Here is a 60,948-nt window from a genome sequence, read left to right as displayed (position 1 = left end):
GTTCGCTTATTTCTGCTGCTGTTGAGGAGACAGGATGTACATTTCCTTGGAAGAAGCAAAAAACCACAACAGCTTCTACTTCCTTAGATGCTAGCAGCATTTGCTGAAGCTTGTGTTCCCTGAAACTATGTACAGCCACCTTGGATTTCATCACAGCAGGGGTCCTATATCCTTCCAGCTTAGATTTATTAAGTAGCTGCTGTGGCTTCATTGCAGCAATTTCATGAGGTCAGCAACTTTATACGATAGAGCTTGAATGCCTTAATTCATTGCTAGGACTGTAAGTACCATGTTACTGAGTGAATCACAACAAAACTGACACGACACCCTTAACACAAAACTTGAATTAACTTTATTTTCCCCTACAGTCAACAACTGGTCTGCATTGAGCTTTAAAGCAACAAAATAAAATGAAATCTCCAAATGACAAGGGGCCAGAAATCCAGATTTAATTACCTTTGTGAAAATGTTGCAGCTGTAGTATTGGTCTGTATAAACCACTGAAGTCAAAAATGAGTTCATAAATCAAAAAAAATATTCTACACCTTGGGAAAGAAGTCAGCAGTAACATTCTCATAAGAACACTGTAAATTTACATTTTCTTCATGAAAGGTACATACTATTCTGCATTTTACATCAAATTATTGATGTAAGTTTTGTTTCTATAAAAAGTTACAACCTGTGGCAGGAAAACAAACTGCAAAACCCTTTCTTTCATTTTATTAAAAGAAAAATTTCAAGTCTGTATAAAGTTTTCCTATAGCTGGAAAGTGAACATGTTCAGTCTCCATTTATATTATCTTAGTGCATTTAATCTGACAGTTTTCACCACTTTTTTCCTTAAAAAAAAAAAAAAAAAAAAAAAAAACAGTATAAAAGACAGACAAAGCAAATAGCGCTATAGCAGGAATTTCTTCAATTGATTTAAGCACTCTAAATAAAAATGCAGAGAAATAGATTTCCAGAAAAAAACTTTTTTTACCCTCACAAGAGAAGGCAGTGAGAGGGGGAAGAGGTTTGCAAACCCTCTACTACGGATAGCCACAGAAAAGGGGTTTTGTATACCTGTCAACCTTTTTTTTTTTTTTTTCCTTAAATAGGCTATACTTGTTTTATCAATGTAAACATTTACCTAAAATAGTTTAATTTCTGTTCTGAAGCACCAGCCACTGTATGGTGCTCAGTTATACATTACTATAGCATTCATTACTGTCATTTCGGATCTTTCAGGATACAAATTTAGCCCTTGTATCTACAATGTGCAAGATTTGCCTTGTCTACCTTATGAAGTGATAGTGTAAGGCAGCAATACTGCAATCACGTATGAAACAAAAGCAGCTTGTCCCATCTGAGCTGTCACCCAATTGATATGTCCTGTCAGCTCCTGTGGAAACTGCAGCTTTGCTTCTTACACTCCAGATCAAAACCAGCCTGCAGCAAGAGTAAAAGGACATTTAAAGAAACCATAGCAAAGTAATAGCGGGAGTAACTTATTCTGAACGTTTAATTCCAAAGACAGCTCTATTTCCTCTTAATTGCTGAAAACAAGTCATTTTAGATTTGACCATTCCAGTTAACATACTGCTGCTATTCAGCTGAACAGTGTTTTCCAAAAAAGATTGACAAGTATGCATGTGCCAAGGACCAAATTACAGGGTTCTTTGGTGCAGTCAGTCCAAATTCTCAACAGATTTGAAGGATAATATGTACCAATAAAAAAAATGCTGCTAGACTTGTATAGCAGCTCTGTCTTGCTTCACATTACAAATCTAAAACAGCTGTTCTCAATAAGCCAATATTTTTAATCAGACATTGCCTGAAAAATTTTGTACAATAATCTGGACCAATGATGGTTCTGTACCCTCATGTTGCTGTGAAACATGACTCGAGCTAAAGGCAAAGACTGGTTATCTCAAGGACAACTGCTTCGTATTAGCGATCAGAACAGTGTATTTAAACTGTCTTCCTGTTGGGTCTCTTGCCTTTCTTTAAAATTAGTTTATTCTTAATGTAGCCACGCTTCCTTTTGGAGGTCTAAAAAGAAAAACAGAATACAATGTATTAGTTAATGATTTAGTCTTGACCGCGTTTTTACTACTGTGCATTGCAACGCCTGATCTTTCTTTAGATTTATTTTTAAAGAGCTTAACGGGTAAATCCTCAACTAGGTATTATCCACTTATTATTTTTAAAGTTGGGATTGTTAATTCATGCCCAACATTTGCTTTCATACAGGCTGTACTTTTGCAAGCCCCATATACCAGATATGTAGATTTATTTTCAAAGCTTGTGCTGAGGCAGAATTAATAATTAACCAACAAGATAAAGCTCAAGTAGGCCAAAGAGCAGAAGTGATAGCATTAGTTTTGTTTGGAAATCCCTTCTTATATCTTTTTGCACTATTTGATTCTCTTTAGAAGTTAGCGAGCTAGACAGTAATATTTGCTTGAAACAGATTTTTCAAGATGTAAGAGAAATTGAACAGTCACATTTTAGTCGTTAGTCCTCTGCTGGCTGTAGGTTAGTTAGCTCTTTCTGCGCTTGTGTTGTTATCAGTGGATTTTAGATTCCTCTTTTTTTTTTATTTTTTTAAGGTGTTAATGGGGGAAAATGTTAGTCTTCACTAATATTAAATTCAAAGTTGCATAAATACAGTTTTAGCTCCTGACAGGCTGAATGGTAGTGTCTGCCACATGTCAGAAAGTAGGCAACTCCCACACCTGCTGCAATTTGCTGCGTCTACCAGCAGGCTCTGATATGTCAATTAAATATGACTTTTTTCCCCCTTTTTACTAAACAATAATAATATAATATTTTAAAGTGTGACACAAACTAATACACAATACTCAGACAGTGTTATTTCTCTGAGTTTGAGCAATGTCACCCTTCACAGGGAAGAGTGATGGACTGGATTTCCAGTAAGGAAGCAACTGTTGAAAACCTGTGGCTACTACGGAGCCCTCAGCACATACTTAAGAAATCTGAGTTTAGCCATTAGCCCCACGCTCTTTGCTGGTCCTCTGATTTCTTAATGGGAAGCAGAGCTGGTTGGTACTGCGAGAGTTGGCTATGGATCAGAATTAGCGTCAGTGTTTATCCTGTCTTTAGACAGAACTGAAACATTCACAGCTTAACTGTGGTCAGTGCATCTATCCTTGGTAAGAGATAAAGCAAGGCTGTATTTCAGATCAGAAGTTATACTGTATATGTATGATAGGCGTAGTAAAACTTCTGATTTCTCTTTAAGGCAAGTCTAGCTCTGTTGGCAACTCCCAAATACCTTAAATTTTATGAGCTTGCAACAAGCAAACAACTTTTACCATTAGGAGTCCCCTCTAACATTCCCTATTTGTAGTTCTGTGACACGCAGCGTAAGATTACTGGCTGTACTAACTTAGTTTGTTACATGTTTGTTTCTGACAGGATTCTGGAATTCCCTTTGCGACATATGTTAGTATAGATAGAAATCAGGTTTTGTGAAGGACAGGGCTGCTAAGATTCTCCCAAACATCCCTGATAACAAATCTTTCTTACTAGGCTGAAAAACCACACCACAACTAACGCTGTTAAAAACATTAAGATGACTTCAAACAGGAAGCAGCCAGACACTAAATTCCATCAACAAAAAAATCATATTTAATTTATTTCATACAAAAGTACCATTTTTAAACTTCTAGGCATCACTACTTTCAAACAAAGTCAGAAAGCAACTTCCACATTTTTTACTTAGTGAGCCATAGTTACTGAAACATGAATGGATGTACTTTAGAGATTATACTTCCAGTTACATGAAGACTTAGGAGTTGTAACAGCCAGTGACACACTCTATTTCCAGTTAGCATTCTGCCTAAAAAAATATCTAGCCTTGTGTCTTTACATGCTTGTAAGTTAAGCAGACAGTAAATTAACAATTATTACCAGCAGGCAGGTCTGATATTGGACACTAACATGAACAGTATCCGTAACATTCTGGCTAGTGGAAATACATAATTCACCAGCTATGTGATGCACTGTTAAAAATAAACTGCCATTTCCTGACCCCTTTGAAATACTTCACTGGGAACCCACCTTCTTTGACAAATACTTCTGTTTCGGTACAATGTTGGTTACTCTAAGTTTATGATCCAATGTCTCCCTGTTGTCTAGTTGTTTCACCTTGTATATTCTAACAAGCCAGTGCTCTGAGGTAAAGGCTTCCTCCAGATGTTTAAATTTAATGTCCTTGTTTCCAATCTCAGCATTTCGTGTACGATCAAATCCTGGAGGTGTCCGAAAGTCCAGCTGTAAAGATTAAAGACTGCATATTAGTTGAAGACATAACCCAAAACATGCATCTCTGCAAACTATTGTACTTCATACCACATGGCAACAATTTCCTCTGGGCTAGTCAAAGGATGACACTTCCCTTACGCTGGTTATTACTACACAGAAAACTCTCATAGTTATTTTTTTTTTTACAATTGAGAAAGATAAAAAAAGTCTCATTCCTACAGACGATGCAGAAGAGAGCACTTAGTGTCTGAACAGAAATACCACTTCTACATTCAGAGATAAAACTATTCAAGCAAAAACCCAAGGTACAACAGCCTATGGTAGCTTTTTAGCACAGCTGCTCATGTACTTGCTGATCTTTTACACCACCACAGTTTGCAATTTCACATTTTCTGTACAATCTAAAATAGTTTCATACCAGACTTATCAGTTAAATGTGATCCCTGTGTTAAGAATAAGATCAATTAAGCTCAACGTTTTAGCTGAATAAAGGATTCTTTTGCTAACATATCAAAATGATGAGCCCTTGGGGCAAGGGGTGGTGGTGGAGGGAAGAATGGGAAAAGAGAAAAAAAAATGCAAACGAGGCAGATTTAGCTATGTATGTGTTTGATGATCCCAAAGGGGGCTGACAACTCTCTCAGAGAATTATACCCTGCCCTTATTATACAGTGTAGTGTTGCTTAATACACTGATGTGACTTGGACAGGAATCAGGTAGTTTCTGACAGATACTAAATCAGGTGGTTTCTGACAATTAACTGTTTCACTTATGTTGTAGGGAGTTTTACATTTGGCTTTCATAACAACAAAGCAGAAGAGTTAAAGCTTTAGCGAGTGCACTGCATAATGGAGTTAAGACACCCATCGGAAGCAAGGTAAAGGACAGCAAAAAGCTAAGTACAAGGCATGGTTAGCAGCACGAGTGCTTTTGTCTAGAGGCCATATGCAGTGGAACACGTGCAGATATTGTAATTGGTAAAGCAGACTCTTACCTCTGATTCTGCTACTACAAGCAATGCTCAATCTAAAAGATGGAAAATGCATCAAAATAGCATTTGTTTTTTGACATTTTAATTACGATTCAGTTGAAGATTTTGCACTAACCTGCATCTCTCCAAATCTGTAATAGGACATTTTATACATGAGGCAGTTCAGTAAAGTTGGGGAACCTGCCTTGTCTACCCGGAATTCTCCCTGAGGAGTGAAGTAATCACTTTCCTATAAAAATAAAAGAAGATAAAAAGAGTTGAGAGAAACTAAACCCATATTTAAGGTCATTTCTCATTCCCTTCTCACAAAAGAAAAAGAAAACACAACAACAAAATATTTTTATTAAAAAAATCTAAATTGACATCTACAATTTAAAAGCTGATTCAAGCCAGTCTTAAAACAGAAAGCTATGGTGCTCATTAAAGGTAAAACTAGTTTCAAACTACCTGATTGTAACCCCAAACTGCATGGAACAACTTTCCTAAATCCCCTTTACAGTCTTGCTACAAATTTTGTCACTTCACAGTAAGCAGTTACTGGAAAACTAATCTGAAAATGTGAAAGTTAGACATCTACCGAACTTCTTTTTCAGAAATGTGAAAAGCCCTGCATTGTAAGTACACACTGTCACTGGATACTTTGTACATGCAGTGTCAAAACAAAAATTTTCTGCTGTTCTTGTATCTAGTACAAGATGAAACTATTCATGCAGGCGACTCCCTTAAGCCAGCACTAATTATCTAGGAGTTTTTGTTAGGCTTTGCATATCTCTGAGATATTCTAATAACTTACTTAAACTCTGTGTAAGTAAATATTATCAGTTCAAACTCTGTAATAGTAGGAAAGAAGCTAAAGAAATCTGTAATACCAGCTGTTTAAATGTTCTGAATGATCCTACTTTTTTTTTTTTAATAATACGACAGTGCCTAGTGAGACACACAGAGGACTTACAAAAGATATCCTGTACTTTTAGTGTCATGCAAAAAGGTGAAAGACTTTTGAGGTTATTGGTCTTTCAAAGCCATAAAAACTGGGTTACAGGCCTCTGCAGTGTTATTCTTCTAGAAAAACAACCTCCAGCATGTTTTTCAAATGAAATTGTGACAAATGGAGATTTCCTTCCACTGTTATGAGTACTACCAGAAAGGCAACAATGTACATAAAGGTTAAAAAAAACAAACTAGAGATGGAAACACAGAAATAACATGTAGCCAGGAACACTTCAGTGTTCCTGCGAAGTTTTCCACTTACTCGAATATCTTTGGGATGCTCCCCCTCTGCTATTCTCACCATCCACAAGAACTTATTAATATCATCACCAGAGTAGCCAATCACACCACCAAAAATAATCAAAACGTAATCCACATCCAGGCTTCTCATGATCTCGTATGCTGCCGATTCATTTGAGGACATCGCCTTCCCCACCTGTATCATAGCAAAAAGAGCTTAAGTATCTGCATAGGAGCCCATTGCACAGATTCTCAGATCAACAGCCTGCAAAATCAAAGCCCAAGAATACATATTTACATAGCAGACCCCAAATTTTCATTCTAGGTAAAGAAAACCCATTGCTTTGATTTGGAAACCCCAAAGCCCAACGTAAATAGAAATATTTTCTCCTCCATAAGAAGTGCTGCCTGTTGAAATGAGCTGTGTAAAACCTAACAACGATCATTTTTCTTTTGTGGCAGCTACAAATTTTTCAAGTCACAGCTGTATTGCCAAAAAGTCAGTATGGCAGAAAACACTTAATTACAAATTATTTTCAAAGCTTTAGACACAGTCTAAAATGAATAAATTATTTGAAATATTACTGATTTATTCCTCCCCTTCACCCCCCTTTTTCTTTTCCCTTTTGTTGATCTCTCCTTCAGTAATGCAGCCACGCTGCATTGTACTCAGCGGTGTTGAATTTAGGGAAAGTTTATACAGAGAAAACATCTGAATAGAGCTATGCTTGAGTTAAAAGCATACATTGGCAAACCAATGTTTTGGCCTTGAAAATCTTTTTAAAGCTGCATCTAAAACCTCTTCCAAAACGGTCATTTTCCACACTAAGAATTCACTTAGGTCAGGAACTGGCATCAGTTTCGTAGTTCTGTTTGCCATTGAATTTCTTAAAGTATAATAATGTCTCACTGCAGTAGGAGGCCGTAACTACAACATAAATAATTTTGCATCCAAACTGGTAACATTCAGTTAACTCAAGAACTTAATTAGAAAATACTAAGCTTATGCTGCAATCTGTCAAAAAGATAGAGAACCTCAATTTCTTGGCCATTGGCCTAATCGATGTGAAGTTATTCGTCAGATTTCTATTCTTGTGCAGGACGAAGTCAGCTGGCAAATATTTCAGGGCACTGCCTCATTCAGAACAAAAGTTCAGATATTTGCCACAAAACACACTCACTGCTTGTTTCCCGTTCTTCAGAAATGGAAGCTAACAGTGTCAGCAGCCGTGCTGGAGAGAATTCTTTATTAAAAACCATTATTACTAGCTGCTGTAGCCTGCATGGTTACTGTGCTTACGAAATGCAGGTGTCTCTATTCACCTGAATACGGTCACTCTATTCACCTGATAGGCCTTGCCCTACTGGGACTGCCTGATTTCACAGAATCACAGAATTTCTAGGTTGGAAGAGACCTCAAGATCATCGAGTCCAACCTCTGACCTAACGCTAGCAGTCCCCACTAAACCATATCCCTAAGCTCTACATCTAAACGTCTTTTGAAGACTTCCAGGGATGGTGACTCCACCACTTCCCTGGGCAGCCTGTTCCAATGCCTCACAACCCTTTCAGTGAAGAAGTTCTTCCTAACATCTAACCTAAAACTCCCCTGGCTCAACTTAAGCCCATTCCCCCTCGTCCTGTCACCAGGCACGTGGGAGAACAGGCCAACCCCCACCTCGCTACAGCCTCCCTTGAGGTACCCATAGAGAGCGATAAGGTCACCCCTGAGCCTCCTCTTCTCCAGGCTGAACAAGCCCAGCTCCCTCAGCCACTCCTCGTAGGACTTGTTCTCCAGGCCCCTCACCAGCTTTGTCGCCCTTCTCTGCACCCGCTCAAGCACCTCGATGTCCTTCTTGTAGCGAGGGGCCCAAAACTGAACACAGTACTCGAGGTGAGGGATCACCAGAGCTGAGTACAGGGGGACGATCACCTCCCTAGCCCTGCTGGTCACGCTGTTCCTGATACAAGCCAGGATGCCGTTGGCCTTCTTGGCCACCTGAGCACACTGCTGGCTCATATTCAGCCGACTATCCACCATCACTCCCAGGTCCTTCTCTGCCTGGCAGCTTTCCAACCATTCCTCTCCTAGCCTGTAGCTCTGCTTGGGGTTATTGCGCCCCAGGTGCAGGACCCGGCACTTGGCCTTGTTAAACTTCATGCAGTTGACCTCAGCCCATCGGTGCAGCCTATCCAGATCCTCCTGCAGAGCTTTCCTACCCTCAAGCAGATCGACACACGCACCTAACTTGGTGTCATCTGCGAACTTACTGAGGGTGCACTCGATGCCCTCGTCCAGATCATCGATGAAGATATTAAAGAGGACCGGCCCCAGGACCGAGCCCTGGGGGAAATTAGGGATTTATACCTAACATCTTAGGGATTTATACCTAACATCTGCACTACAGACACTGACAACAGCAAAACAGAGCTATCTATAGAGTAGACAACAACACAGAGCTATGTGAGTTGAATGAAAGAAATTAAAAGTTGGATGTTTTATCTACCTGCATATTTGAGAGGACAATCACATCCAGTCTACAACACTTGCACTGCTACTCAAACTTTCTCAAATTCTCAAGACACCTAAAAATGCATTTAATCTGGTCACTTTTCATAGTGCCATTCAAAATCCAGTCAGCAAAGGCACTGCTGAACTGAAACGATCTATATTTGGATCGTGCTGGTCTAGTACTAAGCATGGGGGGACTGGTTACATGATTTGGTGCTATCTATCCTCCCACAAAGAAAAGAAGAGAAACAGAAGTGAAGTTCTGGAAACTCCCAGAAAACAAAATGGAGAACCCAAAAGGAGAATCAATCCCCTCCAGCCCCAAACCAATCTTTATAACGGAGTTCTAGGAGATGCCAAAACAGCCCTGTTCCTTCCACCTGTTTCCCTCTCCATGGGATTTTTTTTAATACCATACTATCTATCAACTGACATTTACAATTTCATGCTTGACTGAAATGTAAATGTTTCTGTGCTTCCGCAGAAAGCTGCCATCCTTACCAGAGCAATGTGGCTGTTGTTCCAGGTGTTGTTATCAACCAGCGTTGTGCGGTTGGCCATCCCTGCTATCTGATAACCATAGTCCCACCACGACATTACCCTGGCGTGCTCATCTGTGTTTTGTCTCAGCCAGTAGTAGGCTTCCCTGAAGTCATCCAGGATATTCCGAGTGCTGGAAAACAGAGTTCATTTTATTCACATCGATATAAATGCTGGCAACAGATTGACTGCAACATGATAAATCTTGGCTCACAAATTAAGATCTTCTTATGTGCTCAACTTCCTTTGAGGGGTTCTGTCACCAGTTTGCACTCAGAAGTTTGACAGCTGAATGGCCCGAAGCTGAAACTGCTTTTAAAGATGTGACTAAATGCATTTCCAGTTGAACATATATCCATAAACAGGTTTTATGACTGAAATACTTTTTTTCTTTCTTTAATTATCATGTTCATTGGGTTTGGATAGGATTACTTTTATGTATTCACATTAAATATTTTCTTAAATTGGATATATTTTTGAGAAGTGGACTATTAAGAGTTTTTATTCAGGTGACAATTCTGCCTTAATAATAATTAGAAAGCAGCAAAGCAGATTACAAATGCAAAGGAACTAGAAATACTTTTGCCCTTAAATTATTTTTCAAACCTGTGACCTTACTCACCCATCATGGTTATAGGAAGCGAGAACAACGCTAGGGCTGGAGTACGCATTGCTTGTTACCCAGGTACAGTGCACCGCAAACATCATCAACAACATCAGCATCAGCATAGTAACAATGTTTTTGATATTAGGACCCAGTCCTTCTTCTGTTTTTTCCTGTTCAGATACGTGTTTTCTCACTTTGCCTGCCTAAACAAACACAAACATAGCTGTTAGGGCAACTTTAATCATCCGTGGCAACGGAACTGAAATACCTTTTTCTTCACAACATGCACTTCATAACTGCTATGGAATACTATAAAAATAGACCGAGTTGTAAAGTAAATTAACTACGTATGCACAAGAATATTCTGACAATCCAGCAAGTTGTACAAATGGATTATTCCCCAATAATCCATTTAGGAGAAAAAAATCTATTACATGAGGGCTACTGCATGATTTAATTTGGCTTAGTCTGATGATGCCCATTTATAAGGCAGAGTGGAAGAGAGCAGGACACAGATGTTTGTAGTGAGGAAAAGGGGGAAACCCAGGGCTCGTGCATCGTCAGAGTTCATGTAACAAAACCTAAAATAAAAACAAGAATAGCTAACACCATTTTCTTCAGGAACAGGAGAGTACACAAGTTTAGGTACAGAAATACCTTTCCATAAAATATATTATTCTTTAATTTCACCTCACCTTAGAGGAAATACAAGAAGGAAACACACATTCAGTGATGCAGAACTGCTAAAACTAGTTAAAGAGAGCAATCAGCTGTCTGCCATCACTCTGGCAAGCTGGGTCAGCACTACAGACTTCCTTTTTGTTAAAGGCTCATCACTGATAAGCTACAAGCAACCACTTCTATGCTGACACTGATTTTCTTTCAGGACATCACTTAGAGCTTACTGGAGAACCTCAACACTTATTCTGTATTTCAGTGCTAGTAATTCAGACCTTTAGTGGAATTTTAAATATCCCCTCACCTTATCATACAGGTTGCCAGGGTTCCTTTTGTCATCCTCATCGCTGCTGTCCTCTATTGGTGGATTTTCCCTCTTCATATCATCACCCAAATAACGCTCAAAGACATTAGAGAAGGCAATTGCAGACAGCATACAGACCACTGGAGTCAAAGTGAGCATCAGACGAACCATCACGCCGGCAAAGTAAACGGCACTGATTGCATACAGAGCAACTGCAGAGGGGAAAAGAAACACCTACTGATGACATTTAGAAAGTAACAATCACTGTGACTGCACACATACACGCTGCTCACCATACAACTGTTTTTAGAAGTGGGCTGAGCATCTGCGTCTATAACGACTTGAACATGCATCTTGCATTGCATTGCTTTTTCATTTATGGCGATAACAGTTCAATTAATGCTTATGCCTTTTGAGCCTCAAACCCTTCCTGAAATTCATCTTGACAACTATTAACCATAACACAACCACACTTTCATATTCATTAATAATGCATCAGAAGATACATTATTAGTGAAATTTAATATCACGCCAAAAACAGTATGGGAATAATAGGTAGTTTCATTTGGTTAGAAAGACCAAATAGCCCTAGGCCCAACAAGTTATTAAATCTGTAAAACCAAAGAGTTAGTGTTAGAATCTCATATAAGTACCAAATTTTAATTTAAATTAGAGATATCTGAACAAATTGGGGGCTTGTCTACATTATAACAACATACAGACATAAGGTGATACTGTGAAGCCTATTCTGAAGCGAGTTATCCTGGATAGTATTAAAAAAAATACCACCACAAAACCCAAGATTTTCAGGATAGCAGGATTATTCACAACACTTTTCACAGGAGGAAAAAACAAACAACAACCTGCATGCATTCATTAGGAATATCTATTGTTCAAGAAATAGTGGTTATTGCTAGTTTGCAAACTAGCTTCTGTGAAAGATTTGCCATGGAAATCAAAGGGGATTGGTTTATCAGATTACATTGCATAAATATTTTGCACTTTGTGGTGAAGTAGTACGGCTCTCCGTTCTCACTCATAGGTCTCTTAAAGCTGACTTAAATAGATGGTGCAGCAGTAGGAGGCTGAAGGGGGTTCCCCAGCACTGGTCTTTACTGCAAGCAAAAGAGCATAAAATACTCTAAAATCACGGGATTTAACACCGATGTTCCCATTGCCAATGGGGTAATCTAAAGAGGCAGCTGTATATGACTAGAGCCTCCTGTTGCCACAGAAGTGCAAGACCGTGTGATCTTCACTCCTTTTGGGCTACAACTCCAAGTCACATCCTTAGAAGCCTCACTCATAGTCTTAGAAGTCTGCCGTCAAAGGAAAGCTTCATACAAATAAATTTGTTGTCACTGACACAGGGAGACCCCGTTCCTGTGCTTAGGCTTGCACCTTATCTAGCACTTGCTCCACACCAAATGGTCCAGCTCACTAAACTAGCTGAAAATCTGGAAAGAAAATTCATTTTGAATCATCATCTGTGGTGGGATGAGAGCCAGAAGAATACCTAGGGACAAATTGGGTGCCTTGCAGCCTGCGTGGGGAAGGATCTCCCCTTTGCTGCTGCACCGAGCTGTTCACCTGGCTGTGCTGTGAAACTGTACCTCCACTCATGGCTTGTGAGATCAGCGTGTGGAAGAACATGCACCTCCAAGAGCCACAGTGACAAATCCCACCTCTCTTGATAAGGCTCCATCACCAATCCACCCATCTCTGTATGAACTGCGTTTTTTATGGATGGTTTTAAATCCTGCTAGGTGCAGGCAACTTGTAACATTCACCTTTAAACACATCATGTTTAAACCTTTTCTAGAACATGTCATACACCAGCTTGGAGCAAACAAACAAAATAGAATCAAGTTGAAGACAAGAGTTTTCAAAACGATTTTTAAATATTTGCTCTTACCAAAGACTCTTTCATCATTGATGTTTTTGATACAGAACCACAGCCCTGCTGGGAAAGTACACACGAGAATATGCAGATCAAAAAAGAAGGAAACCCATGTTGTAGGCTGATGCTCAGACACAGAGGCAATGATCGGGATGTGAATTTTCGCATACCTTTTTTAAAAAAAATTCAGTTCAAATTATTTTGAAGAGAGAAAGTTATTAACACCTGTAAACATTAGGAGTTCTGAAATTCATTTCAAAGGAAGCATTTCAATGTAAAAGGTTAAATGCTCTATTTAGCAGAAACCTGATGAAACTTTTATATCAAAAAACGTTCCCATGTCTTATTCACCAGAATGAAAACATACAGCTATGGAAACCATCATTATATTTTGTAGGGCCAGTTATCCACACCAGAAAATTTCCTAGGATTTCAATATTGTATTTCAAATACTCTCCTCTGCACAAAACACCTTCATTTGCCTAGTATGTCAAGTTGAAGGATTAAATCCCAGGCCAGTTAGTGACGCCCCCACGTTCTCTCAGATGCTGTCAGTCAGGCCTTGTCTACACTTGGAATTACAGGTCAACTAAACAGCATGCTGGACACTGAGTGCGGACAAGGACAAAACTATATTAAAAGACAGCTATGCACACAGGCCTCATCTGGGGTGTTGTATGGCCAAACAGTGAGGTATCAAACAAATGTCCTTCTTCACTGAGACCTAGGCCTCATTCAGAACTGCACTGATGTGTTTTAAACACAATATTGACTTTCTAATGTAGACAAGCCCTCAAAAGTTTAATCTTTGTGTGTGTATACATATATGTATTTATATACACATACACACACATACACACCATATGTAAGTGCAGGCCATTTCATCTATAGGCAGGGAACATCTATGTGGTTTTCAAATAAATTTGAGGCTTCCTTACTGACACCTATTCTACTACATTTATTACAGGGTTGGTAAAGAATCCTGTATGAGCTGGGCTAAGGAGCCTGAGGGAAAAAAAGAACTAGAAAAGTCTGAAGTTCTCCTATCCCTGTTTTTAAAAATCTACCAATTAAAATTCATCTTAAACACTTGAATAAAACAAAGTATTTTGCAGATAAATATTCTACATTAAGTGTCTGGCTAACGAACTGAATGCTGGATTTTTAAATGTTAACTAAAGCAGAAGAGTTATTCACAAAACCATACACGAATAAACCAAAATTGTTCAGAGTAGACATCTGTATACACAAAACAGATTTATGAAAATAATAAACAGGCAACATGCAAGATCATGTGTAACATCTTCGTGACTTTGTGCAATGTTGTGCAATGAAAAAAGCAGAAGTTTAAGGCTCTTAGTAATTTTTAAACGTGTCCTCAAGTGTTGATACAACTTTTGGTTATTCTATGCTGAAAAGCACTGCTGTTTTGTATAGACAAACATATGATTAAGATACTCAAAGACTTCCAAAGAAGCAAGAAATTTAGCAAACAAATTAGTGATGAAGGTAAAATGGTTGCAAAGATCACGGAACAGTTACTACACATGCTCTCTTTAGGTAACTGATCAAAATCCCACATATTCTCCTTGACTTAAATACTAAATCGATTTGAGAATGAGGAGAGCAAAAAAAAAACCATTAGTTTTCAGTAGAATTCTATTGATAGCTCATGCTTATATCCTTTATCCCTACTTACCCGGTGTCCCACAAAGAATAAAATCTGCCACTCCAAGGAGCAATATAACCTGAAAAAGAGGAGGGGAAAAATTTTGCTGCTTAGATATTTAAATGCAATATATATATATTACACCTTTAAATTATAGCACAAAACTAAATACCACAAGAAATTTCATTAAGTTTGTAGTATATGAGACCTACTGCATCAGGTAGCTGATGAAGTCTACTAACCATGAACTTAGTTTTGTACTGTACTAGTTCATTATCAGACATACACACCTCCAGGAATCAAAGTGATGCAAAATAATTAAAATATTTCTCAGAGAATGACAGATAGCAACTTATACTCTAAAAGAACTATAAGAAGGAAACAACTGATAAGAAAGTATTTACTTCTTCTCAAATTACTAAGCAGAGAACTGGGAATGACCTATGGCCAAAACACTAATACACAACTAAACGCTTGTTTCATATTGTTTTTCTTCTGATACATCTACAGGTGGCGTGGAATACTACTTGACAAGCTGATAAGCTTTACTTTAAAAAAAACCACAAACAAACACAAAAACAAAACAAAGCTGTAAGATATTTTAATATCACAAGATGAAAGAAATATATAAATATCATCACGATAAGACGACAGATAAAACCTGAAGTTATCCATAAGATTCTTCTTTAATTTCTACTTGCCTTGCAACTGTTTCAGCTCTCTCTACATACAGATATAGACAAGCTTAAACAAGAAAAAGTTGAATCCTTGTACTTACTATCTAAGCCTTTGTGCATGATGCAGTAAGTCTTCACTTTGATATTTACAAATGGTATCATTTGACTTTTTTTTAATACCTAGTTTAGACATTTAAATGTTGTGTTTAATGCTCTATGATGTATTTTTCCTTTCAGGCTTCAGACGCAAAGCTTACTCCCAACCAGTTGCATGCACAAGTAAGGAGGCTATGCTAGCAGATGTGAACTAGCTGGTTATGGTCATCTCTGGATGTATCCAAAACACAAGACCAGATGGGATTCTCTTGAGAGTGCTGAAAGAATTGGCTGATGTGGTAACTACCCATGACCTTGATCAGGGTGCTAAGGCCCTTGTTGCCTGGAAGTGCCTAATGCTACACCTCTAGGAAAGGTAAGGAGTATCCGGGGAACTCCAGGCCAGTAACCTGAGTCCCTAGAAAGTCTGTGAAGCACAGCATCCTGAATTACATCATTAAATGCTTTTAAGACATTTTCCTAATTTCTCATCTGTAAGCTGAAGAAGAATGGGCTGGGCAAACAGCAATTCAATGTGTTGAAAATTGACGGTACTGACAAGCTCAAAATAGCACTGGGCAGCTTGGTGTCCCATTGGTGGCTGGCTAGTAAAACATAAAAATATTGCAGAGGCCAAAACAGTGAACTGTGCTAAATTGAGAATAACTGACAAGCCTTATGGCAGACAGAACTTCCATCCAGAACGTTAACCTCCTTCTTCCAGGTGCTGCTGGAGGATTATTAAGAAAATAAGGCACGGAGCTGAGTGCTGTGAGATGGCCAGGGGTCTAGATCACACAGTGCACCAGGAAAAGCTGAGGGAACCAGATTTGTTCTGTCTGGTGAAGCAGTGATACTATCAGTGAATTTCAAAAATCGATATTAACACTTCCTAAGAAATGCAACAGAAGACGTATTTTTCTATGTATCGAAATTAGGAGCCAAATTTTGTCTTAATATGCCAGTCTGAAAAATTTCACAAAATATTAGTAGGACCTGCTCATACATACTGAAAAGCAAATTTCAAACCATCAAGTTTTGGAAGACTTTCAGCCAAATATAGATGTTAAATATTCTTTTGGAATAATGGTACCATAAATAACAAAAATAAAACTCCAATTAAATAGTCCAAAATGTTAAACGACTGATACCAGAAAAATCTACACTGAATCTATACATCCACTTCTAAAATGAATTACAAGAAATAATTCAGTTAAAATAAAAACAAGTTAAATCTCAGAAAAGTTTTTTTTTTTTTTATAATTTAAATAATATTCTGACAGAATAGTAAATGAGGTGTAATGTTACGATCACACAATTTATACCCATCAGAATTCAATTTTGGCATGGCTGACATATTTATCTATGAAAATAGATCAGGAAGGAAGTATAGTGCTGGATGACCAAGGATGTACGTCATAGAATCAGAATATGGCCGTTAGGCATCTGAGGGCTGCAACCAAGCAAAAGCAAACTTGTTTTTGTGAGGTTGGGTAGAACTACCTTGAAGACCAGAAACTGAACCACAGAAGGAGAACTCACAGACATACATTAATTGCAGTCATACAGAAATGTGGTTACTTTCTGAAATACTTGAACCTATCTCATCTTTACCTATCAATGCTATTTAGAATAGATTAGCTGCGCTTATCTTCATAATATGCTTTTGCTATTGTTATGTTCCTCATACCAATCTGACTTTTTGTGTGAAAAGAAAAACAGAAACAAAGCAACATGGTCATTGGTTTGCTGTGGGGTTGCCAACATCTACTTAGACTAAACCAAACTGGTCACCTGAGTTACCTGCTCCTAAGAGAAACTGTTTTCATGTTTATTTACCTGTGTATGTCAAGTAGATGACGCTCAGGAATACAATACCAGCGGCCAGGGAGACACCCAAGAAGAACAATGTCTGAAATTCTTGCTTTGTTAATCTGTCTCTCAAATACTGCAGAAACGCATAGGCCTGCAGCAATGCAAAAACACCTGAAGACAGACAAAAGTTTTTGTTTAAATCCTCAAAAGAAGCAACAATCATTAAAGCAACTGGCATACTTCAGCTATGTTTGAATTACAAAAAAAAAAAAATACATTTAATACATAACCTTACATCTGAAAGCCAGTATGAAATCACTTTCTGACAAATAGACTTTAATACTTCATAGGGATGATAGTCTGAGTCACTGCAAGAAAGTAACTACTCTCCAAAACATTCTTTGCTTATTATATATCAAGAACTCCAACATCAACTGTCTCTTTGCTCCCAAATAAACTGCGTTAAGGGAGAGAATCACCTGAAAACTAGATTGCATTTATTTTCTCAAAAGCACAGTTTAACGTACGTAGACATCTTGAAAAAATAAGATACGGCTCTTGGCTAGCTTAAGTAATGAGTTGCAAGGAAAGAGCCCAGACAACACAAAGTCAAGACTAATATAGAAATACATGTATGTATTAAGCTGCTGAACTAAACAGTGGGATTTAATAAAGATAAAAAAATAAACCAAACATCTAAGTGAATACAGACAACGGAATTATACAAAGCTATATAAAAACACCAGAATTCACTAAGTATTCCATACGCTCAAAAAGGCATTTCCAAGTTTAATATTAAACTAGAACTTAAATACCATTTTCTGTTGTTATTCATTTCAATGTGTATAATCAGATCAATCCAATGATTCATCCACTCTAAACTGAAAAATCACTGGTAGCTGGCAGAAAGAAAAAAACCCTCAAGAACTCAAGTGTATTGTATTTCTTCAATTTGCAAATAAAATCGTGATGCATGATGTTGAAATTCACTAGTTTCAAAGTTCTAGAGAACAGCACAAACTGTCCACTAAATAACTGTAAAATTCTTAGGATGCAAACTATGGCTTGATAACCTTTATACCATCCCTTATAATCAGAATGATAAAAGAATCTCTCAAACGTATTAAAAATATTTTTGAAGTATTTTTTTTTTCTGGTGAACTTTAGTTATATTAAAATTGCTGTCCCAAATCCATTTTCTTAAGTGACAATACGTAATTAAAAAAGAGGAGTCTAACAAGTTAAGTTACATCACAAAAAACAGTGTATGCTCCAAATAAACATAGGCGTAGCAGCCTTAGCAAAGACTGCTGTTGTAAAGAAATCAAGATGTCTGAATGTTTAACAGCTACTGAGAATAAGCTTACTTTAAAAAGAATCAAAAAGAATAAAATCAGTTATTTAAAATCAGCCTCCTATATATAGCATGTCATTTGTATCTAACCCACTTTGACAAAATTATCAACTCTAAAAACAAATTGCTCAATAAAAACTGTGTTTACCAATAACCATGTTTCAATTTTACAATGCTCAAAGGCAACATTATATTGCAAAACAGTAGAGATTATCAATGTGTAAAGTAACTGCTTGTCAGAATGTGTAAGTGATCCACGGTTATGGAGGCATTTTACCTCCATTAGCTCATGCATAGAAGGATAATGTGTTGATTGGAAAGAAAACTTCCCTACAAATACTGAACAGTACTTTTTCTTTAACAATTTGTTTTGTTAGTACAAGGTTCTTTCTAACACAAGGAACGAGATCTGCAAGGGTGTGAGGTTTTCTTGTGTTGAACATGCTGTTTGGAAGCAGAAACTGAGTTTTCTTACCTGCAGCTGCCATGTGTTCACTTGTTCTAATGGGCTGAAACCCCACAAAAGGTATCTGCATCGATAATATTAACCCCACAATGTAGAAAGTGCTATATGCTAGAAAAAAAAGAGGGGGGGAGAGGGCAAAAGAGAAAGGTGAGAAGTAAAACAAATGAGTACGCACATTTCAAAACCAGATTCAATAGCATTTCAAACACAGATTCCATAGCAGAGTCCATTCCCCACCTTCAGTCATCAATGACAATGAAACAAAACTGTATTGTTTAAAATATTTTGCCCATCCTAATAACTTGTTTCACCTTCTGTGATTAGAATAACGTTAAAATAAAATTGCATTCAATTTTAAAGGAAGTAGTAAAGTACTGTTGTTCCTAATTATACTTTTTTTTTTCCTCGTAGGAAAATGAACCATCTACCTAAGACACTCTAGCTTAGAAATAGTTCTCTCTTCTCATTTGTTTCTCTTGTTGTTGCAGAATATGGGTGGCAGAAGAGATCCCAGATAAGTAAAAAGAGCAGATTCTGTATGAGGAGAAATTAAAGGGACCAGACCTCAAAGAGGTAAAACATTTAAAAGCGCACTTACTTAAAAAAAAAAGCAAAATGTATGTTTGTTCTTTTTTAAATGCAAGAACAGAGGCATGGCAAGAAATTGGAAAGCAACACAATTAAAAATGAATACTGAGCATCTGTATTAATAGATGTGTATGAACCATAGGGACTCATAACCCCCCAGAAAGTGGAGGCCAAGAACACAACTGTATTAATAATGTGAATCATTATTATGTATGAAGTGATATTCATGTACTTTCTCCTGACAGAATTTTGGTCCTAAATATTCCAGGGAGAGAGAGATGGGAATAGAAGAAACACCAACTGTGAACAGCCACAAATCTGCTTGCATTTTGAAGCAACCAGCCAACTTAAAAACCAAATGAGGCTTTCTTCCCTCAGTAACAATCACAAACAATGAACCTCCCAGATTTTTTTTTTTTTTTTTTAAACTCCTTCAATTCATAAACCACAGGCTTTGCTACGGCCTCAGTCCTTTGAGGAGATCCTTGAACCGATACAATCCTTTACTAAGCTCCACGAGAACAGATTTGGGAATCAGATCATATACCCATGGTACTGTTTCTGTTGCACCTGTGTATTATGCTCCCAGCGTACCATATGCTTTGCAAAAATCACAAAAAAATCCCTGTTGCGATGCTTCCAACCACTTCCAGCCATCTTTTCTGGTGTGTGCTTTCAAGCGTCTGTATTTTGCTGCCTGGCCTACCTACTCATCTATTCCCTCTTTATGTCACTGAAACACATTTTTGCTGCAGGAAACTCAATTTTTGAAGAATTCACTTCAACATAAATCATTTATTGTATCATAAAACTGTTGCAACACTGCCATCCTGTGGAATTCTAATGATTGGCATAAATCACCAGGCTTCACATTTGTTAGACCATTGTAAAGAATCATTTTTAAACCCAGTCCTACAATTGGCATACTTCATATGCCCAGGTTTTTTTTAAATCTCTTTCTTCCCACTTCTTTCAAGCAGCTATCACATACGCTTGCCTGGCATCAAATGAACAGGTAGTCTGATACAATTTTTCAAGGAAGTTGGTACACGAAGGTGATAGATACATCATCACAATCTTTCCATGTTCCTTTGCAAAGACTATGCAAACAGCAGAACGTAAAAACCAAAACTTTATTCTCAGTCCTGCAATCCACTCATGATCATAACTTTGATGAGATCGAGAACTAAAAAAAAATCTGACCTTCTGTGGATAAACTCATTTCACAATTTTAGTTCCTGCATACTGCACAAACACGAGAAAAACCTACTGAAAACTTCTCCCGAGTATGATCAAGGATTTGATCACACGTTTTCAATTAATGGATTATAACCACCAGAAATAAATACTAATCATCTAAAATTTTAGAACACATAAGCAGTTGATAAAAAATATATGCCTGCTCACTATTTAAATGGTAAAATACAACACATAGGACAAAGAATTAATGAAGGAATTAATTAAGTTTTAAATTCTGGAAGATTTTTTTTTTATTTTATTACATTTTAAAAAGTATACAGAACTTAAGAATTGTACAGGAAAACAATACATTCAGATTGGAGTGAAAATTGCCAAGTCTAAAGCACGCAAACAAGACTATACATACAATAATGGAAGATAGTATCAACGAACCCTGCATCCGAATAAAGAGGTTATTTTCCTAAAATGGATGTAGATTTTAGTAGCTACTGTCAGCTGTCAATAGGTTGCCAGAAGTAACCTATTAGCTGCACATTAGTAGTTTTTTGCACGCACACCAGCAATTCCGCATTGTCTTTGCGAAATATCTTTGATTTCCCTACTGCAGTGAGCTTTTGTAAATCCATCTGAATCTGAAACTATCTGAATAGTTTGGGAGTGAAGCACATTTCCATTTCTTCCCAGAAGTGCTTGCACATTCCTACCTGGTTTATAAAAACATCCTGGTAAACAAACCTAGAACACACACACCGATGCAACTTCTACAGACATCTGTGTGTAAGGCTTCCCAGGGAAGTTTAGAATAAGCCAGGAATTGCAATGAAACAGCAAAGCAGCAATCACATTTTCATTCCAACTACTCTCCTAAGTGCATCTCCCTCAGCTGAAGGACAATAACACCTCAAAACACTGTAGTTATTTGCAAAACAAATATGTGACAAAATCTTTAGTTCATATGAACTGGCAGTACTATTTCTCCCTCCCCCCAATGAGATCAAAGACTGAAAGCTGGAAAAGCGAGAACACTTATGCTTTATTGTTTCTGATTACCGCATCATTTCTGGATTTTGTAATTACTAGATTTCATTTTCTCTTGCCTAACTCACAGAAATTGGAAAATGAACATATTCAATAAAATAATTTTAAAAGCAAAACAAGATAAATTACTCTTCCCTGAAGTTATGAAGAAGGAGTTAATGAAGTTAACTAACAGTAACATTAAAAATTAAAGGTGGGTAAACGTTTTTTTTTTTTTTCCTTGTAAAAAATAATTTCAGATTCTGAATTATATAAATAAATAACTAAGAAGCAAGAAACAAATACTTATATTGTGGTTTAAAAAAAAAAAACACCTAAAACTGAACTTCAGTAGATATTATGGAGTATATTGGTTAAAATACATAATGTAAATACAGTAATTTCCCTAGCAGGCTCTAAAAAAAAGGCATGAAAATAAATATAAAAATAGTATTAAAATGGGTTAACAAAAATATATTTAAATATGAAATATCTTTTGATATTACACTTCAATTTATATATTCTCAAACGTTTCAATGTTTGAGATGTTCTCAAACGATCTTTTGTAAATGTTTCACATCAGGGAGTCAAAAGTGTTCTATCTAACTTATAAATAAATCTAAGAATACATGAATTGATTATTAATTATTTAATTCACACACCCACACTATGACACCAACTGATCTAACCAGTAGTCTCTGTAAACTGTTGACAGGGTATTTAAATATCAGGTAAATCAATTAAAATTTATTCTCCCGAGATCACTATCCAAACATTCCTGAAATTGGAAGCAATGTTGACCCATTAACCCAATAAAATCTTAAGGTCTCACGTGGAGTAGACAGACTTTTAGGCTGCTTTTTAGTCCAAGTTATGTAAAACATACATGGCTGCTTAAAATTCCCCATGTCTTTTCCTATATATGTCACAACACACTGTAACATTTACGTAATGACTGCTACAAAACTTTTAAGAACTAATTGTTTAATGCACTAGGAAAAGACAAAGATGAAACATTATTCTTTATAACAGACACACACAATATATATACATTAAACATACTAAAAGGATTCTATAAATACCTAACCATCCAATTATTTCCTTTTTTTAGTGCACTACGAAGCAGAAAATGAATTACCAGCAACATATCTAAAATTTTGGAAATGTGAATGATATGTTTTAACTTCCTATTCCCACTGGTGTAGACAGTGACTGACTACAATCAGTAATCCAATTAATAAAATGCAATCTGATATGCAATTGCCTCATTCCCACCAAATACAGAAGACATTATTATAATTTTATATTTCGTGATTCAGCATTTGACAATGATTGTTCAAAGAACACAACTTACCAATGTAGACCCTCCTGCTGTATCTCTGCATCAGCAAGAGGACAAACACATGCAGTGGAATAAGGTTGATGATGAAAACATAGCCACCCCATGCAGAGACCTGCGAGAAATGGAATAGGAAATCAGATCTAAAAATATCTGCAAGTTCTTCAGATAGCCAGTGCTGGATATTTACAAGGGTCTGACAAGAAAACACAAACCCCAGTAAAAGTAATACCAGCAGGATTTTTCTCAACAGTTACTATCCAAAAAGAAAAAATCCTCAAAAGTGGTAAAGTTAAAGTAGCAAAGACTTATGAAATGAACTGGTGGATTTTCAAGGCTTTCTTACAGCTCCGCTCTTCCTCCCAAGCAAATCTAGTCAGGCTGGCAGACAAGAATGTGATGATGGGGGCTTTTCCCTGTGGTGAAGGACGCTGCAAAAGGCAACAGTAGGACTACCATCTAGGATTCAAAGTTTTCCTTTGACATACAGCTTTAGCATGATGCATTGTGCTTTTTGGCAGGGACAGGCAGAGCATCTCCAGCCAGAGAGAAGAAAGGGAGCAAGGTATACACTGTTGATGGCAGAATTCCTGGAGCAGAGCAGCAAATGGAGGTTGCAGAGTGAGGAAAGAAACAAAAGGAAGGAGGGAGATACACAGGGAACAGTGCCGAGCACCATGGCATGATGCACAACATCATCCTGGAGGCTGTGAGCCTGTACTAACAGCATTACTTGAGAAGTGCTGCTAAGAGGTATTTACAACTTCAACACTACAGTGTTATCATTATGTCCTTCACTGTTGGTTTAGATAAAGATTTAATGAGCTACCATTACCATGTGTTACCACATTTCTAATACATTTAGAAGGGCTAATGTTGACTAGGAAGTCTACGTTTTAACACATGTTCTCTTGTCAAAATTCAGTCTAGACTTCTCCCATCCGTACCACGCCTATCCTAGATCTTCATTTTTAGAATGCAGCAGCTAATGTGGTTTCTACTTTAATTGTACTTTAAGGCTTAGATTCACATAGATATTTTTAAGGCCCTAGAATCCAGAAAGAAACCCAAATGACTATGTTCTACAGAACAAAATCTAAAATAAGGCCATGGCAGAGACACTGTTTTCTGATGCTAATAGCACAAAACCCAGCATTTCAAAACCGGGGGCAACTGATTCATATATTAAAATAATTGGAAGCAAGTCCAAAACTTGTTAATTTTCTAGAAAGTCATTTCAGACTATCATTATTCTTTTCCCAAATTAGTGGCATGAACTAGCATGGGCTACATAGGCAATTTAATTTACCGAGAGAAAACATTATACAAAGACAGGCAAGACAACAGAATGAGAACAAATGTGTAATTAGGATGTTGTCATGTTTAGGTAAAGGTTCGAAATGCTGCAGGTAGCAGACAGTTTGTATAGACTAGAAACTTGCATCTCTAATTAACACCTATTCTCTAATTATTGAGATAGACTGAGACCAGACTAAGATGAGGAGAGCCTGCTATTCTGTGATTTTTTTAGCAGTAAAATTGTAAGAACAAATAAGTGCATATTATCTGCATATTTCTGAACAACATTTTTAGAGGATCTTGCCAATAGGCGTGATATAAAAGCCTGTGGTCTGTCAACGTAACAATTCAAAACCTTATTTGCCTGACCTTGTATTACACAGTTCTGTACCAAACCTACAGGATCTCTTCGCTGTAATGCAACATAAACAGCTATGTTATGTATGAAGAAGTGGCTGCTTATTTACTGACTCAGCAGAAAGAAGGAGAGGGAGGAAAGAAACAGGGGAGGAAATAAATGTACTCTTAACAGGAGATAGCTATGCTCTTTGGTGACACATATAGGGCTATTTCTTGCTGTTTTAACAGCCAAAATTTCTCAGGAAACCCAATGAATGTTAAAGCTAAAGGAAATTTAGGCAGCATCCAGACAAACTCTGAATTAGTCCTGTATTTTAAATTAAGGCATGCAAAATAATTTGCAAGTTCCTCTGTCATGCAAGTCTGGTTACCTGGCTGTGGAAAAGCAGCATTTGAGACCTCCATCTTAACAACACCATACAACTATCCTGACTGTCTCACCATTGGAAGCTGATTTATTTTAATTTTGATGTAATACTTTGAAGCTAATTTATCATATAGCCACACACATACACAAAATATCAGTTAGAGGAGAAGTGACCTTTGACTTATTTGTACAAAAAAATTCTTTGAGTCTAACATTTCAGAAGATAAGGAGAGAAAAAAAAAAATTTGCTTTATCTCCCCAGTTTTACTACTGTTTTTTTTCCCCTTTGTTAGCCCTTAGGAACATCTCTACAATAATCTCTATTTTCATAGATCGAGAATGAAAAAGAGACTTTATGATCATTCAATTTGACACTGAATTAATTCAGTATTTTGGTGATAATCTTTACTTTACAGCTTAATTATACCCAGGGAAATAGCTTTCAAATTTATATAAATATAACCTTGTCCATAAATTTATAATATTATTGTGCTTTAGCAATAATGACACACAGATACATGAATATTAAAACTCCACCTTAAATTATCTAGACCAAAACAGAAATACCACTGAATCAGAGTATCTATTCATGGCATAGGATGACTTTATAAGTAAAGTTACTGCATTTAGTATTTTTCAAAAATTGCTTTCATTGTATTGAAAAACTTTAAATTTCAAATTATTTATTATGTCTTCTTGCTCATATATTAAGGTCTTCATAATAAAATGAAAGAACAATTTTACATTATGGCCCCAGCAAAGACTAAAATCTCCTTCTTCTGTCCTTCATCAACACACAAATTAAATAAGCCCCACTAAAAGAGTTTAGCTATTATATATATATGTCAAAAGCTTACCATGTAAAAGTAAGATAGACAGCAGCAGATTGTCCAAAAGACCGAACCAGTTTTCACCGACTTCACCTTTAAAAATAACCAAATATTAATGAATAATAGACAAATACTAGATACTATTACAAAATTTCATTCCAAAACAGCTGTCACGAGGACTTCTATAGTACATAACAGATTATATTTGTATCCTTCCAAACTGCTGTCCGTAAAACCAAGCCACAAGCGCAATTCATTGACAAGACAAGACAGCTTACACCTCTATCTCTAGATAATGCAGCCAGGATGCAATGCCACTGTCTACTTTGTGACCCAAAACTGAAGGGTAGCTGCAACACTTCTGTGCTACTTTCTCTGAGACATCAGACTACATTATAATTGTGAGTGTAGAGCATCCATGGCTTCCTTTGTCTGGCATTAGACCCAACTCTGCAATTATAAAGAGCCATTCTGTAATTCTGAAAAACTCACTTAAGGTTAGTCAAAACATCCAGATGTTACTAAAGGTCTAGAGAGATCCATGAACTGGACCAGGAGTATGCTTTTGTCCAAAACTGATAATGGTGACTGTGGTGAGGGAAAAGAGGAATGAAAAATGCTAAAAAGTTAACTATAAAACATATCTGATTCACACAATTCTACAAGAGTTTATGTAAACATTATTGCCACATGCAGTCTAGTTAAATACCAGTTCCATAAGAACAGCAACTGCTATTATGTCTTAGCTATTAAAAAGTAACATGGTAAAAAAGTAAGTTGATGCTACTGTTATCAGTAACAGTATACCTTTACAGATGCAGTTTAAGCCCAAATTAAAAAAAAAAAAATCAAACAAAAATCATTAGAGGACCTTTCTTCAGAACCTGCACTTAATTATCACCTGTAGCTAAATAATGAAAAATTTAATTTTTTTTCTATTGCATTCCTTCTAACAATACCCCAACTCTGAAATACTCCAAAGCTAAAAAGACTTGCAAGCATGTATTTACTTCTGAAAACTCGAACTTTTGACAAACCATGGGAAAAGCTGTAATGACTGCGTACATACTACCCACGGAGACACTCAGTATGGAAAGTACATATGCTAAAGGAAGGCACAAGGAACAGTGTCCATGCCGAATTAACCATATAGCTGCTCTGTGCTATTTCCAAAATAGATACAGCAGTCCAGAAATACTCCGTTTTGTCTAAACCCCTTCCTTCATACAGCACTGCATTACAGATGTAGTTCTACATTCAGGTTAAGGAATGACAGACAACCTGCACGAGCAAGTAGGCTAATTAAAAAACATGAGACTATTACACATTTTTAAGCATGCAAGCAGTATGAATATCTCGCTCTGTGGACAGCTTTAGGCATGTACGTTGGATGCCTAAGTCGAAGTCCAGACATATAGTCAACAGCTTCTCCAGATGACAACTTGAAGGACTTTATATTGAGAGTCTACTGCTTTTTACCAGCTAAATATGGATGCTGAAGGTTCATGCCCACATAATACCAATATGACAAAACTGAGAAACGAAAGCAGCCCTACTGTTTGCTTTAAACGTATAGATTCATTGCTATTAGCGTTACTACAGGACACACATACTTCAGTTGAACGGCACTTTTACATAATAAATAAACTGAAGAGTGTTATTATGGAGTGGTTCAGGCCACGTGACTTCTCAGTACTCGCCTGATCCACGGCCAAGGGGAAGAGAGATGAGAGGGAACAAAATGAGAATTCAATGGATGCTAAGAAAAATCAGTCATTTGGTTGGAGGAGGAACCAAAAACCTTTCCAAAGCAAAAGACTCATCAATTACTTACCCATAAATAGTATGTGAACTGCAGTGCAAAAATAGCTATGCCTTCATTGTCAAACGATCCTGCTACTGATCGAGATATGTAACCTGGAACTATGGCAATAAAACAGGCAGCTAAAAGCCCTGCTCCCTGGTTCCACAGTTCTCTGGTGAGCAGGAAAGTAGAAATAGCTGTAAGGCCGCTAAAAACTGGTGCTAGGAACACACATACGTCTCTTATATGGACTGTCACATTAAGCATATTTAAAATCCAATGTATAAGGCCTGCTGTCACCATCAGTCCTGGGTATACCTAGAGGGGGGGAAAAAACATACTATATTACTGCAGAAAATGATCATGGTAAGATTACTTGCATATGATTTGCAACGAAATACGATCATTTCTTAAGCTGATACAAGCAATGAGTAGGTAAAGCTAATGGAATTATTTTAACGTTACTTTAATTGTATTTTGACAACACTGCTGAATACCAGAGGTCCTTTAAATTTTACCCAAACGCTAACAATTACATATAATCCATTTTCTAAATGAATAAGCAGCACATAGATAATATCCTATCTTGCCTGACATTTATCACATAATGAGAATTTGTAGTTAAGGTATGGAATCAGAAGCTGAAGTTTGCAAGAGAATTTCAAGCCAGCTAACAGCTTTAAGGAAAAAAAAAGAAAGAACCCAAACAACAAGAAACCATACAACATTCCCTAGCCACATTCAATTTTCACCTTAATATACCATGCTGTTCATTTATTTCTTGTTACGCATGGAGAAAGAAAATACACATTGAGTTTTTTAAGTAGAAAAGCTGACTGACTGACAGGTGAGCATTATATATTTGCAAGCTATCCGTAGACACCTTGGAGGATTAAAATAAAGCCCTACAATACTGAGTTAAGATGTCCTCCAGGAAAGAGTCGTATAGATACAAATCTATTGAGCCTATCATAGAATATTGGAGACCATTGAAATATTCTTAATAGGAATTGTACCCTTCCACATTTATCAACATTAGAAAAATCAATACCTAGTAGGAAACTTAATATGGACTTCAACTGCCTTAGTTTCTTTTGAAAGCTAAGAAGAGCTTTGTGCTAAATTAAATTAACAGATGATAAGATGTTCTTCTGCATATATCCTGGAGACCTGGTTTTCAAGACAAACTATTAAAACATAATATACCATGTGACTTACAAAATAAAGCATACAATCAAAATTTTAATTTAAATTTCTAAGGCTTTTTACGTTATATAAGACGTAAAAAAACCAGAAGTGTGCCATAAGCATCTCAAAAATACTAAAACGAATGGTGATCTAATTGTTACAAAAAGCTCTGTAAATGAATTTAAATGGTATGTCCTATAATTAAAAAGTTTTAATGGACTGTCAAAATTAGATGTGGCTGTGTTACTAAAGCCACTCTACTACTGAACTCTTTGTATTGTGATTTGGTATTTTTTCTTATACCTTTCCTGTTTTATAACTTGCATTGACACCAATCTTAGACACTCCTGATGCTTCATACGTGACTCCTGTTTAGTTTCAAAAGGTCTTTTTTTCAGTGAAATCCTAACATTTTCAATAATCAGACGTCTAGCACTTACCACGTACCACTGGCTTAGAGTTTGTGTCTTAAGAGAGATAGAGAACTGTTTTTCAATTTAAATTTTCTTTTTTAAGTACCGCTGTGCAATGTTTTCCCCCAACATGAAAATCAGAATTACAGGAGTCATAAAATCCCTATTTATTATTATCAGAAATTCAGGTGTAAGAAGGTAAAACCCAGTTTCTTGTTCACAGTATGTTGTTGGATAGAACTAATGCATGTTGACTTACTGTCTCAGTTATTACAGCTAAAAATTAAAAACATAGTTATTCCCTTGGCAGCAAGTTGACAATTAAAAGTATATTCCATTATGATCCTCCTTTTATTGATGTCAAAATTGTACTTAAAGTTCAACAAAATTATTACAAAGTCATCTTTAAGTTATGACAATACTTACAGTTCCACCTACTATTCTTCCCAGTGGGTACCATGCTCTTTCATCAAACCAATTTAAAAATTCATAAAACCCATGGGATGCAAGATGATGTGTTGATCTATAGTTAAACCTAGAAAGAAAGAGAAGAAAATTGGGGGAGGGAATAAAAATCAAGAACCTGAAGTCCTCTTTCTTCTAAGATCTAGAAAGTAATTAAACTTTAACATCTCACTTACTGTACAAGTACAACATTCCTCTAAATCTATAGAGTTTTGAAACAAATTACCAAGCTTTCTCAGTTATTAACCACCATATTTTCTTCATTTCCACAGCCAGTGCATGTACACAGGTGAAATGCCACAGCCTTTGTTTTGGTAAACATTAAGAAGTTTTCTAGGACTCTGAGAGACACCTCTGCCATTTTCTGCATTCTCTTCTAAAAGTGGTATTGTGTTAACCAATGGTTGACCACATCCATAATACCACTTAAGCAGAATTAAGACCATGGAAGAAATAAGGCAAGACTTCTGAGACAGGTTAGCTACCCAGTATATCTGCTGCTGCTCTGTTTCATGTAATGTTGAAAGCCGGAGTAATATAATAATATGGAATGGAGGCAACCTATTTGTTTAAACAATTATGAATCTAATGGCCCCTGTACAATCCCTTCTTTCAATCAAGAAGGATCTATATAACACAGAATCTCAGTAGATGATGTTTCACCTCCAGTTGATACACGTTCTCTGCTGCAGGAAGTTCCTTGCGTAATGAAAGCCTTTCCACGTGTACCTTCACACCACCCATAAAACATTAAAAAGCATACACAGATTGCTATCAATGCAATAAACGTCCGATTTTCTGGCAAATAATTAATTCTTCCAAGTTTCTCAAACTTCAGATAGCAGAACTTTGCAACTATTACGAAATACATTCAGTCTGCAAATGAAATCAAGACTGCTGTGAGTGGGTGTTATCCAGAACTGCAACCTGCATGTGAGCATTTAAAAGCCAAACCAACAAGTTTATTGACAGTAATGCTGTACATTTTTGAGGAAAACAAACAAAACCAACATAAACAAACAAACCAAGCCCAACCATCAAGCCAACATTAGGCTTCAAAAAGCCTGGGTAAATGCCACTTCTAAAGCAAGCAACTTCCATCAACCCAACCATCCTAATAGATATTCCTATGGGTATTCAAGCTAAAAATACATGATTTGTTAGTTAAAGAAGCATTACAGATTTTTTCTTTTGTTAAGTGCAAGTCAGGTGACAAGATGGAATACTGTAACAGGCAACAGGATAGATGGGCAAGCCACCAGGCAAGACTTCTAATTACAGTCAGCATTCAAGGTTAGAGAAGCTTACATGTATTTGTCCTTTTGTCTAAAGTATCCATTTATACCAGTAACACGCATCACCTTAACACCAAATTAAAATATACATTCAGCTCTTTTGTATAACTAGGCTCCCCAAAATATCACCGGTTTACTTTAAATTAATTCATTTCACCAGAATAAAGCTGATGTCACTCAAGGCATCAAGTCCCATCAAGCTCCTACTTGTTTAATCAGCAGAACAAGCCTTATATCGGAACTACAGCCACAAGCAGGTTATGAGCAGACTTTGTCTACACAGTAAAAGAACAAAAAGAATTGAAATTCAAGTCCAGCTGTTGGCGAACCTGAGTGTTTCACTCATTGAACTGTCACGGCGTCAGTCAAATGACATAAAAAAAGTGCAGTATTTTCAGGAAAACTCTCCTGCATGGCAAATACGCAGTTATACAGGATATATTAACCGATAAAACTGTGGACCTTCAGCAGTAATTAGCTGTGTAAGAATATTCACATAAACAACAGTCATTTTGACCTAGAAATCTGTTTATCAAACAGCAATGTGACATTTGCTTCTTCTAAGCCTGCAACTATTCCCATTTGACTGGATTTCTAAATATTAATTAATTCTTCAGTTCTGAACTGTCAAATGCAATATGATTTATGAAATGCTGTACCTGTAAAATTAGCCCTTATCTTAGTGTAGCAAGGTTTGTTGTTAATTTGTTTAGTGCCAAGTGCCTGCAGCACCGTGCGAGACCAAGCAGAAGCTGTACAGACCGCAAGATGCACGCACTCCAGTGATGGACCTGACCTAAAACGCAGCCACCTCTGCTATCCTAGGACACTAAAAAGGGAGCAAGAAAGGTAACGTTTACTAACATGGATTACCGTCAATTTTTTTAAGTCATGACTCAAACTCACACAGGCTAAACGTTTACTTTTATAACATTGAAAGATCAGTTAAATGAAATAGGCAAGAGTAATATTGACATTCTCCTCATGTTTCAAACTAGTACAGCTTTGTAACTGACTTCAGAGGGATGCGAACAACTGTCTTGTGCTTTGGCAGCATCCCATTAAGTCTTTAATAAGAATGAATTACTGCTCAAAATTGAAACGCAACATAACAGCATTTCTACCTTTATCACTTAAAATGGAAGAATTTAATCTTCCCTCCAAATCCTTTTTTTTTTTGGTCAGAAAAGAATCTATTAAACCCCTCCTTTAGAAAAGTGATTGATTCTTTTGCCATGAATTTAAAGCATACAGAGACAGCTGGGACTGTCTTTATAGCAGAAATGATTAGAAATTATATGGGTTGGTTAATTTTTCGCTGTGGGAAGACCTCTAGGTAGACCAAGAAATGCCCTTCCGGCCACAGAAACCTAAATAAAAAAAGTATTTGGAAGCTTAACTACAGCACCTCACTTTGACTTCAGAGAAAAAGTGTTCACTTCCCCTCCCAGCAGGTAACTGCTACCAAAAAGAAATAAATATGCATGCAAACACAAGCATAGGTAAGGAGAAACCCGCTGAGTAACGCTGCACGAGAGCCAGCTTCAGGCACTGACAAAGCAGCAGCAATAGGCAGCGTACAGACAACTGCACGTGATGCCAGTGCTATGCTCCTTAGTACTTACCCACTTCCAAGCAGGCTACTCCACAGGGACAAGTCTGAACCCTGTAAAACCCTTTCCCTGATGGCTAGGAGAAGAGAGACAACAGCAGCACACACTGCAAACAGTCATCATACAACACTCTCACTGTCTTGGTACAAGAAATGGGGATAGAGACATTGAGGGCTTTCATCCAACCTGCTCCCTGGCTGGCTAAAAAATAGCCAAGGAGACACCAGAACTGAAGGAGGCTGCTGGTTATGGTGACTGAACAGGATGTGGTACTGTGAGACAGGACCGGGCTGAAGGAAAGGAGGATTCCTGTCCTCCCTCCCTCAGCCATCTGATCTCGAGGCATGGGAACTGTTCACCCATCTCCCAAGGCTCTCCCTCCTCCCTTTAAGCCAAGTCAATGTGAGCCAGACCTGAGAAGGATGGAAAAACGAAATTATGTGAAGTGTGTGCCTAATTAAGAACTTAGCTTCTCATCCAGAGCCTGAGATGAATATTCACATTCTCAGCCCACGGCGTGAAAAAGATGCATGCTCGCTAACAGTCAGCGAAGAAGAGCTCTTGTGGACCTGACTGGCTGAACACCAGCATGTGCTGACTTTTCTTCTTTTAGCTGACATTCCAGGAGGAAAACGATGCTCTGCTGTTCTGCTTGCCTCTTTCTGTCAGGTCTGGAGTTTGAATTGCCTCCTCCTCCTCCTCCAAGCTCAATTTTGAAGGAATCATCAAGCAATCCTCTTTGTACGTTTCAGAACTGGGAGTCCCAATCACCAAATTAGCCTGGTATTCTAGTTTGAACCTTTTGGGGGATGCGAAGAATCACAAAGAAGTGATCACAAAGATGCTCTATGCATGCTACTATTAATTTTGCAGCACTACCGGAGATATCTATATTACAGCGGGTTCAGTAGACGACTGAAGATGAGTCAATAAAGATACAGTTCTCATTTTCAAAGCATATTTTAGTTTCAGCTTACAACAGAGCACAAGCAGCAACAGCAAAATAACTGAGCAAAGGCAGTTTCTCTTTTAGTGGCAACATTAATTTGGAAACTTAACTAGGCAACTTGCAAAATAAAGCCTCTGGGGTTTTCGGTTATGTTATGTACTGCTAATACCAAATCCTAACTATCTGTTCATGCTCGGGTTTAATTTTTATTCCACCCTGTGAACTGCTTTTTTGATGATACAAAGTAATGCTGGAAGATGATTAGTTAGTGCTATTCACAGCCATTACTTGCTATATCCAGGAGCTATGGAACTCTGCAGCACTTCGCAGCAACAATTACTGCTATATTTGTAAGGAGAAATCTCGGGCTTTGACATTCCTAAGTTTAGTGCTTCCTTGACAAAAGTACTATTTAAGGTGAATATTCAAATCAAGTTCAGCTTATTCAGAAAGTATGAACACGTAGGAAGCGAGCACATGTAGTGCAGCAATGCAGTCACTTCATCCAGAGCTTAGCAACATTTAAGGCAAATTACACCGATGGCGGTGAAATGAAGTTGACCCTTCCATTACACCAAAGGCCGAGACCAGTGTTGCTTCTTGTGGGATTGCTGCTGACTGCCTAAATACTGCCGGTTTCATGCTACTACTGCCCCATCATCTAAACTTTTTATCTGGCATTTACAGCCATCTGAGAATATCAAATCTCCTTACCAGCAGAATTTGTTGAATATTTTCTAAGCCTGCGTTTATAAAGGCTTCTGTGCACTGAAGTCCTCATCTGCAGATGCACAAAATTTTCACATCTGCAAATTGAGAAAGATGACATGATAGAAACCAACTGTGAACGTTACAAGCTATCTGAACAATCCTAGGAGTCAGATTTTAATGCAAATGTAGAATCAATTCTGCAATACAGCATCTAATTAGAGACGGCAAGTCTAGATTCTTGGAAAAGATTGTCGCAGATTGACTCCAAATCTGACATATTCTTTGCATCCGAAGGAAGAATTTATTCAGTGCAATATTTTTAAGGAAAATCTAATGAGAAAGTTCAGTAACTTCCACTGAAATGAAGAAACACACACACAGTGTTCCATATCAAGTTTTAAAACACCTGTTTGCCTCCATATTATACTAGGAGCACATCATGATGGAAATCTTATCGTGAAGTCTTTAGCTACAAATTGGAAATTATCACAAGTTTTGCATATTTTTTAAAAAATGGAAGTGCAGTGTCATACGAATCACATAATAAATTCAATTCACTACAGCAGTGTTATTTCTCATCTCAAAAATACTTATTTGTGTTCAGTTTATAATCCTAGAAGAGCATATATGTCCTTTTAAGCCAGTTTCAAGGTCAGAAGTTTGCACCAGCAATACCTATAGGCCAACACTCTTATGATAGGTGAGGAGCCTTGCCTACTGCCAAAACCAAGGTGTCGCAGACATCACATTGAGCATGAAGGAACTGAGATGTACGCGTGCAAGAATCAGTGAGATGGTGGCTGGTCTTCAGTTCACCTGTGCCAAGGCTGACAAAATTCTGCAAAATGGAAGAGCAACCAAGGCAGCTTTATTTCAGAGGCAACTCATGTTCCTTTCTTTGCAACTCAGAGCTGATGTCAGCTGAATGGTTTTATTAGGTCTTAAATCTAATACAAACATAAGATACACTACATGAATTGCCCCCAGTTAGAACATTTATATATAATCAAGTATTTATGTGATTACAAATCTTTTCTTCTAGTATTTCTTTTTTTGCACTCCTACCAGAGTTTTGTTATCACTTTGCACGCTCAGCTGGAGTTTCTGCACCTCGCTGGAAAACAAACACCCAGAAGTCATGAACACATTAACTCTAGCCAGTCTGTCACTGGAGACATGGTACATGCTCACACAGCTCTTACTGAAGTTGATTGAAAATGCTAATTATTAAGTCAAGCCTGCCAGAAAGTAAAAATAACAGCTTTGACTGAAGTAGAGTTTAAAATTGTCCTAATTCTAGCCGTGTTAGGGGGGGTTAAATATGGGAAATATGGACTTTTTGGGATTTTTTAGTCGTTTTATCTCTAAAGATAGGGATATGTAACTTCTCCTTGTATTCTGAGATAAGCCCCAACTAATATCAAGTATTTGGTGAAAGCTCTCAAGAGTGTCCTACATTTAGAGACCCAACTGATCTTTATAGCTTTTGTTGCAAGCAGGGCCATCTGAAAAGAGAAATACACGTCCTGCAAACTGTCTCCCACAAGTCTCACATTTGATCTACTGATGTAATAAAATGGCAAGATGAAGACAAGTTCCGCGGTGGTATGACCACCTAACTTCAGAAAAGATGGACATTCGGAGTTGGAGGAAGATGTATTTTTTCTTTTCCTCTTCCTGGAATTGCGCTGAGCAACTGAACTCTCCCTGTTTGTAACACCAGTAGAATAATCTCTGATGGGGAAGAATAGCAAACAGCTAGGCAGAAACAAAGCTGGATGGCACAACCAAAAGGGTAGCTGATATTTTTCAGGTGCAACATTCAACCACGCTCAACATAAACCCTGAAAAATACCAGAATTTGTACAGAATAACCATTAAAAATAGCCATTCGCAATATCAGAACATCCCTAATGCGTTTAAGAAAGATTACAGCATTCCTGCTGCCACTTCTTGGCATGGTATTTTGACCGCCTGCAATAACATGTCACGCTTAGCGGACGCTAACATCAGGAATTGCATGCTGCCAGTAGCTTAATGATATGAAATGCTACAGCGAGCATACACTCTTAACTTCTTTAGAGAGCCCAGGGCATCTTCAATATTTTTGCTAAATAGCTGCAAGCTTTCTAAAGCATTCCATGACCACTCCTTATACTTTTCACACAATCTCGTACATCTGAAGCCACGGTATGCTTCCATCATCGCTGTAGTAGGCGTATATCTGCCTACGGTTTCAGACACTTCCTCCGATGCCTAAAAAGCTTTTTCCTGACCTTTTTTCTGTCTTGTTTTTGAACTATTCCATGTCTCAAGGCAGGTTATGAAGCAGAGAGTTAGTTTTATCAATACTAAAAGTCATACTTTGCTAGTGAAGTCTGCCTTTCATAACATTTTAGACTGAACAAGAAAGTGATGATTCCATTTTTATTTCAACAGTCAAAATTCCCAAAAGGTTGCAATGATGATTTAAGCAGAATCATTCAGCATTATTGCAGGGCAAATTTGAATGCTCATTTTCTTCTCTACTGAACAAGTAGAGAAGAAACTACTGGACTTCACTGCAGATACTACACTGTGTCTGGCATCAATACTGATGGCGATGCTGGTTCTGTATCTTCTGATAGCATCAGCTTCTTCAGAGGCATCACTTCTCTGCCCGGTACAATACTAGTTACCACAAACTGGAAAGGCACTGGTGCTATGTCTGATTTTTTTCTGAGTGGTGTCAGGCTGCTCTGTGTTTCATTAGCCTTGCATCAAGCAACTTTGAAGGCTGTGCGTCAAATTCAAGAACATGTTTCTTCCAGATGAAGCAGACTCATGCTGTACTTGCTGTTAATGTGATGAAGGCTGCTCAACTTCAGGAGCTTCCATATTAAAGGCTGGTACACGAGGAGCTGGGTGGCAGAAAGGAATTCAAAACAGAATTAACTGAATAATAACATTTTGAGAAGTAAAGAATTTTTTCCTTGAGGAATGTGACGCTAGAAATCACTGGGCTGAGCAGGAGTGCTTCCAAGGAAGCAACTGGGAACAGAGGATGGCTACCAGAGCAGGCTTCATGGTTTTCAACTCCAGAACGAACAGGTACTTTCACACCTAACAGTGATAGCAGACTCTCTTTGAGCTGAACTAAAACTGCTATCCTGTAGCGAGATCTAATAGCTACTCAGAAAAGAATACTAATTTGTCAGAGTTTGAAATGTAGAGTAAAATAAAGGACATGTCTTATTCACTGTGGGTACTTTAAGTACCTTTTAACAGTTTTGAAGTATCCATTACAGTCCTCATCTTTATTAAAGATGTAATAAAGTCACCTAGACACAACAATGCGGCAGCAACTACGGAGGCACTAGCTGCACCGAACTGCGGTGGGACCGATTTCAAAATCGCTTCCCATTAAGTGAAGTTAGTGAAAATAGAAAGTGAAAGGTAGCGACGGCCAGTCTGGACCCAAGGTGACCTGGCAGACCCTTTCTAGGCTGCAAAATACAAAAAGGAAATGGGGCTCTTAGAAAGGCTGTGCCTCCAAGGTTACTTGGACTGCCTTGTAGCAGTACAAAGAGCAGGTCCAGCCGGAGTCAGGCTTTAGATATCAAATCACTTGGTACTGCTTATGCCAGTACACTTTTTTTTTTGTCAGCTCACAAAACGAAATAATCTAAAGTGTTGTGATTGCATGTCAGCAGCTTAGCTCAGTTTGCAAGTTAACATAAGGTAGTGTTTCATCCAGTATTCTATTCCTTCAATATTTGCTCTTTAGTACATCTCTAATACACTCACTATTCTTCCTTCTGCAGCTATCAGTTATCTGAGCTCCCTGACTTTGCTTCTTTCAGTGTCTTTTCTGGTTGTAGATTCTGCTTAGTTCAAGAAGCTGGACCTTTCAGAGTGCACCTGCTCGGCTCCATCTGGTGCGATACCGACTCACTCTTTACTACAATGATGCTGCAATAATAAAAATTAATGTTTCAGAGTGGATAATACAAAACGTCATCAGAGCAGAACCAGACGGTCCACATGACTTGTTCAATTTCTGTCCAGTGACTGAGGTCAGGGTAAGAGACCTGATTTTGTTTAGCTCTATGCATGTCTGCTCAAATGCTGCTTAACACTTCAGTGACCTGATGCTAGCAGACATAAATATTGCATTCTCTGTATCATAGATAGAGCTGTCTGCAGGACAAACCCAGGATTTGGAGAAAGCTAGAAATAAGTTTAATTGTGCCCTAACTGAACAAAGATGAAAAGAAAAAGGCACGAATAACCCAAACTGCAAATGAGCAAGGAAGGAAAAATAAATGAGACAATTCTGGGATGCCTTGTACTGGATTACACACACACACACACGTTAACTGTGGCAGTTATCCTTCACCTCAGCTTTGCTAGTTAAAAGGAGTGCAGAAGTGCTCATAATCTGCTTTAGTGCCTAAATCAGGTAACTAGCTTGAATCACCGCTGAAAATCATACCACTCTAAAGATTATTTAAATTTTCACCTGATTTTTCTCTGAAGCAGCTTAGGAGCACTCAGTCTATTAACGCAGGCCAGCAGAAGGGACAGCAGCCTCTAGCTGAGGGCAGAGGCAGTTCCAGCTGTTTGTGCAGTGACTGACTACAAATCCTCACACTGAAGGAAATCAGTGTGGGAACAGGAGGTCACCAATGTGATAAGCAAAGGCCAGGAAAACAATGGAATGCGATCTTCATCCTTCCCTGCAATACACAGACAGGAATTTACCTTTCAAACTGTACTTTGCATTCTTGGTCCACTTTCAGTGTCTGATTTATTGTCAGAAATAAGTATGGCAAGCAGAAATTAAAGCTGTTCTTCCTTACGTTTACTTCATATCTTTCATACAAGTCTACATCAAAGGAAAAACACAAGGTTTCACTGAATTTAATTCAACATGTTAAGAGTTGCACCTAATGGTTACCACTGTTTCTCTAAAACTATGCACGAGAATCACAGAAGTATAATAACAAAACGTGATTTGCTTTTTATTAGGTATCCTCACAGAAACACTACAGATAAGAGCACTGCAGTGACTACAGCGCTCAGCAGTTAGGAGTATTTATAAGTAATATTACATTCCTGCCACGTACAACGTGAAATTAAAGTTACATGTTTGCTTTCTCATTACATGATGGATTTCTAGTATTGCTCGGTCTTACTATATTATAGCTATCAACTTATTTCACCGTGCTCCTCTGTCATTTTAGATATCTAGTAAAATCCAATTTGTATTTAAAAGTAACCTAAATGCTGCTTTTTAAAACAAAAAACGGAGGTGGAGCAATAGTTTTAAATGAGATAAGCTCACTCTTACACAGATATTCTTTGAAGCTGTGATGCCTCTCTGTCACAAGTGCTGTTACAGAAATAGTCCCAGACAACACCCACCCTTCTGTGTCCATGAGCACATCCTTTCCAAAACACATCACCTTCTTGACCAGCTGGCTACATCGGTGTGCTATTTGGTAGTTAGATCCCTTCCGTCTTGCATTAATGAACAGTAAAAAGGATGAGTTTAATTTCAAATGCAATTTTATTAAACGACAAGTCCCAACTTCAGGTGCGATGCTTCTCCCTTCTCCCCCAGGGCCACATAAAATGGGGTAAAGTAAAACAAACACCTGGCTGCACAACAGGAACAGAGTAAGGGGGATATTAAAGCAAGAGGATCAGTCGCAGTTCAGGCAGGGAAGAAAAGAGGTATATGGCAGGGGATATGTGAGAGTTGTTGGAAAGGACCTAGCAGAAGCTCTCAAGGGATAGTTCTGAGGTCACATAATCCTAAATCTTCTCTCTTCATTCTCCAGGGATGAATTAAACTGGCTTGTTCAGGACCTTCCACGCTTCAGTCCCCACCAGGCAGGATGCCCTCTCAACTCTCCCCACAAACGCGCCTTCAAATTAGAAGGCTAGAGTTAGCCTTGCTGATTCAGAAGAGGGATTTAGACCCAGATGTCCAACGTGCCATATAACCATTTAAGTAACGATAATCTTATTTCTGAAAGAACATTTGAACAGCTCCAGCACAGTCGAAGAGCTTCAGCAGGAACTATTGAAGTGTTCACCCCCTGAATAATTAAAACAGCTCGTTGGTGGATACTCATGGATACTTGAAACCAAATCAAGGTACAAAATAAGCCGATGGAGCAGCCCACTGCCACTGGAAAAGGGGAGCTCCCCTTTTTTGCATCCAGCCACAAAGCCTGACACCTGCACTTATTAGATATTTGGGAGTGCTGCAATTTAATAACACATTAGAAAACTTTTACAGGAGATGTCCAACAGATGATGGGAACATTGGGAGCCTGACTTGATTAGATGCAAATAGGGCCAATTTGTTCCAGTAAAGACACGCCTGACAGCACCTTGCCATACTGTAGGGATCCAGAGTCAGCCCAGAAGATGCTGTGCTGCCTTCCCATCAGTGGAATTAGCTCCCTGGAAGTTCTTAAAGGAATCTTTGGAATCACCATGCACAGGCTCCCCAGGACACAAACGGTATCCACAGGTACTCCAGCACAGATACCGAGATAGAGGACAACACTGCTTAACACCCTGGGTAAAAGCACCACTCGACTAACATTTAAGGCTGTTCTGTGGCTTTCTGTTCCTGCAGATAACCCTGGAAGAAGACAGCAGAGAGCACTGTAAGGAGCACACTACCACAGTGTAAAGATGGGATGCGCATAGGTGAGACTGTGCTGAAGTTACTACAGCATGACAGGAACATAAAGAAAATGAACCCTGAAATTGACTTACTACAGCAAAAGGCAAAAGCTAGAAAACACAATTCAGCGATGCAAGAGTTACAAGCATGAGGTAACTTGAAACAAAACACATCACCAAAGCTTTTCCAAGCAAAAATCAGGCTTTACTTTGGGAGGATGGGAGAGCGTTGGTAAAGAAGCAGGGCATTACAAAATTAAAGCAATGCCAGTTCCGTGGCTCCTGAACACAGCAGAAAAAAAAAAATTTACATTTGTCATTACCAGCAGTAAAATGACACTGACCTGAAATATCACAAATTAAATATTTGCAACAGTCTTAATTTAGTCTCTTCAGTGTCAAAATCCATTTTCTAAATGGCAAATGAAATATTAACATTGTTACAGAGTAAAACAAATTGTGAGAGATATAAAACAGCTTTTCAAATATTACTTCAGACGTCTGACGTCGGAGAAATCATCGTAGTCACCAGGATCAGATAAACCAGCCACAGCACAGCAGCATTGCACAACTTTTTGGGAAACTCGAACGCTGCATTGGCTTTAATGATTCTTGTTCTTCCGTAAAGCAAGCCAAGGAGATGCCCATTTGCTTCCACTGTTAACATCAATATAATGCCAAAGCTCCAATTTGGTTTTGCTGACCTTCTAAATTGCAACTTTAAGGCATTTTATCTAGTGCCAAAGAAAGAATTACAGGCATTTTAAAGGCCTTTAATAGCCGAATGATAAACTTTAAGTGTTTCAGCCCTGAAGATGAAACTGTCTTTTCCAAGATAACGTCTGAAACAATATTTACAAATTCTAAGTTATTCATCTGAACTTCCTAATGCTGCTTGGGATAAATTTAGAATAGGAAGGAAGCACGTTCAAGATACAGACTAAAATAAGAGCTGGAGCAGAAGACATAAAGAAAGGTATTTAGGACAAGTAGGCTTGTTTTGTTCTGCGTCAAGAAAATGCATTCTGCTTTTCGCAGGCAAGTATTCTTGCTAAAAATGTGGTCCTCCTAATCACCTGCATCAAACAGGTGCTTTGCACACCCTAGATTTCCTTCAAACACCCTCTCTACGGGGAAGACAGGACTAAAAAGCAACCAACCAAAACAAAAAACCCAACACGCTCTTCAAAGCTAAACAAGAAGTAGGCTACAATGTACAGAAAAACAGAAATAAGCAGAAAGGAAAAAAAGAAAGCAAAGAACTCGCAAAAATGTAGGCTGCCCAGATGTGTTACAACAGTTATAAATGACATAAGGACACGCTGCTTTTCCTCCCCTCAAAATCCATTTCCCACTCAAACAGGATAGGCAATGCCCACGAATAAGAGAGGCAAAAAAAATGAGCCATCCTTTCTAAATAAGTGTAAATACTACTATATAAAATCACACTTCCATTAAGAGCACCACCAAAAATCTACAAACAAACTCACATGCTCAACTGCAGTGTTGTTTCCCAAGGTTTTTGTTTGTTTTACATGAGGAAACTTTTGCAAAGGTGTATTGCAATTCTATCTCCATGGATTATCAGCTCAACACAACTCTGACATGCCCTTTAACTAACAAAGTAATTTAAGCTGTGCAAATAAACTGCTGTAGAAAGCAGCACGATGAGTGTTGTAACACCCAGAAATAATTCTCATTACAGTCCACATATCGCAGTAATTTTTGTCAGATGGGCTCTTTAACACATGACACTGGACATGAGTCCCCCACAGCGTACAGATATTTTAAATGCCATTTCCCGTTCTTCACAGCTCTCATGCACAAGCACCCAGTTTATTCCTTGTTTAAAATAGCCCATTTCTCTTTCTAAAGCACGGCGATATTGCCTCACTTAATAGCAAGAACTTGGAAGTGTAGGAAGACTTTAATTCTCCATATGCCAAAGGAGCTTTCACCCGGGCAAAGCAGCAGCAAGTCAAGACATCCAAACAAAATAGATCAGCTTCTGTGTCCGTGACCTTAAACTCATTCCTTGGGCTGCTTCAGCTTCTGTAAGGTGTGGTGTAACACCAGGGCCCATTTCATTGTACCTCTCAAGCTCAGACCAACCAGCTGCTGAGATGAAGAATACCCCAGCTGGATTGCCACCAACAGCTCAGGTGAAGATCAGAAGCTCAGCTACAGGGCCAGAACCAAAGCCAATCTGCTGGACATACCACAAAACTTACTGCAGTTGGAAAGCACAGGAAGACCACAGCAACAGTCCTGCTGCTTCCTTGTCCTAAGTTCACTTTGCTCCCCGAGCAAGCGATAAGTCCAATGGCTAGAACAAGTTTTGCTAAAGGAGTTTACAGTAATAAAAAAAATCTGCACATGCCCTGCTCCAGAGCGCTCCGCGGGCTCCACAAGCAGCAGCAGCTTTATCAACTCCGCTAAGTAGAAAGGAGCCCTCGGGACTGGCTCCAAACGTCACTACAAATGTACCTCACAGGGCTTGCATGAACAGAATTTTCAAAAATTAAGGAGGAAACTTTCTGCAGCACAGGCACAGGCAGACAGTAAATGGGAAAGAATCAGACTTAATCAGGAGAGAGCCCTATGGAATAGCACAAACACCCCCTAAATCCAGACTCCCCCCAGCCCATTTTTAAGCTATCAGTACCTATCGGATTTTCAATTTGCCTACAAGCTTTACTGCCTAAAACTCCCCTCGTTCCCACCCCAAATCCAACACCAGAGAGATTTAAAACATGAGAATTGGGATTACAGGTTGCCATAATCAGAGCCTATTAGGAAGAATTGTGATAGGAAACAAAAGGTAACCTTTATAAACCACCCTGACCCTATGTAATGGCATCCCATTTCTGTTTAAAAAACAGCACACATTAAGCTGCTCGCAAAATGGGGTATCTGCCAAGAAAAGCCCATTCAAGGATTTTCATCGTAGCATTCCCTCAGTAACACCTGACTAGCTACAGCATTCCTTGAAGACTGTTTTTTAAAAAAAAAAATAAAAAATCACAGCATTAAAAGCTAAACTTGTCAGTTCAGTTCACCCCAGCCTACAGAAACCATTCCGATGTATTTTCCTTTTCAGGTTTTGTTCCTCTCTCCACAAATCAATAAATGGGTCAGCATTTTGCAAGCACCGTTTCCCCTCCTGTTTTCCAGGAGGTGGCTGTCAGGACAGTCCCCGTGCACAACCACATCCCACACAGGTTTTATGACCACTGCCCTTCCTACCCTCTTCCCCATCACTGCAACCACGTGAGGTTTGCACCCTAATTGAAGGTTGGGCTAGCGGGGAAAGAAACAACACCAATTAACAGTAAAGGGGGTAGAAAACAACCGTAGTGGTGGAACTGTTTTGATTCTCACATGATTGATAGCAACTTGCTGAGGCTACAAAGGGGAACTGCTTTTTGGCTGCACTGGTCTTACCCTGATCAAATTCGAGGTCTCCCCTCTCACAACGTCTCTGCTACACCTGCAACTTTGCCCTATGTTCTTTTGCCAGGCTGCCCTCCCTTCCATGAAATTTCTAATATTTACCACTTTCTGCAATTTCCTAAGCAGCAAAAAAGTCTGGTGCAATCAATTTTCCTTCTTCTTGACTTCACACCATATCAACTTGCCAGAAAAGCTCACTCAGCTTCAAAACCACACTCTCCAAGTACCTAAGCACGGGAAGGATGCTCACATCCCTGGACACACAGGGCTTCCAAGCTTACAATCTAGGAAGCACCACAAGTCAAAAGACGTGCCTGTGCCGAGAGAATTTTCAAATATATTCCTATAAAGTGGAAATAAATAGAATATTTCTCATTTCACAGAATCAAAAAGCTTCTGAACAAGAAGCTCTAGTATGTTTTCAACGCAAATCTCCTGATATTTGCCAACATCTCAAAATCAATCCAAAGTGATTACATTCAAACCAGATTGGAAACAAATGTTTTCCCAAGGTCTGGGAGTTGTCTAAGATCATCAACAAAAGGAGGTGGTTGGAAAGAGAATGTTAAAGTGGGTGGGAAATGTTTCCTAAACAGATCCACATTCACATGCTCACCTTCACCTTATGCAAGGGGCTGAGAGCCTCCAGGAAGACAGGAATTGGAGGTGGCAGTGCCTGCCACCACCAAGGAGCAACACAGTTACTGTGCAACCTGCTGTTTGCTCAGCAAGAAGAATGACTAGCAGGTAAGCAGTGGCCAGATGAACTATCTGGGTGGGCCACATCCACCTATAGCCTGCAGATTGAGCGCTGTTAATTCAGATCAACCATTTACAAGCACCGTATCATCCTCCTGCCTTGATTTCTGTCCCCTTATGAACACATCAGCTTATGGTACACTCACTTGCTGCTACTTACCCTTCATCACTCCAGTTGCTCCACGCTCTTAACGTGCTGTTTTTACATGTATGCACATCTCTAGCCTATCACTCAATCTGATTTCATCCTATAAAACCAGCTGCTGTTTACTTTCTCTCCTAACATTCACATTCTTCTTCAGAAATAAACTCAAGTGCAACATAAAAATTGATCGTGGGCAGGTTCAGAGAGCTGCAACGTTACAGTATTTTGACAATGTACCTCATTGAATCAACTCACCGAGTGCTTGAGAGCAAGCACAAAGGAAAAAGCAGGACTGCACAGTGGGTGACTGGAGAACTCCTACTCCAAGAGACAACCATCAGATCCTCTAACTACAACACAAACCTACAGCCTTACTCTCTCCCAATGAAATCAATACATTTGCACAACCTCCAGTGTTCGATCAATTCCAAACACTCCTCACGTTCGCTTGAGTCACACTCTGGATTTTAATGAAGCTTTCATATCTTCTTTAAAGGCGTTAATTTAAGTTGCCATTAATGAAAAAAAAAAAAAGTTCCTAACAGCCCAAGAATCCATCTAGCAAACAGGACTCGAGCCAAGCAAAACCTTTTTGGCTGTGCTCAAGGTAAAATCCTCATCTCCCTCACCCTGCTCACCCCTGAAACGTGAGCGATCACACCGGCCTTACCTCTAAGTCTGCCAGTTCATGGCCAGCCCCCAGAGTCCACTAACGGCAGATGACGGTATCAGTGACAAGAAAGATTGCTATCTTATCTCCACACCACACTTTCCACTAGCACAACAACGTTACCTCATGAGGTACGACAAACAACGGCCATCCTGATGACAGCTAAGAAGCAGGCAGTCCGAACGGATCGATGGTGCCAGGCTGGACGAGGCAAAGACGCGCACGACGTCGCTGTGATGCTGTCTGGCACCAGAACTGGCAGGACCATGGGCCATGACTCTCCTGCTAGCAGCAGGCAGGCAAACTGAGCTGCCACCACCAGGCTGGGGCTGCGTACCGCATGTGGAAATGGGTACGGATGGGGCCTCACGCACAGCCACAAGAGTTTCTGCACTCCAGCAGAAGCCAGCTCTTTCGCTCCTAAGGTAAGCACGGTTTTTGAGATGTGCTGTTTAGTAAGCTGCTCAAATTCTCTGGGAAAGACAGAAGTTGGACTTGATGTCATGGGATATGATAAATGATTCAGATGCACTTCTTACACGTGACAACGGTAAGCACTGCGCACGCCAAGAGAATGAGTGCCACTATTTTGATAGCGCTCACTGCAGACTGCGCCAAAGGTCGGAGCCGCTTTAGTTAGCGGCGATGCCAGCCTGTGACAGGTGAGTGCCTTGGCGGATTCGCCCACCTCACCTGTACACCGACACACACTGCACAGGCTGTTATGTGCAGGTATGATACAAGCGGCCACATGAGACAGCATAGCAGCACGCTGGAGCTGTGCTTTAGACACAAACCAGCACGTCAGAAGCGCAGCAGTCCCTGCTCAGCTATTCTGTAATTTTGGGTGCGTTGGCTGGGCAGCCGTGCTGCCACTTCAGGAGCATCCGAAAGAAGGACAGGCGCAGTGGGACAGCTGAGATCAGCACGCTGCTGTACTTCCACTGGAACAACTTTCACTCTGCACTTGCAGGTATGTAGCACAGAAATCCAGCTCTTGCCCCAAACTTCAGGGATGAACCCTGTCCATCCCGATATACCACGGAACAACTTGCCAATTTTCAGGTTCTTGGCCTGATAACGAAACCCCGAAGTTCAATGCTGAATGCTTTGTCAATGGCCAAGCGCAGCTTAAAAAGTCAGTGCTGCCTGCCTCCATGCATCAGCCCCCTGACCTAGGAGCTGCCAAAACTCATGCACGTCATTCACAGTCTCTGGACCACCTCAACCGTGGGAAGTAAACAAAACGTGGGAAATAAAGCGGCCGTACTATATGAAAAAGGTATTCAGCGTGAAAGAAAGCAGCAATCCTAGCAATGACAAACAGGTCGCAAGTTTATAAGGCAGTATGCTGACAAGTTTATAAGGCAGCCTGGTGACAACAAAATACCAGCTTGTTTTTTCCTCGCACAGGCACTGTATTGTAATGGAGATCAAAAGCAAAAGCTGCCCTCTCTCTACTGCACTGGACTGTTTGGACTACATTTAGGTCATTTCTGGAAGAAATCCCAACAGGAGAAATTCTCAGTAACTAATTTTACCAAACAAAATCCCCCATTCCTCTCCAATAAAAAACTTACCCTACCGTCAGAAATGCAATTCCAAAGGGATGCTAGAAAAAACAGAGCAATTGATTTAATTAACCTGCTGATAGCCCAAAGCAGATCTCCCTCTCTTTCCACCCCACATGTCCTACGTTTCTTATGCCCACATCAGAAAACTGAATTCCTCAGTAAATGATAAAACATTCAACGCCTTAGAGGCCACAGTATTTTTCCATTCAAAAGATTAACAGTTTTGCTTAACACTCCTCATTTTATCAAATATACCTCAGCTTTCTCTCATCACAAAACAAATACTAGATAATAGATGGCCTATGCCCTATACAAGCTTCACAGAAAAAGCTAAAGTAACAGAGAAAAACGTGGAATTGTTTCACCAGCAAAGCCTGTGGCTGCTGTCCTAAAGAAAAGAGAAAGCAGTTTACCTGCACGAGCTGCTAAAGAAGTAGTTAAAAAAAATAAAATAGGGCACTGCTTCTAATCTCTTTCCGTAAGCTCCTTTCCCACATCAGATTCAGATTTGCAAGACCCTTATAACTGTGAAAAAACGCTCATTTCTAGCCACTCAGCGGTATTTAGGCACATCACCGTTTTTTCCTTCTTTCCACCAATACTGCTGCTGCAATAGAGAACACTTTTTTTTTTTTTTTTGCCTTAGTTTCTACCATTTTAGGTTCTCTTTCCTACTAATTAACTTAAGTGCATTCGCCTCCACCATTTCTGGCATGCAGCAACATGACACTGGCATGGTTCTTGACATTTCAACGGCTTCCCCCAGACCTGCATTAAAAACAAGGACTTTTGTCAACTTCCATCTATCCTCTCCTTAGCAGAGCTCCATGCAGCAGCAGCAGCAGCACCGGCAGCGACGCCTTCTGCGTGCGCGCTGAGGAAGATGACTCTGCATCGACTTACACGTTATTAAAACCGGGAGGGCTATCTTTACAGCCGCGAGCAGGACTCTGAACTTAACCGTCGCTGCGTGCTTTCTGCGTCCTTCAGCGCTCTAATAGCGAAAGCTACCGAATGCTGCACGAGCTCCATTCATCTGGAAACGAGCCGTGAGTATAAGAGTTGGGTGAAGTTGTACGAAGCTGTAATCTATAAGAAAGAAGTTTCTTCCATGGAAAGGGAAAGGGTTTTTTTGCTTCAATTTGGATCTGGAGAACTTAAGAACTGCTCCAGGGGCTGCGAGGCTGGGGTCGCATCCTGGCTGCGGATGCTTTCAGCCGCGCTCCCCGTTGGTAACTTCGGTAACAGGAGTTCGCCTTCCTTCCCTTCACATTCGCATAAAAACCACGCCAAAGACGCCGATTCCGCCGTGTGATTTCTCCCTCGGCACCGCCGAGTGCGACGCTTCAAAAACAAAGCGCTGCCTTGTTCGCCACCCCCCGGCTCTGCGAGCGGGCTCACGCGGCACAGGGGTGCTCCCGAAACCCTCCGCAGCTTCACGCCGGGGGCCAACTTTGGGGGTAAAAACCCAGAAATTGGGTCAGGAAAACGAGCGGGGAAGGCAGCGGGCGCCCCCCCCCCCACACACTCCCTCAGAGCCGCCCCTCGCGGCCCCGGCCCCTGAGGCGCCCCCGGGCCGCGGCGGGTCCCTCACGGCCCCATCCCCGGGGGGGGAATAAAGGGGGTAAAAGGGGGGATAAAGGGGGTAAAGGGGGCACTGAGGGGGGCAGGGGGCGCCCGCCCCGTCCCGCCCGCGGCTCACCAGGGGTCGAACTCGTGGATGATGCTCTCGAAGCGGATGACGGCGAAGAGCCGGGAGCTGAAGCCGGCCAGCCAGGCCAGGAAGAGGACGGTGAAGGAGAGCAGCGACTGCCAGCCCGCCGGCTGCGACAGGCCCCCCGACAGCCCCCCCCCTCCTCCTCCTCCTCCTCCACCTCCTCCTCCTCCGGCCGCCGCGGGGGGCGGGGAGCCGCCGGGCGCCCGGCCGTGGAGCTGCGGCGGCGGCAGGGAGTTGGCGGCGGGCTTGTGCCTGCCGCTGTCGGCGGCCGAGTGCTCCGCCATGTTGCGCCCGCCGCTCCCTCGCAGCCTCCCCGCCCGGCGCGTGTGCGGGGGGGAGGAGGAGGAGAAAGGAGGGGAAAGGAGGAGGCGGAGGGGAAGGGAAGGGAAGGGGCGGGCGGAGGGAGGGAGGGAGGGAGGGGCGCTCGCAGCCCCCGGGCAAGGGAGGCGGGGAGAGAGCGGGGGAAAGGCGGAGCCCCCCCGGCCCCGCTCCGCCCCCGCCCGCCGCCCGCCGCAGTTTGACATTGCCGCCCTCCGCGCGGGGCGGGGCGATGTGAGGGGGCGGGGCTACGCGCAAGGGGCGGGGCTACCGCGGGCCAATCGCCGCCGCCGGCCTGGCGGCGTGACGGCCTGTGGCAGAGCGACAGGTATTTAAAAGGGGCGGGGCGAGGCCGGGCGGCCAATCGGCGGGGAAAGGGGTCGGGGGTGACTGACGGCTCTTCGGTCCAATAGGAGAGAGGGAGGCGGGAGGGTCACGCGGCGCCGCTCAGGAGCTGCACCCCCCCTAGCGGCCGCCCGTGCGGGCGCCGCGGTGGCTGCCGGGAGTGGTAGTCCGCGGGGCGGGGGCGTGGCCCCAACGGCCCCAACAGCCCCGCCGGCGGGGGGAGCCCTGAGGCGCCTCGGGTGCCCCGCGCCATTTTTGGCGCTCAGCCCGAGCACGGCTCAGGCAAAGTGCCACACGGTTATAAAGTGCAATTTGCCATATCTGGCTCTTAAAAACTTATGTGACATATGTGTAGGTTTTCTTTATTAGCATTATGTGTTTAATACACTATTCTTACTCATTCTTGTTTAACACATCAATAACACATCCAAGAGAAATTCAGTCAGGCACCTGCCCCTTCTCCCATGTCACCTCTGAGGGCTTCTAATGAGCTGCCCAATTGGCGTTTCACCTGAAGGATTTCATTTTTTTTTTAAATTGGCTCACGAACAAAGAGCGAAAGTGTCTAGAAATGGGGAACTCTCAGGTGTTTGCTAAAACGATTTAACGACAGGCTCGGCGCTGGCCTCTGCAGTGTTTCCATTGGCGCAGTTGGGTCCTGCCTTGTGGTGATGGCAATTCACGCTTAAATCCGGCAGGAGAGGAGCTGCTTTAACCTGCGGTGTACATACAATACATTCATTTTCTCTTCCCCCACACCCAAGACCATCTCTTTAGATACTCAGGAGCCAAAGTGGACTGATGATGCACTGAAAAAAATGATATAAATCTTCGTTTTATGTAAAATTTATCATCAGCGTTATCATTCCTTAATTAGGAATGTGTTTTATTTAAAAATTGTTGCCGATCATGGCATGGACCAAGTTGCATGGCGTGTGCTTTAAATTTCAGGGCCATAACTTTTACTTGCAACAGGGATGTTATATCATTCCGACTATACTGACAATTTTTTGAGCGTAGACAAGCCCAGACAGAGCTTGATTTATTTCAATGCTGACTAATGGCAAAGTGCTGCTTTGTCCTTGGTAACAAACAATATTGTTGCCTATTCATTTTCAAACTGTTCAAAGTCTGCACTGTTGAATACGTGAGAGCTGGGGTAACAAAATCTAGTGGTTATAAAAGCACCGCTCTGGTAAAAACTCTTATGATATTTTTTTTCTGTAAATATGCTCTTTGAACTTTTATATAAAATAAGATTTAGTAGTCTTAAAATAAAATTGATTAAACAGATGCACACAGGTAAAAATTCACAGAGTCGTGTAGTTGGATGGAAGGATTCAGTGATTTTGATGGTATTTTGCCATGTCATAAATGCAAAGTACGTTTCCGCTGAGGAGATGCAAAGCATGTCTGCTGAGCAGCAGCATTCAGCCCATACTTAGTACAGCTTGGTGGGGAAAGAGGGTTTTCATCTCTTGTTTTCTTCCTCCTTATCCTCTTGTGTTCTTTCTTTTGCTTTAAGGTAATTTGGTTTGACTTGTTTCACTGTGTTTGGTGGCGTTTCATTTCAAGACAAAGTAACTTCAAAAGTGTCCACATTAGTGATTGAGGAGTTGACTTTGTATAACAATTATGAACCATTTTGCATGCAGAAAATGAGTTTCCTATTCTGAGCATGTAAAATGATATCCAAATGCCTCAAAGGGGAAAAAAAATCTTAGTTAATCTTCCATCTTCCTTAATAATGGAATTGTTATGGGGATAATGCCAAATGCAGGGGTCATATAATGGGTTTACAAAGTGAAGCATCTTGAAAGTTGTAGGTCTGTGTACAGGAAAAAGTCAGATGAGAGCTCCTCCTTCCTCAACACAGCTACCATGTATTGCTGACATCCAGCCTGCTGTTGAAGTAATGTCAAACAGAATTCATGCAGAAGAATCTAGATGCATCCACGTAATAAATTATTAACCAGAAGTACAAACTCATGGTTAGGGGAGATGTCTCATGCTTCTCACCAAATTATCAGCCACAATTTGGCGGTGTTTATTCACAGGAGTTGGTGTGGAAAGCCACGGTTGTCAGCTCAAGTTTAAGGTGAATAAGCAAGTCACTTAAACAGTCCTTCCAACTCCTCGGTCCTGCAGATCAGTAAGTTTGGTGTTAAGGTTTCTGAAGATGGCTTTGTAAGGTAACGGAACAGCACTCCCTGAAGTGAAGGATGTTACAGTGTACATAGTACAATTGAGCATAACTCAATGTGCTAGAGGACGCTCGATTTCAGTGATGTGCTCAGTTAAATCCCTGGATGCTCATTGTTTAAAAATGTATGGCAGGGTTTAATTGAAAGAAAACACAATGCTATTGCACATAATTATCCTTGAGAATCTGAACATTAACGCATTTAAAAATAGCTATATATTAGTCTCCGTATGAGATAAAATGGCATGAACTTAAAATAATTTTAAACTCGGTTTAATTAAGCAGGTGCAACCTTTCGGTGGATACATTCAAATCACTTATGTCAGTTGTAAACCGATGCAAGATTGTCTGCAAAGGGCTCTGCACCTGTGTAACTTTAATGAGTTTTTTAATTGATTTGAATTAAACTGGTGCAACTGTTGTGTTTAGGCAAGGCCTTAATCAAGCAGCGATTTCAAAAATAACAGGAGAAACTTGACTTATTTCTGATAGTGTTCTACTGTGATTTCCTTCCTTTCCAAGAATTTAAACACGCTACTGTTCCTTCACTCCTTCTCCTATCTTAATTTTCCTGCTTATTTTCCCTTTCCTGTGACCTGCACCATGATGAAGGTTGCTGAATTTTGTGCATGCAGACCTTCCAATAACTACAAAGGAAAAGGCAGGACTCAACACCTTTTTTCTTTCCTTATTCAGCCCCTGGCATATCCTTCTGCTACCAGCACCTTTCGTATCAACCTTGTCTTCACCTCTTGGGGAGAACCAGGGCTTTTCCTTCTGGCAGCCTGGCACTACCTCCGCAAAATCCCCATCCCTCGTTAGAACAACCGAGGTGTGTGCTGGCCCTCTCTTTCAATAAATCCCAAGTACCATACTCAACATTATTTATGTGTACATTCTTAGCTACACACAAGGGCTGGGAAGCATTTAAAACCTGTGGACCTCTGAAACACCATTCTCGAAGAGTTATTTTGTCGTCTCTAGTGTTTGCAAGCACCTTAATCAGAACTTGGTTGTGCTTGGCAAAGGCTGCAGCCAAGTGTTTTTGCAAAATGTTTGTTTTCTTCCTTCTGGTAAGAAGGAATGTGCTGCTGTGGGGTGATCAGCAAAACAAAACAAAACAAACAAACAGAAAACAACAACAACACCAAAACCAAAACCCACAATTTTCTTCAGGGGCATCCTACATGGCCATGTCAAACAGCTGATAGTGATGCTTAGCATGTGAATGTTAAAATCCCCAGTAGTTGTAGATACTGGATCTTATTAATATATCATGTTGGAACAGCAGAGCTGCTAAAGGACACAGCTGGAGAGTAAAGCTAGCCTTTGGGGAACGGAGTGAGAGAGATCCATGCGAAATGTAGGGGATCTGGCACTGCTTAGTTGTAATTAAAGTGAGTTTTGTCACTGTGCTGAAGTGAGGGGGGAGGGCAGAATAGAGGAAAGAGGCATTCTGCTTTTAGCTGTAACACCAGCCGCATGTTGCAGCATCAGAATAAGAAAGATGTGTGGAAACTTAGCAAAGAACAGAGGGAGAGAGAAGAAAGAAGATTATTTTTATGTTGTTGTTCAAAGCCCGTTGAAATTGGTGGGAGTTTTTTGCTGCTAGGATTTTGATCACCCTTTAGCCACATTTTTCTTCTTTGCCTCCCTCACCAGAACACTGCACACAATTGCTGATTGGAATTGAATGCAGGGGAAGAGGGTATTATTTGCACATTGTCTGCAAACTATTACTCTTTCATCAAAGTTTAACTCTTCTGATTTTCCTTTGGCCAATAAATCTGAGGAGGTTTTGTAAGTTGGAAAGTTCAGCGGTGTTAAAGAGACCGTTTTCAGTGCACTAGCTAACTCAGGAGGAAAAAAAAATATTGAAGATCATGTAGTGTAATATCAGCAAAGAATTCCCCATGCCTGAAAAATTTCTCTGTAACTATTGTGCAGTATTTTTCTGTAATTGGGTTTGTAGTCTAAATGTGCCTAGCCTTGAGGAAAGAAGTTATTTTGCCAAGGATTGTTTCTAGTGCCTTTCTGTTGTTAGCAATTCAGACTAATCATTGTCTTCCTTGCTATTTTCTACATCGCTCGTAGATATTCTTCTAGTCAACTGCTGCATTAATAACTGCATCAGAATTGCAAAAGAATTTAAATGATTTTGTTGTGGAATGAACTCTGCCAAGATTTGCAATGCAATACAAAAGAGGAGCTTATGGGTGCTTTGGGACAGTGTAATTTCAGCCCAGCCTCACACACAGATCCGAAGGACTCCATCATTGTCAAGAAGAAAATTCAGCAATGACTACTTCATGACTCTATAGGACTTGAATTTTTTGGCTGCTGCAATGGCATCAAAATATTTCACTGCTTCAGATGTGCAAAAACTGCAGTACTGAAGGAAAGTTACTAAGAGGATTTCTGTACACACATGGACTGAGAGACTGCATTCTGTGACATCTAAAGACTGTAGCACTTGCATCCTGGATTTATTGTTGTCCAGTGGACTTTATGGCATGTTTATTTATTTTTTAAACTATAGATCTGTAATGCATCTTAATGTTTAAAATCCTATCCCGAGGAAACGGATCCCATAGTAGTTAATCTGTACAGCTAAACTCTCCTTTGCATTCCTCATTTTGTCTGTTTGTTCCACTTTTCTGCATCTTTGGATACTGAAATCCTAGTTGATAGTTTATACCAGTTGCTTCCAGACCAAAAACCCAGTTAGTGTGTCAGATTAGAAATTATCTTTTAGGAATGTAATTTTTAAAGGAAAGCAGCTGCATAAATGTGAGGCAAAACCAAAGATGTTTTCTGTTTTGACCGTATAAGAAGCGATGCTGCAAAAAAAACAGAACGAGAGGATAAATTCTTCTGCCAAAGCACCTGAGTCATTGTTAAGGACAACAAGTTAAGGACAGCACAGTCCGTTCAGAGGATTCCTGCTATGTGTGTTTATATAACATGCAACTCCAGTCGTGGATTATGGTTGTTTAGAGGTGGATACATTGCAATCTCCACCTTTAACGTTGCAATGAACATGGACATACCCATGGCCACAGATGCTCTGAGATGTACCTGCTCTGGTGTGGACTTCCCCACAGCCACAGACACTTCGAGGCGTACCCGCTCCCTCATGGACTGATCCCCAGCTCGCTGTCTCTTTGACTCAAGCTCACCACGGAGTTCCAGTGTGTCCAGTCCAGCAGCAGTGGACCAGCAGCAACGCCCTGGCCATCACCAGCCCAGGTGTGTGGCTGTAAATGTTAACAGTGTTCCCAGGCACAGAAGAATCAGGTAAGAAGCACAGCGAAAGCAAAAGGCAGCTGCTAACAAGCACTAGGTAGTAATGTACAGTAAGACAAGCAAGCCCCATGGCAGGCACAGGAGCCTGCCAATTAGGAGCTGAACAGCAATAAGTTCAACCTAGCACGCTCCAATGGAGTCTGTTGCTGTCTTGAATCCCAGGAGCCCCACGTTAGGTGCCAGCAAAGGGCTGTTATGGTTTAACCCTGGTAGGCAGCTAAGCCCCACACAGCCACTTGCTCGCTCCTTCCAGTGGGGGTGAGGGAGAGAATTAGAAGGGTGAGCAAGCAAAAATGTGTAGATTGAGATCAAGGCAGTTTCATGGCTAAGGGAAAAGCTGCATGCGCAAGCAAAGCGAAATAAAGAATTCATTCCCTACTCCCCATCGGCAGGCAGATGTTTAGCTGTTTCCAGGAAAGCAAGCTTCACCAAGCAGAGCGGTTACTTGGAAGACAAATGCCATAACTCCAAACATCCTCCTCCCGGCTCCCTCCTCCTGTCATCCAGCTGATATTGCTGAGCATGATGCCATGTGGCATGAAATGTCCCTTCGGTCACTTGGGGTCAGCTCTCCTGGCTGCGTCCCTTCCCAGTGCTTCGTGCACCTCCAGCCCGTGCATGAGCAGGGCAGCGTGACGAACCTAAAAGACCTTGATGCTGTTTGAGCACTGTGCAGGAGTAACTAAAAAATGGGTGTCCTATCAACACTGTTTTTCATCACAAATCCAAAATATAGCACCGTGCCAGCCTCTACAAAGAAAAATAACTCTATCCCAGCCAAACCCAGTACATGAGTGTATTTTGTTAGTGTCTCATCCCCTGCCTGGTTTGAACCTGGCCTGCACTGCTTGTAACAATGGAGCTCTAAGGATGGCTGTTAGGAGTTGTTGCTGTGGCAGCAGAGAGGATGGTTCAGATGTTTTCATTGTTGTCATTATTATGATTTAAAGAAACAAATTGGAGTCGATGTGAAAAACAAAGCTATAAATGTCCCAGGATCTTCCCCAGACAGTCGTCAGTTTCACCTCAAAGGAGGTGAAATTTGGGAGCTACATTACTACCTAATGCCCCTATTATATAAAATATAAAGTTCTTCAAGATTCAGCCCTAGGAGTGGAAGCGCTTTTTTACTAGAACATTTGTACTCTCTGCGTCAGAAGAGGATTTAAACTGCAGAGAAGCTGCCTGTCCTTGACGGGCTCTCAAACTGTGGTGAGAACTACGCTCAGTAGCTCATCAAAAGATGATGAGAGTTCTGGATGAATAAAATTGTCGTGGGGGTTAATGTTGTCTCATCAGAATGTTTTCTGATATAAAAATCTGGCTATATCCTTACATCTCATTGCGGAGCTGGCTGGAACCATCCAGCACGGGGCAGCCCCTGACCTCTTTCCCCGGAGGCTGCCCCTGCAGTGCCCGCTACCCAAATCTGGCTGCGTACACCCTGTGCAGGTTTCCAGGTCCACACAGGCAAGATGGATAGGGAATGCGACCAGCCTATCCACGTTGTGATATCTTTTTGCTGGTTACCAGGAATTTTCTACTTTACTCAAGGATCTTTTCAATGTGTACTGTTCTTGTTTAAAGAGCATCACACATTCAGTACGTTCAGAGGCTGCACGTATTTATGGAGTCACACAACTTTGCAAAGGTTCTCATTTATTAATATCAAGAAATGAATTCAGGAATTTCTAAGTTAATGAACCTCTTTTTTTTTTTTTTTTTAAAGAGAAAATACTCCATTATCTTGACATACAAGGTTCTTTTAATTTGCTGCTTACAACTCCTTCATGTGACTTCCACCTGAAGCAGAGATACACTCCATGGTTTTTATTGCAAGCAGATGGTAAGATTTGTGTGGAAATCATAGGCAATTTTTATTGGTCTGTTAATTACTGGCATTTGCATTATTAGGCATGATAATCTTTTCTTATTTCTGCAACAATTACTCTTCTGCTGGAGAGAAAAGTGACTTGCATTAGTCTGTGACTTTCTTGTTTTTTTTCTTTAACCCAAATTGTGTTAGACAACAAGGAGGACACAGTTCAAATGCTCTTTCAACAGCAGTAGAGCCATTTTGTCAGGCTTGGGAAAATGCAGTGCCATTTCATCGTAGTGCCCTCTGCCGTACTGTGCCCTGTAGCTTAGTGTGCACTGTCCTACCTTAAACTTCCAGGTAAAAGTTTTATGTCGCTTCTTCTCATGTGATGGGAGAAAATTGTTATTAATATGGTCAAAATTGTATCTCACTGGCAGAAACCAGGAAAGTTGTGGATATTAAATACAAAGACCATCTTTTACTTAATTCTCTGTTTAGTTGGGATAAAGCTACGCTTCTGAAGCTCAGCCAGATCCTCTGGAGTATTAAAAGTACTGCCTGTCAGCATAACACAATTATGTTTTGGAGTCCTGTAGAGACTCCTAAAATTCAGAAACACAAGGTCAGATTCTGAGTGCTTTTAGGTATGCAGTCCTGAATCGTATTCATTTATGATAGCGAGGAGTTGTCTCTGTATCTGTCACACACTAGAAAAATCTGAAGAACCACAGATCCCCAGCAGGATTAAAAAATGAAATATCAATATTTTAGTTCCTCTGTCTCCATGTGCTATTATCCTTTCGTTCATACAAGCCAACATCATGGCATCTAATTTCTCGATAAGGAAACAGCCCTATTCAGCTTCCTAAGCACCAATGCAAAGTAGTTCTGTAAGAAACGTGTGCAGTAAGCTTTCCTTTCCTCCAGAATGAGAGATGTATTATAACCTTAACTCGTTTTATCCATCCTTGCCTGAGAAATGAATACCTCTCAATGCAGGTTTTTAATGTGGTAATTAGACATTCCTGTGCTTTATCTTAAGTTCATTCTGGAAGCGGTGCTCTCATCATTCCTAACCATTGCTTTTTATTAACTGTTGGGAAACCACCCTTTTTGTATATTGGGAGATTAACTGTAATTAGATTCCATCTCACTAAAGCACTGCTATGTAAACCACTTCACCTCTTGTTTAATTGAGAAACTGAACGTGGAGAGGCTTTATGTTAACAAGGAAAAAATGAATATTTAAATTGGCCAGAACGGTATTATGGCTCTTCTGGGCCTCTTAGCACATAGTTAGAGGCACTGCCTCCTTTCCTGTGCTTATGTAGTCCTTATTTTCAGGCATCTCCACAGCGTGAGAAATGCTCTGGAGTTATAAATAATACACCGGGAGCAGAGTTGAGATATCAAGTGTTCCAAACAAGCTCATCAGCATATATACATCATGAGCAAATAAACACTGGGTATTTCTACCCCTGTGTCTGGCCAACTCTGAATGCGTGGAAAGTTACTTTTTCTTAGGCTTAACATACATGTGGCAGAGCTTTTTCCAGCTGCAAGGGGCCAGTTCCTGGTAACAAGGTTGTTTGCAGATTTCAGAGTGTGGTCTGTGGATCTCCATCATACGTTCCTCTAAGGAGTGTGCAAAAGGAAGCCTAATACCAATGACCTTAGACTGACTATGGAAATGCCTCTTCACTGGAAAACTCTTTGGGGTTTACAATTTTAAAAGGATGGTAAACTATTTTGTTGCATGTTTACACTGCTGCTGTACTGCTGGATCGCTTACTGTGAGCACGAAGCTACCTACCCCAGTCTTGTCTGCTGGCAGATAGACTTTACACATAGACTAAAAGAGCTAAAAGAGTTTTACCTTTTAGACATTGTCTGTTTTGAATATCTGCCCCTAAAGCTAATAAAATCTAGACTTCTTAGGTTTCTGAATAACAGTACTGCAGGCAGACAGACATCTTGGTTTGATGGGAGATGAACTTCTGTCCTTACACCGTTAATAGACCATTAGTCCTAAATTTCCTACACTTCAGCTGTGTTGCAAGGGTACCAACTATGATAACTGAAGCAGAAGGGAAGAAAACAATGACGATCACAGAATCATTAAGGTTGGAAAAGATAGTTGTGGAAGATTTTACTTCAGTTACAGAGAAACGTAGGAAGTACTGTAAGTCCTTAACTCTTAGCCTGTGACTGCGGTGGAGAGAAAAGAAAAATGCTTGTGCCTCAAGCAGCACACAGGAAATCCAAATCAGCAGGAGCATTCTTGATGCTTAGCTACCTGGTTAATCTAGGCAACTTGCCTGCAGTAACAGAGTTAAGTATTTCTTGCTGTGAGTTCTCAAATTCTTTTGTAGATGGAGTTGCTTGGATTCTGACTAGGCTGAACCCATGACAGAATAATGGGAGCCATGAGAGGAGAAAATCTCTAGATTTCCCTGTTAAGGCTTCCATCTAGGTGAGGTGAAGTGAAGTGCTGCCATAGCACACCTATAGTAACATACGTGTTAGACTTGTGTCTTTTATGTCGTGTTCTCCCTAGAAGACAGAAGATGATGGTGCAGCTGACTACTAATCAGCATCAGAATGATAACTTTTTGCAGAAGCACTTTGCTTTAGGTATTGGCTCAAGAAAGCATCTCCCTCTATAGACAGTCTTCCAGGTATATTGTTTCAAATCTTATTTTTTCTAGGAAAATTAACAGAAGAGCTGTGATTTAAAAATAAATAATAAAAAAAAAGCTGTGCTCCCTCTGGAGATCAGATTGTCTTGGTCATTTGCAGTTTGGTTATAGGTCTGGATATACCAAAAGAGACAGATTTGAGGATTCTCTCGAGCAATGGTCAAGGTGAGGATGTCCCTGCTGATTCAGGGTGATGAGGGGAAGGTTGCTTGCAGGTTGGGAGTATTTTTATAACATCCATTTTCATAAGATCTATTTTGGCATGTTTTCCTTTAAAAATTGTCATTTTAAAATTGCTGAAATATATAGGGCTTAATGTGAGCACTTAAGCTAGTATTTCACTGTCAGCACATGAACAGTGTCCATCAAAGTGCATAGAGACAACCTTATGCTGAAGTGTTTTGCTGGATTGAGTCCCTAGAGAATTCAATGTGCACAAATAAAATGTAAGTCTAAATATGAGCGTTGTTCCCAGGTTTGATGAAAATATTTTTGTTTTCTATATGTATATCTTAGTATATATTTCCCTTGAATGCAGTTTTAATATAATTCTGCTGTTCAGCAACCCAGATACAGGAATTGTGCCATAAATATCCTTCCCTCTCTCGCTCCCTTCCCCCACGTTGCATTTGATGAGTGTATCATTGCTATATATTGATGTTACTATTTTATTAAGAATCTATAAAATACCGAACAATAATAAGATA

At 39.9% G+C, this 60,948-nt stretch overlaps 1 protein-coding gene across 1 annotated transcript; it reads right to left on the bottom strand.

The window, feature by feature from the left end:
• Positions 1 to 329: 329 nt before the first annotated feature.
• On the bottom strand, positions 330 to 49,931 carry STT3B (STT3 oligosaccharyltransferase complex catalytic subunit B). Its single transcript, XM_082754404.1, has 16 exons — positions 49,537 to 49,931; positions 29,943 to 30,051; positions 27,946 to 28,233; positions 26,139 to 26,204; positions 23,271 to 23,370; positions 19,121 to 19,219; positions 17,316 to 17,462; positions 14,734 to 14,782; positions 13,050 to 13,204; positions 11,135 to 11,346; positions 10,168 to 10,355; positions 9,507 to 9,678; positions 6,516 to 6,689; positions 5,379 to 5,492; positions 4,069 to 4,281; positions 330 to 2,034 (listed from the first exon to the last, which is right to left on the bottom strand). Exons 1-16 carry the CDS (start codon positions 49,833 to 49,835, stop codon positions 1,954 to 1,956), a joined length of 2,466 nt encoding a protein of 821 aa, XP_082610530.1. The 5' UTR covers positions 49,836 to 49,931; the 3' UTR covers positions 330 to 1,953.
• Between the last annotated feature and the right edge of the window lie 11,017 nt (positions 49,932 to 60,948).

The sequence above is a fragment of the Aythya marila genome (assembly GCF_965140915.1).
Source record: "Aythya marila genome assembly, chromosome: 2".
Lineage (NCBI taxonomy): Eukaryota > Metazoa > Chordata > Aves > Anseriformes > Anatidae > Aythya > Aythya marila.
The sequence above is the reverse complement of the archived record's forward strand: the minus strand, read 5'-3'. Positions and strand labels throughout refer to the sequence as shown.

Excerpts from the sequence above, each read along its gene's own strand:
- STT3B (XM_082754404.1), bottom strand. The coding sequence starts at position 49,835 with ATGGCGGAGCACTCGGCCGCCGACAGCGGCAGGCACAAGCCCGCCGCC. Across the intron at positions 26,205-27,945 it reads AGTTCACATACTATTTATGG|GTGAAGTCGGTGAAAACTGG; the intron begins GTAAGTAATTGA and ends TTATTTTTAAAG. Across the intron at positions 2,035-4,068 it reads AGAAGTATTTGTCAAAGAAG|ACCTCCAAAAGGAAGCGTGG; the intron begins GTGGGTTCCCAG and ends TTTTCTTTTTAG.